This window comes from Rattus norvegicus, chromosome 1 (assembly GCF_036323735.1).
Source record: "Rattus norvegicus strain BN/NHsdMcwi chromosome 1, GRCr8, whole genome shotgun sequence".
Classification (NCBI taxonomy): domain Eukaryota; kingdom Metazoa; phylum Chordata; class Mammalia; order Rodentia; family Muridae; genus Rattus; species Rattus norvegicus.
Window position 1 is genome coordinate 35,587,941 of NC_086019.1, and position 71,227 is coordinate 35,659,167.

At 47.3% G+C, this 71,227-nt stretch overlaps 1 protein-coding gene across 4 annotated transcripts; it reads left to right on the plus strand.

Annotated features, from left to right (window-relative positions):
* The first annotated feature begins 6,439 nt into the window (after window positions 1–6,439).
* Window positions 6,440–39,896, plus strand: Tent4a (terminal nucleotidyltransferase 4A). Of its 4 annotated transcripts, none has more exons than NM_001415844.1 (13): window positions 6,440–7,303; window positions 24,111–24,234; window positions 24,990–25,036; window positions 26,051–26,171; window positions 28,082–28,189; window positions 29,160–29,288; window positions 31,517–31,730; window positions 33,196–33,322; window positions 34,160–34,260; window positions 34,836–35,008; window positions 35,559–35,717; window positions 37,282–37,446; window positions 37,746–39,896. In NM_001415844.1, exons 1-13 carry the CDS (start codon window positions 6,612–6,614, stop codon window positions 37,938–37,940), a joined length of 2,355 nt encoding a protein of 784 aa, NP_001402773.1. In that variant the 5' UTR covers window positions 6,440–6,611; the 3' UTR covers window positions 37,941–39,896. The 4 variants fall into 4 exon arrangements, with proteins under 4 accessions (NP_001402773.1, NP_001100803.2, XP_063144175.1 ...); NM_001107333.3 differs by having other exon boundaries at window positions 37,749–39,896; XM_039110091.2 differs by lacking the exon at window positions 6,440–7,303 and adding an exon at window positions 14,628–14,649.
* Window positions 39,897–71,227: the final 31,331 nt, after the last annotated feature.

Consider the following 71,227-nt stretch of genomic DNA (forward strand, 5'->3'; position numbering starts at 1 on the left):
CACGTTGCTGACCCCTCCTCTCTGATACTCCCGAGTTATTACTTACTAAAAATCTATATTACTAAAATCTATATTCCATCTTTGCTATCCTAGACCCAATGGAAGAGGGGGCTCTGGGGCCACTCTTCCCTAGTTCTTAACGTGATTGGCATGTCTTTTCTTCTGCTGCTTTCAAGCCTACGTCTTATCCCTTTCCTGGCATGGTGAACCTCTTCTCTCTCTCCTTTGTTTCTTGCCTGGAAATCCTAAAAGTCCTACCTCTGTCTCCCTGCCCAGCCATTGGCTGCCGGTAACTTTATTTACTAATCAAAGCTAACTGGGGGAAGGGTCCCTCAGCGTCTTGATGCAGACATGTGAATTCCAGTGTAAGTTGGGGAAATCTAATCAATATAACACAAGCAATAAACCAAATCCACAACAAGGCACAGCCAGTGTTAAGAGCTTCTCTAGCTGTTTATGTTTATAACCTGTGCAGTCACTGTCTTTCTGTTTCCTGTTGTCCTCCTGTCCTCCTGTCCTCCTGTCTGTCCTGACTGCTCTTGAACTGTTCAGCTCTCCCTCGGTTGTCAGTGGCTGCTGCCAGGACTCAAGTTTGCTGTCTCTGGTAAAAAGCATACCAGAGTCAGGATGTGGCTTGGGTGCCTGCCATTTCTTAGGGGCTGAGGTACCCAGGAGGCAGATGGGAACTGGGCATCAGGTACCGTTAGGATCATCAAGCACAATCATCTCCTCCTGTAAGAGGTCAGTGGGTTGCCACCCTGGTAACACTATGGAGATTCAGGCTTGAGGGTCTGACTGCAGGTATGCCCAGGCCACTGCTGCTGATCGGAGACACATCAAGGCCAGCTGCCAGTTGGCACCCTAGTTCCTCCTGTTAATGTCCGCATCACTGTTGTCACTCTCTGCTGATCCTGTCAGTAGTTCAGTGTGTTCTACTGAAAGCAGGACAGACCAGTCAAGAGAAGTATTCACTGTAGCTGATGTTGCAACATCATGAGAGGTGGCAGAGGGCCTCCTAGCCAACTCACTAGGAGTCTAAGCAGTCTTCTTACACGGCCTGAGAAGGGAGACCTATAACTAGCCATTTGCTTTCAACCAATCATGGTTATTAGGAACTGTGTTTCCAACCAATCACAGGCCTTGCTACAGACTATAGTCTTCCCTCTAGTAGGGGACATTTTTCCACCCTGCAAGGTAAGAATGGTTTGAGGAGGCTTGTTATCACAAGCCTGGTACAGACTGAAACAGCCTCCAAGAGCCAGGGTGTCATCCATAGTCTTTCACAGTTATTTCAAGGTGTCCATGGCATGTTCAAAATGGCTGATGCTGGCACGAGCCTAATCCTGCTGGCTGTTAAAAAGGACAGGCTTTTTACTCAGGGCAAACTAGTAATAAGACAGAGCTCTACATCTAATAAAGAAGTCAAGTTGCCCTACTCTAGTGGCTTGTGGTCTGTCTCAGCTGAGCCCTGCACACTGTCTTCAAATCCTTGTCTGACTGGGTAGAACTGAGCCCTTCTCCCCAAACACATCCTGAATGACTCAATAGAGCAAAGCCCCCTTTTCCATACCCTAGATCCCTGGTTAAGGAGGTATAGTTTAAGTCCCGTCTCTTTCACATAGGTCTCTGGATATTCAAATCCCCAGGTGGCTGTGTGGATACCTCCTGCCTACAGTCCTTGATCATCTTGGACACACACTGACAGGGTTGTGTCAGAATCAGGACATCCCATTCCAACTTGAGATTACTCCCTACAGCAGCCTTGTATACTGATCCTAACTAAACCCTGCACCCATTACTGACTTTCTCCATCACCCTTTCCTTCTGTCCTTACCCTCATGCCCCAACCGGTAAGGCACAGTCAGACTGAGTCGTCCTAGGAACAGGATCTCTGCTGTGCCACATCATGACACTTGGTCCCCTATACCTGTCAGCACACGCGTGCTGGGCCCTGACAAGAAGTCAGAAGGTTGCGTCCTCCTGCTGGAGCTACTTCAAGGATGACTGGAAGGCTAGGTTTTGTTAGGACATGCTTCCAGGCTCATGGCTGTGTACCCTGGGTCTGCACTTCCTTCCCACAAGCGCACTCCTCTTTGCTAGCCGATCCCCCTTTGTCATTTTGGCCTCTACCCAAGCCTGGTACAAGCCATGACTCTCTCGGGTTTTGCCTTATTTCTTGGTCTCTCTGGCAGTTAAGAATGACTATAATTATGGCTAGTTCGTCAGTATGACTTAAGAAAAAAAATGTAGAAAGGTTTTCTTAGAAAATTATCACCTTTCTGACAAAAGAGGCCACACGCAGTAGACAGTGCCCGTCACTCCCCCGTCACTCCTCCTGTGGACGGACGTGAGGGCTCGGTTGGACACCTATCAGTAGAAGTCTGAGGCTGACAGGTAGGTTGGCTTGCACATGTAGGGTGCTGTGCCAGTATACCACCAGGCTGCTATCTTGGGGCTTCTAATAATCAGAGCAAAAGAACCTGATTTCCTGTTTAGGCCTCTGTAGTAGGTTGCAGAATGTCCTCTCAAATTTCCCACCCTCCAGAACCTTGGACCATGACCTTGTTTGGAAACAGTGGTCCTGACAGATATAAAATGGTTAGGGATCCTGAGATGAGCTCACCCTGATTCAAAGTGGCTCCTAAAGTCAATGATTTGTGTTCTCATAAGATGTGGCTCTATGGTCAAGAGTGCTTCTACCTCCTCAGCTCACTCCAGGGCAGGAATTAGCAGCGGGGGCTGATCTCTGTCTCCATGAAAGGGCACTTAGATTATTGTAACTGGGAGATTCTGGTCCCTGCCCTATGTTCAGTACCTGCAGTTTCCACGTGGGAGAGCCAAGAGATTCTAACATGAGTTTAGTCTCCAGCATCCACACTGGCTGGCACACAACCATCTGTAATTCCAGTTCCATAATATCCAACACCCTCTTCTGGGTGCATGTATGCAGTGCACAAACTCACACAGGCACACAGACCACATATACATAAGAAATAAATATACCATGTTTAATATATATATAAACATATATATTTATGTAAAATATACCATGTGTGTGGCTGTGGCATCTTCCATTAAGGTAAAAGACTATATACTCAGACCCACTGGTTTCTACTGAGATCATATCTGTCACTTGGGTTCACAGTGTGTTGAGAAATAATGAATGCGAGCTCCCACTTATGCATTTATGCTTGTTTCTTGTCCTCTGTAGCCACACTGAGAACAAGCCAGGGCAACTTGTTGCATAAGGAAGCGTGTGCATGAGGTAGACAGCCTTTGCCCTGGCTGCTTGCCAGCCAACTGTCAGCTGTATGAGTGTGGCCCTCTGGGAAAGCCCACCTTTGGCTGTCCTGCCAGATGACTTACACCAAGATTATCTGTGTGTGATCTCAGCAGAACCACTCAGTTGGTAGGCTGACTTTGAGAAGAACCAAACACTATTTTGCCATTGGGGTTTAGGGCAGCCTGCTATTCAACAGTAGCTGAGTGAGATGCCTGGGAGCCTAGGTCTAGATTTTCAGACTTCACTGTGTGAGCCCTTCAAGCCTCGAAGAGAAAGCGTTGGGCTAAACTAAAGAGAATGATCTCCCTGCTCAGGGTTTTAAGGATTGAGTTTTATTCTCAGCATCAAGAGATAATACTGCTTTCTACGGCAGGAGCTGGGCCAGCAGCTAAGAGCACCTGCTGTTCTTGCAGAGGACCTGGGTTAGGTCCCCAGCATCCGCACTGTAGCTCACCATATATAGCTCCAGTTCCAGGGGACCAGGCATTATCCTGTGGTTTCCATGGTCACCAGGCACACATGCAGTGCACTTACAATATATGTATACAAATGCTTAGTTATGTACATAAAATAAAAAACAAATAAATCTCAAAAGAAAGGAATGCATGGCTTCTGATTTAAGTAAAACATTTGTGATCAAATATTTAATAAAACATTTGCTCTAATTACAAAGACTTGTGTAGTGGCTGACTAATCAAAGGAGGGTGTTAGCTAGAAAAGACAGAGCACAAGACTTTTATGAAGAAAAAACCAACCCACAGTAAAGCACTCTGAGAAGGTATTGACAGCACAGATGACAGACCTGGAAACTGGCAAGGGGACTCAGTGTTCATGGTGATTCTGCTAACATTGGTGGGAGGCCTTACCCTCTGTGCTACACTATCCTATAACTGATGTCCAGCAGAGAAGAGGACAAACCTATCTCTCCTTGGGGACCTGCCATTTGGCAAAGTAGAGGGCACACAGAAAAACTATGTATTAGATGGTGTAGTTGGTGAAATCAAAGCGTGTTGAAGCCCCTATCCTGGGTGCCTGAATAGCTTTATAGGGAAACAACTTCACAGATGGTCTCAGGTTATGGTGACATTGTTAGTGTGTGCCCAATCCAACATAATAGGCGTCCTAAGAGAAGAGACAGACAGAACAAAAGTGTCATGCAATAATGGAGACAGGTTAGTGGTGTGGTTGAGCAAGCAGTGCCAAGGATGGCCAAGAATAACAGAGACCTGGGGGAAAGCAGGAAGGAGGGCTGACTTTCCTTCTACAAACCTGAGACGATGTGGCTGCTGACATCCCAATGTCAGATTTCCAGTCTCCAGAACCCGGAAGGAAGAAACTTGGTTTCTGGGCTCCTGATCAGTAAAATTAGGGAACGAAATGGGATAAGCCGAAGATGAAGTATTTAGTGTAAGCCGGGCCACTTGGAAGTCCTTAAGATGTAAAAAGGGCAAGGAGAGATCATGTATGTCTGGGGAAGGTCGTGCCAACGAGCTGTAAGCGCCAGTGTAAAAGCTCTGGGGTAGGAGTGTGCCTCACACTTGCTGCTGGTGCAAATGAGGTTATGGGACAATCTGGAGAAAAGGAGGGATGGTGAGGTGGAGTCTGGCAGGTTAGCAAGGCTGTTACACTTTGATCAGCGAAGAGAGTAAGCTCCTGTTAAGATTCTGAAGCGAGAGACAATTTGATTTCTTAAAAGTTGACAACTTAAATATGTCTGCACATGTGTGGACTTATCAAACGCTGGAATCACCTGCTGTGTGGTTAAAATCTAAAGGGGTCAAGGATGGAATACGGGAAAACCCCTGGGAAACACAATTTAAAAACAGACCGAAGACAGAGGTGATTGGAAGGAGAGGAGAGGCAATAGTTTGGCTTTGGAAGCTCCTGGCAGTAGCAGAGCCAAGAGGGCAGAGGGATGGAGGGCAAAGACTCTGAAGCACTTTTGCCCCAATCCATTAAACGTTGAGTTCAAATTAACAACTCTTTTCCTTTCCTGTAGTATTTAACACAACACTCTTTGGGACTGGGTTTCAGGGCCTGCTTGTACTGTTTGCAATTGTCCTGCCTCAGCCTCCCAAACGCTGGAATTACAGGCACTTGTGACCACACAAAGCTTAATGCACAGGCTCTACTCATTAGCTGTGATCTCCACATATACCGGTGGTCAGAAAACGCCAGAGACGATAAACATTCATTCGCATTAACACCACTGACTGAAAACAGTCAGCACGCAACATGGTCCTTTCTTCCACCTTAGTGAGGTAGCAGGGCCAAGTACTTCATAAGGTTTGCTCCAGGAGAGAAGCAGCTCCGTCATGCGGAAAATTAGCGGAGCCCGGGTGCAGGGGCCCAAGTGCGGCACAGGCAGAGCGTGCACCTGCTGGGTTGGACCCGCACACCAAATGCACAGGACATTGGAGCTGCTTCCGACTTCACGGGCCGCATGGCCCGCGTGCTAAAGCAGGCGCATTGGTGGAGCACTGGGCCAGCGACGGGCCACGTGGGACCCGCTCTGCCCCGTCACTCGACTGCACAGAACAAGCGAGGAGACGGCGGGAGGGCGGCGGCTCGACCCGCAGCCCAAGCCCAGCGCAGTCGCAACGGTTTCGTTTTCCCAGCTTGCCCGCGACCGCAGCACGCCAGCCGGCGCGGAAACTTCCACCCGGCTCCCTGGCGTTTCTGCGCACGCGCGGCGCGGCCCACACAACGCTTACCCGCACCCCGCCCCCTCCGGCCCCGCCCTGTCTGTCTGGTCTGCAAGCGCCCGCGCCGCCCTCTCTCCGCTGCCGACTAGAACGTGTAGTGCGCAAGCGCGGTAACCAAGGCGGCGCTGTCTAGTGAGGATTTGAAATCCCCGCGCGTGCGCATTGCGTCGCGGCCCGCGAGGGAGGCCGCGCCCCCGCCCCGCCGCCCCCGCGCCGCCTCCCCGCCCCTCATTGGAGCGGAGGCGGCGGCCCCCATCCCTCTCCCTGCCCGGCCGCCGCCGAGGGCGTCTTTCCGCCGCCGTGCGGCAGGAGCACCGTGACTGACTGACGGCCCGGCGCTCTGGGCCCGCCCCCTCGGCCGGTCGCCGCCCCTCCGATGGCCTCTCCCCGCCGCCCGCACGCTACGCCGCCGCCGCCGCGGCCCCCTCGCCCTCCCCGCGCCGCCTGAGCCATCCGGATCGTAGCTGCGCCGCGCGCCCCACCGAGCGCCGCCCGCGCCCATCCGCGCGCACCGGAGCGCGGCCCAGGCCCGTCCGTCCGTCCGTCCGTCCGCGCGGCCGGCCCGGGGCGCGGCGGGGGCGGGGCGCGGCGGGCGGCGCGGGCCCCGCGGGGGCGGCGCGTGGATGGATCCGCGCGTGGCCTGGATCCAGCCCGAGCAGAAGGGGCCGGCCAATGCCCTGTGGATGCAGATCTGGGAGACCTCGCAGGGCGTGGGCCGCGGCGGCTCCGGCTTCGCGTCCTACTTCTGCCTCAACTCGCCGGCGCTGGACACGGCGGCCGCGCCCGGGGCGGCGGGGCGCGCAGCACCAGCAGCAGGAGGCCCGGGGCCGGCACCCGCCGCCTCATCCCCGCCGCCTGCACCCGGCCCCGCCGCGCTGCCCCCGGCGCTGCTGACCGCGCTCGGGCCCGCGGCAGACGGCGCGCGGCGCCTGCACAAGTCCCCGTCGCTGTCGTCGTCGTCTTCGTCGTCGTCCAACGCGGAGTCGGGCACCGAGAGTCCGGGCTGCTCGTCGTCGTCCTCCAGCAGCACCTCGCTCGGCCGCGCCGGCAGCGGCCGCACCTTCTTCAGCTTCGCCGACGGCGCTGCCCACGCGCACCCGGGCCCACGCGGCCCCACGCCCGCCGGCTCGCCGCCGCAGCACCAGTTCCACCCGGGCCGGCGGAAACGCGAGAACAAGGCCAGCACGTACGGTCTCAACTACCTACTGTCCGGCAGCCGCGCGGCCACGCTGAGCGGAGGGGGCGGCCCCGGGGCCCAGGCGGCGCGGCCCGGCACGCCGTGGAAGAGCCGTGCGTACAGCCCAGGCATCCAGGGGTGAGTGCGCCCGAGACGCGGGGCTGCCAGCGTCGCGGGCACTTTAAAAACTCCGTTAGATCAAGATCTACCAGGCCGCGATTGACAGTTCGGGATGGAGGCCTGGGGCTAGACTAGAAAGCGGCTCCTTTCTTTCTTCCCCTCCAGGGCAGGGAAGCGAGTGGGAAGTGTATACCGGTGTTCTTTCCTGTAGGCTAAATCGTGTATTTTAGTGAGGTTGATGGTAAAAATTTTTGGTTCCTATTTTGAGACAGTAGGTTTTGGTAGTGGTGCAGTTTAGCCATCAAGTGTGGTTTAGAAGTGGGGTCGGAGGTTTCCTAGTACGTTTTAATTTTGGGCAGACGGTCACAGAAGGACCATCACCTGGGGTTTCTGAAAACCACCTACTAGCACTCAGGATTTTTTCCTTTGTACTCACAGTAAGGTGTCATTTTCATTTAAAAATTTTCCACACATCCCAGAGGACCTTAGAGGTTTAATGTCCCCAATGACAGCAAGATGGGGGTGTTGGTCTGGAATTGCCCCAGGTGAGACTGCTCTAGTGTGAAGCTCTTCATTCAACCCATTGACTCTTCGGAACATCTAGAAACCAAACAGTCGTTTGTAGTCTCAAGACTGGTGAGCTTGGTTTATCTGAGTTCCTGCAGCTCTAACGGGCATCTAAGCCCCCATCAGGCCTTCTCAGGGAGCTATCCCCAGTTTAAGTCCACCGGATGGTTGCTAGGCCCTGGTACTCTTTTGACTTCTTAGTGAGATGTTTGTGGTTGGCGGTCTGTGGGGAACACTGATACTCTTTAAGGTGGGAATGTTACATAGAAACAATTGTCCACTCTGCAACTTGTTTCACCTACGTTAGATTGGGATTCTTGTGCATGCACTACAGACCCAGGAGGATCCTAGTTTCTTCTGCTGTTTCTCCACAGTGTTTGCTTGTAGAACTTTCTGAGGCAGGTGTGGAGGAACAGATTGTGTGTATCAGTGGACCTTAAGGGAGGTTTCTGGATTGTTACATAACTGTAATGAACATGGTGTCTGCCGTGAGACAGGGCCTGACCCTTGACAGAGTTCCACGTGTGTACTTAAGCACCAACAGCTTATCTGCCCCTGGGTGAGAGTTGTGCCCCTTGAAGTGGTCTCTCTGGTGGTTTGTAAGCTGGTCAGCCTCTGTGTGTTCTTCTGTGGTTTTGTTAGTATGTGCCTCTGTGGGCTAGGTGTGTTTTTAGAGTCTGGGGTGCAGTTGGCATGGGTGGCATGTAGTTCTCTTGAACCCCCAAACCTGGGCCTTTCTTTAAATACGCTTCCTGGTACAGATGAACATTACTACCTAGGTATTCATACTTGGCTCCTGTCACCCCACTCCCACCCAAGTCTATAGTCCTTGATTAGATGCTGTCCCTGGAGCCTGGGTGTCTATATTTCAAGCACATTGTAACATCTCTGGAGGAGGGCACTCAGGCAGTCAGAGACTGGGGTCTTCTGGGCACTGTGTCCTTCATTGTCAGCATTGTCAGTGCAATGAGGTTCTCCTAGCCCTAACTTTAACAACCATTACTTTCCCCACCCCCAAGAGAGATGATGGCCTGAACTCAGTGGTTACTCTTCTTGCCTGAGCTCTGCCTCAGATCCCCATTTGCTCACTTTGGGGCACTATGGTACAGGTCTTAAGAGGGCTGGCTCAGAAACCAGCTGAGAGTTTGGCCGGGGATGCTGCCCACATACCTTTCCCATGCTTGGTGACTCTTCCTTGTCTGTCTAGGTGGCATATGTCATGATTTTGTTGAATGGTGAATCCTGGAGGAGGAGCTTGCTAGCTAGCTTGGCAGGTGTGCGTAAGAGAGTAGGGTGCCTCTGTCTGTTTCCTACTGTGATGAACCTCTCAGAGGGGTTGGGGAGGAGTTAGTAAACCGGGGGTCAGAAGAGCTGGGCCTATGTGTAAACAGTAAAGGTGGCTCCATTACTGCTTCTATGTGGTTGGTTGGTCTTCCATGATCTGACCTTGGGATGGCAAGAAAGGGACCTGTCTGAAGCTAGTCTTGTGCTGTGTGGGGCAGGCACCAAGCCTTCCTCTGTGGCTTAGCAAGAGACACGAGTTAGCTTGAGTGTGGCCCCAGTTAACAGTGAGGGGCTGTTAGTGAGAGGCGCTGAGCTTTCCTTCTTCCTTGGGGATATGCCTTTCAGAGGGACTCTGCCGACCTCCAGAAAGGACTAGTGGTTTTCTGGTGGGGTGAGAGTCTGGGTCTATGCCTGGTGGACACGTGGCACCTGCGCCATTCAGCTCTCTTTGGGAGGAGTCTGCCCTTGGAAACTGCTTGTTGGCTTGGCCTCCTGAAACTGTTTGACTGCAAGCACATCCTGGGTAGGATGAAGAAAACGGAAAGAGGACAGGGCTTAGTGTGTGAGTGTGGGAAGCTACCCTGAGCATAGCCCTGAAATCTTTGTAAGCCTTGAAACGTGGTATGCATAATGTCAGATGTGCCCTCTGCATGAGCTTCTTACTTAGAGATGGAGGCAGGTATGGGCAGGCTCTACGGGTCCTCCCTTCTCCTTTTCAACTCACTGTGCCTTCTGAGTCCTCAACTCAAAGTATGATTCCTTTGTCCTGGTCAGTCTTCAATGGCTTTACAAGCTGCTTCAGGTTAAAGGTAAAGAACAGAGCCCTGGAAGTGAGGATGGAGTGCCATCCTCACTGGTGTCTTCCATTTAGCGAAATCCTTACTGGTGTCTTCCAGCAGGAGTGCAGTTGGACATGGGAAGGGCTCAGCCCTTGCATGCACCTGCAGCCTCATGGCCTGAGTTGACTCTGTGAAGGTTGCGTCCTTCCAGGTGTGCCTGCAGTGGGCAGCAGTCATACGCAGCTTCTCTGCTGCTCTCTTCACCATGGTTAGTCTTTTAATGTATTCTGTGCCCTCGGTGATGGGAATCCCATTGTCTGTGTGAAGCCTGAGAAGCCTCCAGTGTCAGCAGTTACAGCATGGTTGTGGATGGCGTTCATGGGACCGCCGGGTGGTTCTCTCCCAGCTCCATGCGTTCTCTTTTTGCTGTTCTCTTGTGAGGGAGTCAGAGCTTGATGGAACAACCAGGTTCCCTCTCCTGTAGCACAGTTCCTAACTGCTTTGATAGAAGCAGTGGGCCTTTTCTCAGAAGGCTGCATTGGGAAGGCACAGGTGAGGGCCCAGTGGGTTGTGCTGTGGACACACAGGTGTAGTCACTGTTAGTTCCCTCCCTGTCTTCCTGTGAGCATCAGGGGATGCATGGGAGGCAAGTTGTGATCACTACCTGTGTAGGTGACAGTGGCACCTTATAGGTTTCTTGCATTATAGGTTTCTTTCACAGAGATGCTCAAGGTTGAAGAGGGAGGTAAAAACAGTGTACTACACAGATGCCTTATTGTCATACGGACAGTGTACGACCTTTCTCCAAGCACTGCTCTCTTGTCATGGCCACCGTGGCCAGTCTCCATACAGAACTGGGAAGGCTTGTAAGGTGCTGTTACGGGTGGCAGAGGGGAGTCCCAGAGAACTGCTGAGCCACGGCTTGCTCAGAGGGAGAGCTGACACTGGAAAAGGCTGCCTGGGAGGACAAGGCCAGTCTTCTTTTTGGATTAGAATATTAAACAGGCTGGCACAATCCTTTGGAAAAACGAGAGGCCCTAGGGTTGGGGAGGTTCTGGGTTTGGTTCTTAACACCAAGGAGAAAGCAAATAGAAACAAACAAACAAACAAACAAACAGAAACCATTAAAATAAAAATGGAGGCCCCGGAGTAATTTTGAAGGAAAAACATCTAATGCTCATGCTGTTTAAGTTAGGAGGGGGTCTTGGTGTCCTGCTGCTGTGAACTTTGGATGAAAAAGCAGGGCTGCTTTCCCCTTAGAAACAACACACTTTTGGCTTAAAGTAATTTTTGAGGCAAACACATTTTTATAGATTTTTTTCATACTGTTATTTATGTATTTGGTTTTGATTCTTGTGTATGTGCTTGTGTGAGTTTATGTGCATCACATTTACAAGGGTCTACAGTCGCCAGAAGGGGGCATTGAATTCCTCTGGAACTGTACTTGCAGTCAGCCATGGGCAGCCAGATGTGGGTGTTGGGAATATTCTGGATTCTCCGCAAGTACTCTTAACTGCTGGACAGTCCATCTAGCTCTTTAAGTAGACATTTAAAAGAAAAAAAAAAGGTATAACTTTAAGACTTGTGCTTCAAAGTTTTGGCTATTTGATGACAGATAAGTGCTTTGGGGCAACATCTTGAAAGATTTCATACAAAGTATCCTTTGGGAGCACGGTACCAGTGCACCATGGACAGAAAGGATGCTGTCCTTGGTAAGGTGATATATGTAAGAAAGTAATCTGGGATGCTCAAGTTCACAGACTTATTTTTGATGATGCAGACAGAATTCAAGCTGTAGGAGTGCCCGCCCTTTCCAGGAACCATTTCTAGTGCTTGTTGTGGCTGGTGTTGTCATGATGAGGCCAGGTCAGAGGCTCTGCCCAGTCTGTCAGTGTTGCTTTTCTCTTAAGCAAAGTTGGATGGTAAGCTAACCCCAGAAGGCTGCCTAGGAGAGTGTGGCTTGCAGCAAAGCCAAGATGGTGATGCTCTCTGCATGCCTCTGAGCGGGGTAGCCATGTTGTCTTCCCTTTTGGCATGTGCATAGACTCAAACAGCATTGTGCTCCTGATGCTTCTCCATTGTTCACTGTTCTGTGGTCAGGTAGCAAAGTCCGCTGGTCCTGTGGGCTTGGACCAGTTATCTCCTCAGTCACGTTCTTCTGGTCACTTGAGGACGGCTTGGGTGGGCTGTCCATTCAGCCAGGCAGAGGGCGGAGTGTCAGCTGCTTGTTGTCATACCTGTCTCTAGTGCCCTCTCAGAAGCACATTCCTGCAGTGATGGCTTTGGGGACACTCTTCTTTCTTGGTCCTTCACATCTTCAAGGCCACAAGGTGCCTTGACTCTCTTGTTTCTTGCCAATTAGAGGGGATCCCTTACCTCTAAGGGCGAGCATGATTGCATAGGCCCATTCAGATGATCTGTCTTCAGGCCATGCAATGCAGCATGGGACACGATCTACCACACAGACATTGTTTAGTAGGAAGACAGCACTGTTGTGGGAAGAAGAGGCCATGGTTGTCTTGCCCAATACTGTTTTCTGCTTGGACATTAGCCCATTGCAGTGACTCTTGCATTTGCCAGTCCTGTCTTCTGGCTTGATTGACACCCCTGAAGCTGGGCTGATTGATGGCAAGAACAGTGTGCACTTTTCTGTGCCTCTCACAGATGAACCATTCTTTAGTCTGCCATTTAAAACAGTTTACACAAGAGTCACATGATTGCACAGAAACTGTTCCAGCCATGAGGACACCTGCATTGATCAGATTGTCTTGGTGGCCCATTTAAGCTGCCATTTGGTAATGAAAAAAACCCCATCGTTGCTCTGTATAAGATGTGGCCAACACCTGATCTGCAAGCTCTGTTGATGGGGATGGTGGTTTGCCTATGGCCTCCATTGCAAAACATGTGCCACCTCCTCGAGCCAAAAGACCACCTCAATTCAATTCTTGCCTCGTCTCTTCCTGAGCCCCCATCTGAATCTTCTAATTCCTATGGAGTTAGCTTCTATTGTACCCTGCCTACCTACACTCCTAGCACCAAAGACATGCATACTAAGAAAGGTGAAAAAGACAAATAGATTTTGTGTGCAAAAGTAAAGAAAACTTTAGTTGTTTGTCTTGGGCATTTTAAACATAGATTGTAAGTTTTGCAGTGATTTTAAAATACAAAACAGTATAGCATGTTAGTTTCTGTGAGTGTAACTAAGACCCATAGTGCAGGATGAAAAGAGTGACAAACACACAGGATGAAAAACACATAGAAAAGTCTCATGTGGCATCTGAAAGGCATTTCCATTTGCTTATATTATTTTTGTTTTTAAAAATTGGGTAACAGAAAAATTAAAAAAAAATAAAACCTGGGTAAATTTGGAGACCAAATGGACCACCTGCTGAGTGTTGCCGGTCATCTGTGCTGTTTGCTGACCTCCTGGATGGGCTGGACTTTGTCAAGTCTTAGACACATGGGTTCTGCACAGGTTTATCTTTTCCCAGATGGCAGACCCAGCTAGATGGGATGCCCCTATGACATCCTTGAATTAGTGGCTTTTGACACTCGTTTGCCTTTAAAATTTTTTTAAAATTAAATTTACTTACACTCCAAATGTTACCCCACCTCCCAGAATTCTTCGCCCCATCCCCACTCCCCTTTGCCTCTGAAAGGGTGTTCCCCCCTCCACCATCCCCCTTCCCTGGGACATCAAGTCTCTACAGGATTAGGTTCATCCTTTCCACTGAGGCCAGACAAGGCAGTCCCCTGGTACATCTGTACAGGGGGCCACGGACCAGCCCATGTGTGCTCTTTAGTTGGTGACTTAGTCTCTGGGAGCTCTGAGGGGTCGGCGTAAGTAAGTTGAGACTGTTATACTTCCTATTGGGTTGCTGCTTTGCATAACTCTGTGGCTTTTCCTGGTGTTTGTTTTCTGAGAGATAGCAGTTCTAATCCTGGGAATGATTGGGGCAGAGTCTAACTCTTCCCGTTTTTACCTCAGTTTGCAGCATACACTTGATTTTGAGAACATGCTTCATTAGCCCAGTCACATACTCACAAGTCTGGTTCTGGCTGGTTTTACCTGGGCTCTAACTCCCCCACCTCAGTTTCCCCGCCTGAGGAGTAGGGCCGGTGATATAACTCATAATCAGTTTATGTGAGAAAGGCTGCTCCTTCCCCTTTTCCTTCTCTAAGGAAATAGAAACCAAAAATGGGCCACAGGAATGCCACCTTCTCTTCCCTTTCTTAAGTAGACAATGCTACAGACCCAAGCTCCATGTCCTAGAGAGGAGAGGAGGATGTGGACTCAGCTGAGACCAGTGTTGACACTGGGGAGTTCTGGGATCCCCCTCATCCGCAATCCTTGTATTTTAAATGAGGACAGCACTTTAGTGAGTCCAGTGTGTGTGTGTGTGTGTGTGTGTCTGTCTGTCTGTCTGTCTGTCTGTGTGTGTGTGTGTGCGCGCGCGTGTGTGTGTACACTGTGCTGAAACTGAATTAGCTTGGTTTCGATTCTTAGTCTCTGCTCAGAGTGGAGGACCTAGTGGCCGTGGATGACCCTTACTCTGAGTTCTTTCCTACTTCCTACACAGAGTTACTGGGTTTGGAAGGAAGATAGCAGTGTGCCCGGAAGCCACAACAGCGCAGGGTGGTGCAGTCCTGTGCAGAGGAGGACATGCAGAGTCTGCCTGGGCAGTGGCCACTCTTCATGTGAATCGTTCAGCGCTTGGAGGGTGGCCAGTACAGGTGAAGAACTCAATTGAACTTTAATTTATTGATTTGTTTTGTGGCATTGGGAATCAAGCTGAGCACCTTGAGCACGCCAGGCAGACATTGTACCAGTGAGCACCCTCCTGAGCCTTACTTAATTTTAGTTAAAATTTAAATGGCCCTGTGTTTGGACAGTGCTGGTTTTGTGTAACTATGTTTTATTTGAAACACTTTAACTCAGTTGCTGAAATAAATTGAAATTCAAGCGCAGTAAAAAAAAGTGTTGCTCAGCAAGTTGCTATGGAGAAAGCTCTAGAGTTCATGTTTCTGAGTTTCCAATGCAAATCCTTTATGAAAGGCATCAGTTTCATGACTGAAGCCACATGGGGTAGGGAGAGTGAGCTCAGAGCCACTCTGAGAAGTGGATCATTTCTGGTCAGCTTGCAGAAGATGGAGGAGTGGTCTGCTAGTGGTTTTGCGAATAGGTTGGCCTTCCTGGTCTCTCCCAGTTCCAATATCTTTCCTGCCACCGTCTCCCAGCAGCCTCTGCACAAAGATGCTAGTGAGCTCTGCTCCGCTTGCCTCTTTGACTTCCTGGTTCATGGCCACACAGAAGCAGTATTTCTTGTGTTTTACTGACACAGCTAAAATGGTTTGGCCAAGAGGTCTGCACATGTGCATGTTGCTGTTGCTGAGGGAGATGGCTACCACAGACTGAGGATTTGGCAAGGCACTAGGCAAACCAAAGGTATGCCTCGTATGAATTATACGAGGCCTTTCCTGTGCCAGGGATTGCCTTTCCCAATAAAAGAGAGATGAAGAAGCTGTGAGATTCTGCCTTGCAGAGTCTTACCTGACATTTCCTGGAAGAACCAGGCATCCCTGTAATCCCAGCAACAGCTCGTTTGAACGAGATGAGAGTATTTTTCAGGAGATGCTCTGTCTGGTCCAAGGGTCACCTAGGAAGTGACGGAACTGGGCTCAGATGCAGGCTTCTTGTCTGGCAAGTCCATGCACTTTACCAGTGCCATCCAGAGGGTGAGAGGGGACATGGACTGAGAGTCAGAAGCTTGATTTGGTGGAATGGCAGAGACAAGAGGTGAAGCATAATGAAGAGTATTTTGGTCACAGGCATCTTCTCTAAATTGAAGTAACATTTAGAAAGTGAAAAGCAGCTATGATATGGTATCCAGAAGTAAAGAGAGCACTTAGCATGGTCTGGGAAACAAAGGAATCCAGAGTATAGCTACCAGTTACTTGGTGAATGAGTCACCAGAGACTAGTGTGCATAGAAGCAGGACGCCTGGAAGGAGGTCACAGCATTGACACGACACTCAACTATGGGTGGGCTGCTGCACGGTTTGAGGCCTGTGGGGGGCACTTGTGGCTGGAAGGAAACTCACTGTGCAGAGGCTTTCTTTCCTTAGCAGGTGGGCTCCGCCTCTTCCCCTGTGTTCCCACCTGGCTGTGTGGCCTGCTGTACTAGCTAGTCACAGCCTTAGCCGCCCACTGACCCACACCTGGGCATGGCCTATCTGTTACCCCTTTATATAGTGTTTCCTGCTGCTCTGCAGGGTGCAACAGTCCACCCAAAGTTGACCAGCACAGGACTGTCACTTGGAGTCCCTGGCTCACTCATTAACAGGGACTTGCCAAAAAGGTGAGGTTGTTAGGAACAGTGCCTGTGAATTCCAGGCTCTGGCTCCTCTGGAGAGAGGCCAGATGCTGCCAGGACTCTGCCTGGCTTCTGAGCACAGGACTTTGAATGTCCCCAAGGAAGTGAGCGACACTTCTCACTACTCTAGCAGCAGAAGGACAGGGGCCTCTATCCTAGTAGAAAGGGGCTCTTCACCTTTCTGTAAGACAGTTTACAGATGACTTTCAGAGCATTGATGCCTGTTGACTTAGTCATTGTTTCCTGACATAGGGGTAGCCCCTGCTGATGTAAAGTTGGGGCAGTTCTCCTGCCTCAGCCTCTCAGCTGCTGGGATTACAAACATGAGCCATCATTTCTGGTACCAACTTTAAAATAATGGTGTATTGGTAAAACTGGTTCACGTTCTCAAACGTGGAAGCTTTAAGTAACTCAGTCCCATTAATTAGATGGCCATAGCTGTGGATGGCATTGGAGCCATCAACAAAACTCACTAGAGTCATCTTCATGAAAACTTGAGTAAATTATTTTGCTTCAGTGAGAAATGTGCAGTTTCAAATAGAAACACAGGCTCCTGAGAGTGACTGCTGTGGCCAAGAATGTAAAGGCCTTCAGTGCAGAAAGCACTGGTTTGCTCTCAGTTTATGGGCTGAGAAGTCCACCCTTCTGTGTCTTCCCTCCTGACTGATGTAAGGCGTTGCTGTGAGTTTGCTATTGTGTTGTGTACTTTTGTTCACTGGCATTTGTTGGGCCCTTACTGAGCCAGTGTCCCAGGTCCTGTTTTCAGGACTACCTGTGTCGATTTGGGGCAGATTCCAAGTTGCTCCTCAGTGCTCCCTGTCTTGTGCTCTTATTAGCTCTGCAGGGCCAGCCCTGCATCCCTGGACTCCAAGGCATCCGTGTCTTCTGGCCGGGTTCTGGGCTGCTCTGCTCTAACCCTGTGCCTGTAATTTCTGCCTGATAGGTTGTTTAGTAGTTCTTTGTACTGCATAGCAGCTGCAGCCAGTACCTTTTTATGAAGGGACTGGATAGATATATTTTTGTAGAGTGGATAAGGGCTGTACTCCCTGAAGCCTGTTGTGACTCTGTAGGGTTGCTTGGCTTTCTTCTGTCCTCCGACGCAGGACCTTGTCTCCTCTGGTCTGAAGATTGATACCAAGTGCTGACCTGTCTAGACATCTCTGTCCAAGCAGGTCTCTTTGTGAGGCAGACTTTTCTGGACCTCAGATGCTTGTGCACTGCAGGCTGAAGTTGGCCTACAGTGTAAGAGGAAGCTCTGTCATGTCCTTGTTCTTGTGTTCCTGACTCTGCCTTCCTGGGGTGACAAGTGTCTGAATGTTTGTCCATCCTTGGATGCTGCTTGTCCTTGGCTCTGTCACAGACACCCAGCAGCCTCCTCCTGACCCCTGACTTTTCTCTACATTAGGGACATATCCTCTCTGATTTTTTTCTGTGGAGCTGGCAATGAGGTGGCTTTCTCTTCTGGGTTCACTGTTTTCGTGATACACTGTGTTCCTTACGACATCCCTCTTACCCTACCTATGCACAGCATATTTCCCCCTCTGCTCATCTTAATACTTAATAAGTCTTAATACTGACTCGCTGTGGATATTTTCCTATGGAAGCGACCCCCAGCCCCAATCCATCTGCAGTCCTGAAAGTCTACCTGTTCCATGGGATGACCATCCTGTGGCCTACTGGTACTAGATTGTGGGCAGCAGAGGTTTAGACTGAGCTGGGGCACGACCTTGTTGGGACCTGGACTTTGCTTTGAGTTGTTTCAGCTTTCCAGGGTCAGTGCTCTTGGCTTCCCCCCTGGACTTCCTAGAAGGCCTGGTGGCCTCTTGTTTACATTCAGCCCCTGGGGACAAGACTGACCTCCTGGGCTCCAGCATTCAGTCTACTACAGTGTAGGGATGCTGCCTTCTCTTCAGGGTTTCCTTGCCTGGGGGCCCGCTGTTCCTCTCCAGCTGCTGCTTTTCCCTGTCTCAGCGTCAGCACCAGCTCCTTGGAAGGTAGTCCCTGACAACTTGTCCTGTGCCACATGAAACCAGTTTGAATTTCTTCATTACTCCTGTTTTTTCATTTCTCCTATCCCCAGAGAAGACCCTTCTAAAGGGGGGGGGTGAGTGTGCCCATTTTTCGCCCGTCTGGCTCACTGGTCTGCTGTCCGAGCCATACAGGAGGTCCTCAGTAAGTAACTGTAGCATGCAGGTCACTTCTGCTTTCTGTACTGCAGTACTGGCAGAAACCTCTGGACCTGTTGGATTATTTTCTCTCCCTCTGTCTAAATTCTTGTCTTTTCTTTCTATATTTTTGGTAAATTTCCACTGTTAGGCTTCCTCTTTTCTCATAAGGTCCTTTTTGTTGTCTTGAGTCTCTGGTGGTTGAGACCCAGAGGACAGATACCACTGCCCTGGTCCCAATTTCCATATGTGGGGCTGTGTGCAGAGTGGTTGACAGTAGTGCCAGGGTCACACAGGAGAGGCCCAAGCAGCTGCCGAGTGCAGCTTCTTTTTTGACTGCAGCAGCAGAACTCCCTGCATAGTCCCTGGATTGTGCCTCTAAGGAGGCTGAAGGGTAAAGGGGCTGCCTGCTAAGGGGCTAAGTCATTGGGAATCACCCCACCCCCAACCCCGTGTGGAAAGGTTGCCCTAAAGCAGTATGTCTGAGCAAGGCCGGTGTCTGTGTTTGAGTTTTCTGCAGTAGCCCATGGCATGGAGTGGATGTGGGTTGTGTCTCTTAGGTCCAATGCAAAGCAGCCCAGTCCTGCTGAATGCTTTTCAGTATGCTCAGTGTCTAAGTACTGGCACTGGCTTCATCTGGTTCAGGGCTCACCAGACTTCCTCTGTAGAGACCCAGGGGCTGTAGCCACGTCAGAGGCATTGCCAGCACTGCAGAGGGAAGTGCATCATACTTTAGTTAACACTTTACTCATGATGTACCTGCTGTTGAGGAGTGATGCTTTTGCTTTGCCTGCTGAGTGGCTCTGGGGCTTTCTCAGTGTCCTTGGACTTGCTCTGCCCTGGGACAGTCTTGAGTCACCAAGCATGGACATAGTGCCTCTTATAATCCCTCCCTTGTTAGGCTCTGGAAGGCTCTTGGACATCTATTTGTTCAGAGCCCAGGTTGGCAATGTTAATCAGAAAGCTGCAGAGCCCTCTCTGTCTTGTGTATTAACCTGTTGTAGTTAGCTCTAACTGTGAACTTGACCAGACTGGCCTTTGGGTGTATCTGTGGAGGATTGGCTTCTTGTTAATTATGTGGGACGGACCCCACCCTATAGAAGACAATCACCATTACTGGGCAGGTGGTCCTGGGCTATCTGAGAAGTCTAAGCATGAGCCTGAGTGAGCCAGCAGGCACCATTCCCCTGCATTTTTGCTTCAGGTTTGCTGAGTTCTTGCTGTTTGATATCCCTCAATGATAGACTGCAACCTGGAGGTGAAGGCCACATAGTGATGGCGGTGACCTGGAAGTATACCCACCTGGTGATGGACTGTGATCTAGAAGTATAGCCACATAGTGATGGACTGTGACCTGGAAATATAGCCACTTAAACCCTTTCCTTCCCAAAGTGTTTTATCATAACAGCACTATTTTAACCCTAGCCTCCATTGCCTGCCCCAAGGAGTAGCTGCTACACAGAGATCTTCCTTCTCTTTTTAGCTTTCTCAGGCCAAGCCCTGACCTATGCAGTATAGCAGTCATATCCACCCCACCCCCTTTCTTCAGACCTCGTGCTCTCTACCATCTAGAGCCCTGTGTAGAAGATAGGTACCAGAGAGCTTCCTGTAGCAACTCAGAACAGCTAGTGGGAGTCCCCCCATACACCCATGGGCTCAGTTCCAGCCTACAGCCTGACACTTATTTTGAGCCTGCAGTTTAAAAAAAAGTGTTTGATAGTCTGAGACAAGGTTTTCTAATTTGTTTCTGATTCGGAGATTTGATACTAGTTGCCATGTGATATAATTAAATACAATCAATTTATAATTAGTTCATTAACCATGTCAGTTAATGGTGCTTTAAAGATTATCCACCCTCAGAATCACAGAAGTAGCTCACTCATTCTTCTGTAGGCACCTGTGTGCCTTGCTTAGCAGCCCCTTCCTTCTGCTGTATGAAAGAAAGCTGCAAGACTGTCCTGACTGCTCTGCGTACACTACTAGGTACTAACCTGCTGCTGTTAGCTTTAACTGTTAGCTTGACAGGGTGTGTGTGTGTGTGTGTGTGTGTCTGTGTCTGTGTCTGTGTCTGTGTCTGTGTGTGCACGCGTGCGCGCGTGTGTGAGAGAGAATATTAATGAATGAATGAATAAATAAATGAATGAATTGTTTAATTCCAATTATTTTTACCAAGGAACTATTTTCTGGCAAAAATGGTTCCCAAAGTAAGGGGTTTTGGTCTCAGAAACTACTGATTTTAAAGTTTTTTGAGGCTGGTTCTAGTGAACCACACCTTTAATGCCAGCACTAGGGAGGCAAAGGCAAGTGGATGTATCTGAGTTCAAGGCTAGCCTGGTCAACATAGCAAGTTTCAGGTCAGTCACAGCTATGGAGTAAGATCATCTCTGAAACCAGCAAGAGTAAACACTGAAGAAGTTTGAGGAGGGGAGAAAATGAATTGACAGTTGAGGAATTGAGGGGGTTTCAGAGTTTTGATTAGCAGAGGCTGGAAAGGGAGATTGGCATTGAAGTCAATGCAGGTCCTCGAAATCACTTTCCAGTAGAATTGGGAACTGATGGGATGAGTGGGCAATTCTGTGGGGAAAGGTGGTAAACATGACAGGTGTAGAGCCATGGGCCTGTGGACAGCAGAGAAGCCACGGGCCAGCAGCTCCAGCAGCTCACAGTTGGTGAATTACATGCTGTGGCAACACCCAGGGAGGGCCAGTTATTTAATTTCTCAGTTATTTAATTTCTCTTTCCTGTGGGTGCTTTCTCGCTTGTGCGCTCTCTTTCTCCCTCTCTTTCTCCCTCTCTCTCTCCCCCTCCCTCCCTCCCTCTCCTTTTATTTTATGTATATGAGTGTTTTGCCTGCATGTGTGTCTGTGTACCATCTGAGATCCTGGTGCTCTAGGGCTGGGGGTTTGGGGGTGGTGGTGGTGGTTGGAAGAACATGTTGGGTCTCCTGGAATTGGAGTACAAATGGTTAGGAGCCTCCATGGGTGCTGGGAACAGAACCTGGGACCTCTTAACTCCTTAGCCATATCTCCAGCACCAACCCCCTTTTCTTTTGATAAAGGTGCTGTGTGGAGCCTGCTGTGACATTTGGGTGTTCCTCTGCCTGTGTTGTGTGGTTCTTGTGCCTCAGCCATCCTTGCTGCAGGCTGTGGCTCTGCTTCTGCTCTGTGTCTCCTTGTGCTCTTTACTGATGTCGTGCAGCTGCTGACCAAAAGTTGAGAACAAAGGCAGCACCTTCAAACAGCTTACAAGGGGCGCTTGTTTTGAGTGGGGGAGCCCACACCTGAAGGTCTGGGATCCTTGCAGTAGAGAAGGAGTCAGTTTTGCCCAGGTAGGAACTGAGGGGAAGGCATAGGAACCAGGAACCTAAGGTAGGAGCTGTGTCAGCCAGCTCGGATTTACTTGGATTATGTAGGACAGCATTCTCAAAGTGAAAACCATCCTCTTAGGATGGCCATCACTTCCCTTAGTAGCTGGATTTGGTATGGAGAGATTTGGTTTGGCTTTATAGCTGGGATCCTTTCTTCTGAAGAATAGCCCAGAGATCCAAGCTCCATGTCTCTGACTTGGGCATTAAAGACAGAAACTGATGGAATATACAGAAACCGTGAGAAAATCTGTCATCTCCTTTTCTGGTGTTCTGAGATGGTCTCATGTGGTCCAGGCTGGCTCCGACTCTTGCCTCCACCTCTCAAGTGCTGGATTAGAGACAGGGGCTGCCACACTCCTCATGCAGTTGGAGACTGGCAGGCCCCAGGATGTGAAGGTGAAGCTCTGGCACTGTGAGCGCACAGGCCTCTCGCACACCTCTGCCTGCTTCCTTCCTCTGACCCTGTGGAGGCTCCCATCAAGCTTCCAGCCACCTGAAGCCAAGAGGTTTCACAGCATGGTCCCTTAGCTGGGGGTGCCTTACCTGCACAGATATAGCTTTCCGTGCTGATGGCAAGCCCTGTGGATGTAGCAGAATTGTGATTGACTCCTACTGGCTGTAGGATGCCGGCCCTAACCCATGAGAGGGACAGGAGGCAGCCATAGGCTCTTAAGGGGTGACCAGACGTGAAGTGATGCTGTACTTCCTCTTCCCATGTCTGCTAACAGCCGCTGTCAATCGTCAGACTTCTTGTCCTCCATGACTACACTTTGGTGGTGTCTTAGTGACCCTGCTCGGTTTTGGAAAAGGCCAACAGGAGGCTTAAAGGCAGTCCAGCAGCAGTGTCCAGTACTGAGAACACAGAACACATATTCTTGACGGATTTCCGCCCCCCTAGAGCAGTTTGTAATATTTATATCCCACTTATCATACTTCAGAAAGATATCTGCCTCACTGATAGGACCAAAGCACTGGACAGGACACTGTTTTACTGGGCACCACTTCTTGCTCTGGGCCTTACTTCTCCCTGGAGGAATGCCAGCCACTTCCTTCTTGGCCCAAGCGAGTGATCAGATGTCTGATTGTACACTGTGGGTTTTATTAATGGCAGGGTTTTTGCTGTGGATCAGAGGACACCTTTCCTTTCTGGAGAGTCAGGGAACTCCCTACTTACTGGTAAAGATGCACCTGAGCAAGGCAGCCCAGCACAAGGCCTGGGTGTGTGTGTGTGACTGCCTTATGCTGGTCGGGCCATCCTTATGTGCCACTTGCTAGTGAGACCTTGAGCCATGTTTTGGCTATTGGACCTCTCTGTCTACAGGATGTTTGAATGTGGCCAGTTTGAGCTATACATGAGATTTTCGTGAGCTAGCCTCAGTGCTGTGTTGTGACTGGGCCAGTTATTTAATTTCTCTTTCTGTGTTTGAACCTTGCTCTCAGGCTTTGAACTCTGTTGTTCTTACTCTGATCTCCTCCACTCTGGACTTAGTGCACAGCCAGCAGCAGCTCCTGTGGATTTGTGTGTCTCTCCTGTCTCAGGCTGTGTGTGCTGCCTACCATGAGGTGTACAGGGAAGTGCCCTTGTGACTCAGGATGCCTTGGCTGGCTGCTGTACTGCACTGCATGTACTGCCATGAGTGTAGCTTTCAGACTGACATTGTTTTAAATGCATCTTTAAAGGTTAGCCATAAATACATTAATGTTTGGACTTGACAAGAATTCATCAGTGGAGCTACACCATACTGTGAGATTTTATTTTATTTATGTTCGTAGAAAAGCAGCTGGGGCTGAAAAGATACCTTGGCAGTTAGGAGCAATGGGTGTTCTTGCAGAGGACGGGCTTGGTTCCTAACACCCACGGTTCAGCTCACTGCTGTGTATAACTAATTCTGGGGGACCTGATGGCCTCTGAGGGCACTGTGTGTCCAACTGTACATAGACATATGTGCAGGCAAAACTCCATACACATACAATAAATACTAATAAATAAGCTGGACTTTTGTAATTTCATTTTATGTGTATGAATGTTTGGTACATATCAGTGTAACGTGTGTGTACTGTGCCCTCAGAGTTCAGAAGAGGGCATCAGGTCCTTTAGAACCAGGCTTACAAAGGCTCGTGAGCCACCATATAGCTGCTGTGAATTGAACCTGGGTTCCTCTAGAAGAGTAGCAAGTGTTCTTAACAGCCAGAAGCTGGGTTCTGAGTGGTTCCACCTATATTTTGATCTATAGGAAAAGGTAGAGAATAATGCTCAGTGGTAACTCTCACTTTTCTCTTTATCCACCAGGCTCCATGAGGAGATAATTGACTTTTATAACTTCATGTCCCCTTGTCCTGAAGAAGCAGCCATGAGAAGGGAGGTGGTGAAGCGCATCGAAACTGTGGTGAAAGACCTCTGGCCCTCGGCTGACGTACGTATCCTGTTCACCTGCCAGTGGGAACGCCCTGGGGTTGTGTCAGCTTTGTCCAGTACATTCCCGCTTCCTATTACCACAGGCACAGTCCTGGGCAGCATTACCTGGGGACTGCTTAGACAGTCACTCTCCACTCTACTGCTGCATCTAGCCCTGGTGTAGTCCAGCCTTTGCTTAGCCCACGAAACCCATAAATATGAGTATTTAGGTTCTCATAGCCATTCGTTCGTTCTGCCCTCCCCTCCTATTTCGTTCTTGTTTTAAAATCAGGTTAAGGTTAGAAATCTCCCTCCTGCTCTGCCCACACTTGTGTTCACAGCATGGAACATGTTTGTTTCATTAGAAATTGCAAGTGCCAGCAGAGCATGGGGGCCAATGCCTTTGGTCCCAGCCATCAGGTGGCAGAAGCTGGGAGTTTGAGGCTCCAGTGGACTACCTAGAGAAACCGTCTCAAAACATAACAGAACACAAGCGTTGCCTGCTATGCACCCTCACATGAATGAGTGTGTGTCTGGAAAGGAGACTTGCCGACTTGTAGTCCTTGGTGCAGGCAGCCTGTGGTATGTCAGCTGACCAGGTAGCTAGCTAATCACCTGGCCTGGATTTTGATATAAATGTACAAAGAATTTTCTAGTTTGTTGCAACGTTTCACCTGCTCCTCCCCCTAATGTCCAAGCTGGTTTTGTTTGTCCTCATGTTTTGCAAGGCATGATGGGAGCCTGCTGACTTGAACTGTGGGACTTCTCTTTTAGGTGCAGATATTTGGCAGCTTTAGCACAGGCCTCTATCTTCCAACAAGGTGAGTGTCAGCTGCGGCACACTTGGGTGTTGGTTTATGGGATGGCAGTGGCTTTGTGCTTCTGAGGCTTGAATAACCAGCTAAAGGGAAGGATTACAGAGCACAGGGGAAATAGGCAGAAAGTAAAATTTATCAGCCTTAGTATTAAGGCAGCAGATTGCTTGTTTGGCATTTTTCTTCTTGCATTTAATTTCTTACAGAACAGAAATGTTGGGCATTAGAGGCATAAAATGATTGGGAACTGCCTTACTTACTATGAAACAGGAGGATGGGCCGGCTGAATTGTAAACTGCAGAAGCTTGCTTGGCTCTCAGTTCTGGGGACTGAAAAGTCTAAGATTCAGAGGCCATAGTTGGGTCAAACTTTGCTTTTTATAACAACCCACCCATGTAGCAGTGGTCTTGATTCATGTATGAAGACATTGCCCCAGAACTTACTCAGGAAGTAGAACGGCCTGTACTGTTGATGGGGGCCACGTTTCAGTGGGAGTCTGGGGTTGTGATAGTGAATAGAAAGTGTTAATGAACATTCAAGCACATTCTGTTAGAACAGTATTTCATGAAGATCTTTATATAGAAGAAGTGTTGGATTTACATCCTAAGATTGTCTTCTGGGTTCGTGTTTTCATATGCATAATCTATAGGTGGCTTTTGTTGTGCATGCCAGTTAGCGTTTGGAGCTAGCTTGTTAGCATAGCATTGGCTAAGAAGTCAGGACTCGGGGGCTGGCATGGGCAAAGGCCCTAGAAGCCAAGTGGATCAAAAGTCTTCAGGCATCTCCAGGCCATGAAGCAGGAGCCAGTGACGATGTATAGATAGCGGGGATTCCTGGGGCTCTGAGGGCTTTTTCACTCTGGCTTTAGATGACTCTAGAGCTGCATTTGTGCCCAAGGCTTAGGTGCTTACCTGTACCTGGTGGATGTACAGGCAATGTGCTGTGGTGCTGGCCTTCCACATGGGAGGTCACCTCCTGGTGAGGTGTGTTATGACTGATACGGGGTTCTCTTCTGTCCAGTGACATAGACCTAGTGGTCTTTGGAAAGTGGGAGCGACCTCCATTACAGCTGCTGGAACAAGCCCTGCGGAAGCACAACGTGGCTGAACCATGCTCCATCAAAGTCCTTGACAAAGCTACAGTGAGTGTGGGCTGACCCCTTCATCTGAGTGCGAGTGTCCTCTTGTGGTATAACCATACCAGCTACCATCTTCATGATTTACCAGCTGAGAACCTGTTTGATGATGAGTGGGCTTGTTTTCATTGTGAAATCTTCACTCTTGGCCCTGAAAGACAGACTTGTGTCCAAATGTGTCCATGCATAAGGCAAGGAAGAGAATCACTGAGTGCTATTTCTGGAGTGCAGCTTTCCTGTGTTGTTGTGTGCGTGTGTGTGAAAGACAGCGTGCTAACTTACACTTTGTTGTTGTTGTTGTTATGTGTGTGTGTGTGTGTGTGTGTGTGTGTGTGTATGTGTGTGTGTGTGTGTGAAAGACAGCGTGCTAACTTACACTGAAGGAAGAAAACCTAAAGCTCCCTTTGTGGCCCAGACCTGTGTCTACTTAGGAAAGGGGCTGGCTGACTTGGGATGCTGGAAGATGCGATTGCTTCTAAGAAGTTCCTGGGAGGGTTCATCACAGTGGTTCAGGTTAGACAGCTTATGTCTCAATCCATGGCCCTGGTGTGTACCAGTTATCAGCTCTGCTGCCATGCACTGGTGTTTCAGTTTTGAATTGTGTGTGTTACCTCATCTTTAGGGTTTTGGGGGAAAGTGAGTCAATCCAGTGGCTGCAAGATCTGTTGGTACTTTTGCCTAGGGTGGGTGAGTGTTTGACGGAAGCATGCCCACTGTGGATCTTCATAAAGTATCTGTACTATCCTTCCCAGCAGTAGTCCTTCTAGGCCTGGCTCCCATACTGCCTTTTAGCCTCCTGAACTCTGTCTAGACATGAGCCTTGGTAAGATGCAGAAGGCCATGTTGCACTTAGTCCTCCAACTGACTGGCAGGCATTATTTATTACCTTTGGAATTTGGCCCATGAGGAAACTCCCACAATGAATAGCAAGGAAAAGGCATTGAGCGCCATTAAACACGTGGGAAGAGATGACACCTTGCTGTGGTCCAGTGTCTCTGTGGTCCTGTGTCTCGCTGTGGTCCAGGGTCTCACTGTGGTCCAGTGTCTCGCTGTGGTCCAGGGTCTTGCTCTGGTCTAGTGTCTCGCTGTGGTCCAGGGTCCTGCTGTGGTCCATCTCTGCTGTGTTTATCCTTTTTGTCTTTAATAATTCCATATCCAGGGAGAAATCCAGCTGTTTAAGCCACTCTGACCACGCAGGCTTGCCTTGCGCAGTTAGTGATATGAAGCCCTTTGACAGTGAGGGAGGCAGGCAGAGACTTGCTCTTGGTATTGTTATTCAGATGTAAGGTTCCTGAGTTCTTGAACTTTTCCAGACCCAGACAGAGCATTTGAGGAATGTTGGATATAACCGCTTAGTCCTCCTGGTCTCCCTGCTTCAGCATGTTGAGAACTGTGTACCTTGTCCTCAGTCACTTGAAGGCGTCCCATCCCAGCTGCTGGGGCGGGGTTTGCTCTCTCTGCTGAGCATCCTCTGATGATAAACATGGATCTAGATCTTGAAGTGCAAGGGGTTTGTGTGTGGTGCAGCCTGTTTGCAACAACTGCTCCAAAATAAGGATGGTAGTGCTGCTATGTGTTTCTCCGTGTGTGAAGCCCTTGGCTCTGGCTTTACAGAGCAGAAGTGGGGCTCACCTTTGGGCATGCGTGGTGGGTCTCTTGAGTACTCTTCCTCAGGCTCCTATTCCCCTCTTGCTGTCTCACTTCAGAGTCAGTCTGCAGGAGGTGGTAGCGTGGGAGCCCTGCTAGGAGAGGACAGGTCATGAACATCATGTGACCTCTGAGATTAACTCCTGACAGAGCCCTTCTCTTTAAAACTGACATTCATGACCGCCAGTTCCCTTTTGTGAAGAGAGAATGGTGAGTGGCTGTCTGGAGACAAGTGATGTCACAGCAGTCTTTCAACTACATCCTCACAGGTGCCCATTATAAAGCTCACAGATCAGGAGACTGAAGTTAAAGTCGACATCAGCTTTAACATGGAGACTGGTGTACGGGCGGCAGAGTTCATCAAGAATTACATGAAGGTACTGTTGTCGCAGGTCCCCAGGAAGGACCAGCGGTGTGAGACCCTGTTATCATTTTTCTCATGAATATTAACAACCTTAGAATGGGTCATTGGTACAGACAGTGCATTTTCCAGGTTCTGTCACGGAGTTGGTGGAGGCACCGGAAAGTACGTAGTTGTTTTCTGATTGACTTTGCGTGAGTGACTGCATATTTTAGAGCACTCTGGGGAAATGTCCTGTGTGTTAGTACACAGCCTTGCTCCCAGCTCAGTGCTACACTCCCAACTTACTTTCTCACATGCCATAGTCTGTCTAGATTGGCTTACTCTAGAGACCTCAGTGCTTGTGAGTGTGAGGAGGGTCGGTGCCTAAGCTGCTGACTTCTGGAGCTTTGAGCATAGTCACTCCACCTGCCCGACGGTTCCCTCCTGAACAGACCCTGGCACAGCCAGCCCTGTGGTCTTCTTCCTGTCTCCTACTGACTTTGTCAGTGCCGCTCTCCTTTGTCATCTGATCTGCAGGAGCATTTGCCCCCCAGAGAATGCTTTGTTTAGCTCCCTCCTTGTTCCGTGTCCCTGTTTTCTCGGGTGCTGCTGGGTGCTGGGATTCTTGTGGCCGCCGGGCCCTTCTGTGTCCGACTGACATTGCCTGGACTGGGAGGGTGTTACCCCTTAGATAGTGTGAATAATTAAGCCTAAAACTGCAGTCAGATTTGTTTCTGGGAGGGGGGCAGGAGAATGGGTGAGAAGTTCTCTCTCTCACAGGAAGCTTGTCTAGAGTCCCTTTAAAAAGTATATTAACTATGGGGGTTGGAGAGAGAGTACTGACCTTCTCTGTTCAATTTCCAGCAACTGCATGGTGGCTTATAACCATCTATAATGAGGTCTGGTGCCCTCTTCTGGCCTTCAGGTGCACATGCAGGCCTAATTACAACCCCCCCAAAAAAAAGTGTATCAGCTGACTTGTTTGCCTCTTCTTGGGTTTACAGAAGTACTCGCTACTGCCATACTTGATTTTAGTGTTGAAACAGTTCCTCCTGCAGAGGGACCTGAATGAAGTCTTCACAGGCGGGATCAGCTCCTACAGCCTCATCTTAATGGCCATCAGCTTTCTGCAGGTGAGTGGGTCTTCTCTGCATCGTGCTCTTGGCAGCAGTGGTGACCCTCACCTTCACTGTGGGCAAGGAGGCTTCCTTTCCTGCTTCTCATCACAACGCTTCCTTGGTCAGCATCCCTCCTGTAGGTTGATTGTGTGGGTGCAGGCTTCAGGGAGCTCAGACTTGCTATGTTGAAAAGTGTGGATGGATTGTTCATTTGGAGCAGGAGAGCAAGAATTGGTTTATTACCACATAATCATAAAAAGCCTTTCTCACTGGTGCTTATCTGTAATTTATTCCCAAATACTCTTGAGAATAAAGGGCAAGTACCAACATGGGGATGAAAGGGAGAAATTTCCTTCTATTTTTTTTTTTTCTTTCTGTTTTTGAGATGAAGTCACTCTGGTTTGTGGCCTAGAACTCACTGTGTAGCCCAGGCCAGCTTTGGACCCACAGTAATCCTCTTGACTCAGTTTCCCTGGTGTTGAGATTGCACATGTGAGCCACTGCCTTGCAAGCCTTTTATGATGGTCTTAAATTCAGTGTCATCTCTGTTTTTCTGAGCACTAGGACTGCCCCCGTCAGTAGTCGGCCTCCCAAGGGCCACTCCTGTCCTTGCTGGTTAGTTGTTTGATTGGTGGTGTTGAGCCAGAATCTCTCACTTCTAAGTCATACTGACCTGGAATTCACTTTGTAGTTCAGGCTGTCCTTGAACTAGTAGCAATTATTCTGTCTGAGGTTCCTGAATACTGAGATTATAGATGTGAGCTCTTACACCTGCTGACTCATGAACAAAGTAGTATGTATGTTAATTATAAGTTTTATTGCATCTATATTTGCTTAAGAAAACATTTGCCTTTGTGTTTTCGCCATGCAAATGTGCATCCTCATGTGTATCACTGAAAGTGTGTGTGTGTGTCCCCACATATATCACTGGTTCTCCTTTGTGTGCTTGCTGAGGGTTTGTTACTCCCAGTGACACTGCTAGCCTGCAAGTCAGACTACAGCTTGGACTGGTGTGCATGAGCTTTGACACAGACTTGTTGCCCCTGAAGCATTTGTCCCTAGGTGTGACAGCAGTGCTGAGCTTTGAGCCCCATGCAGCTCATCCCCTTACAGTATACCACAAAGGGTGACATTACTGCTAGCTAAATGGTCCTCTCTTTTTATATCTTGAGTACCCCTGATGTGAGGTAATATGTTCAGATATCTTGTCAGGACAGGTGATGCTGCCTTGAGTGGGGTTTTCCAAGGCTTTCTGGTATGCTGTTACTGGGGTCCTTGTGGCTGTCAGACCTCACATGACTACATAGATGAGATAGCCTTCCTCCTCTGTCTGTGTTGGAGACCACCCACCTCATGCTGGACCTGGTGTAGCATCCTGCTTGACTCACAGCTGCCTGAGGGAAAAAGGCCAGGCCCTTCCCAGGTCTGTCTTGAATATTTGATCTGGCTCAAAAGCAAGGACATAAAGACTTGACAAAAGGACTGCCCTGTTCTTTGGAAGAGGGCAGAACTCTGACATTATGAGGAACCGTTCCTGGAGGGCCGTGTTCATGCTTCAGCCCTGTGCTACAGGACTTGGACACCAGGGAGGCTTGACCGTCACCATCTAGAGTTGTGCAAAGGGCAGAGTCCTATGTGTGACCATGGAGGTTGTGAACCACACACTACTACTCTTGGGTGCTTAGAGTAAGAGGCGTGCTCAAGCTCACTCTGTAGTGGGCAGCTGGGGAGTTAGTTGTAAGGGACAGTGGGCAAGCATCACAGTGAGGCTGTGGCTGGCTAGAACAAACTGGTGGTGAAGTAGCCTGACAGTGATGTGTGAGAGCAGGAAGTGAGTGCCCAGGTGAGTTCGTTCAGTCCACTCACATCCTGGTCCAGTGATGTGTGACACTGTTCAGTCTCATCCTGCCACCTACTGGCAACATGTCAGGATGATGACATTAATATGAACTGTACAACCACCATCCAAATGACAGTTGTACAAAGTATGGAAAACATAACCATTGGCAGGCAGCATGAGGGTAACTAGATGTGTGTGTTTAGATGTCATGGTCTGAATGGATGTTGAGATGTCATCTTTCTTTCAAGCCCCACCCACCCACTCACATAGGCATCCATTGTCTTGTGTTTTCTCAGGTGCTATGGAGTGGGGACCCTTCAGTGGGTCCCTGGAGAGGCTGCTAGGTGAGTGTCTTTGGAGTGTAGCTTGAATTCATATACCTGTGGCTCTCTTGCTTTTACAGTTACATCCAAGAATTGATGCCCGGAGAGCTGATGAAAACCTGGGAATGCTTCTTGTAGAATTTTTTGAACTTTATGGAAGGAATTTTAATTACTTGAAAACTGGTATTAGAATAAAAGAAGGAGGTGCCTATATCGCCAAGGAAGAGATTATGAAAGCCATGACCAGTGGGTACCGACCGTCGATGCTGTGCATTGAGGACCCCCTACTGCCTGGTGAGCTTATCTCCCCTGGCTGGGAGCACAGTGCTGGCTTTTCTGTACCTGCAGACCTCAGTGGGACACTTTGAGGAGTCCTGATTCCAACTAGTTTATTGCATTTTAAAATGTTTACATACTGTAAATATCAGAACTAGGAAAGGCTAATCAGGGAATCCTCACAGAAACCATTCACTCTGGAAAGAAGCATGGGCCAGTGAGTAAAGTATGAAGTCTCCTGCAGGTGTTTCTCCATGGCTTTCCTGTGTCACTGTGAACATTGCTCTTGCATTATGTGGTGGCTGGCTAGGACTCCCAGCCCCACTCTGTTGGTGCGCGTAAGGATGCTTGTCTCACTGTGGCAACACTTGGTCTTTAAGTCCTTGCCAATCTGATAACTGCCTGCACGTTCTTGTTTAGTTGCAGTCCTTCCTGGTTTTTGCTTTTCAATTTTGCATATGCCTTTTGAGCCTGTCTTGGGTGATAGGCTTTAATACTGTGATAGGATCATGGTGGGTAGTGGCAACAGGACAACGGGAGACCACAGACCCCCTCTGCTTTGTTCTTCTCATGCTGCAGCTGTGGTCTCCTGAGCTGTCCAGATTGGTGTTCTGTGCTGGGGAGACTTGTCCACACTGCTCACAGATCCCAGTTTGTGTTCATTTGGTCCCTTTTATTATTCTGCTCCTGTTCATTATTTATTTACTATCTTCAAATTAATGATCGTTTTAAAATTGTTCATTCTAGGGTGAGAATAATTTCTTTAAAAATCTACTAAAAGAAAATGTAGACAGTTCTAGTCAGCTATCTTTAAGTGATATGTCAGATCCCATAGATGGGGAGGTAGGGTTTCCCTGGGAACGTTCTAACTGCGTGTCACCCATTTGAGTGTCCTATTTCAGTGTGCCTGCATTACTCCTGGACTGTGGCTGCATCTAGGAAGATGAAATTCCAATATCTTCCCTAAACATCCCATGCCTGATGTGACTGAACAATGAATCTATGTAGGACTTAAACTTCCTCTTGATGCTAGTGATAGCTTCATTTGCTTAGCGCTGTGAGTTTGTAGCTATAGCATTCTTCCCTTACAGGGCTTCCTTCCAGTTCTAAGTCTGTGTTCAGGGTGAACAAGCCCCTCACACTATGGGCCACCGGCAGGGCTTATCATGATATCGATATGCCAAGTCCACATTTCGGGTCTGTGTGTTAGACATTCTGTCACCTGGGGACTTAGCAGACTGAACTGTAAGACACCTGTGACTGCTCCTTTTCCATTGTTAGGAATAGAATGGTCACATTGAGTCTGAAGCACACTGAGCCTGTGTGCATTCACATACCATGAGCTGCGTCCTGCAGTCAGTCAGCAGCAGCTCAGTGCTGTGTTTACATGGCTGTCGCTCGAGCTGCTGTAGGTGGGAGGCATTTAGTGGTGAGCCCCTCTTCACAGTACCTGGGATGAGAGACAGGTGCTTCTGTGTTGCAGGAAACGATGTTGGGCGGAGTTCCTATGGGGCCATGCAGGTGAAGCAGGTGTTTGACTATGCGTACATTGTGCTCAGCCATGCCGTGTCACCGCTCGCCAGGTCTTACCCCAACAGGGATTCTGAAAGGTAACGGGTCTCCTGCCTGGGTTCTGGGCTCCTCTTTCTTGTGGAGTAGCAGGTGCACTTTTTCTCGTCATGTGTTTCTGTGACATGGATGGGTACATTGTCATACTTGAGTGGACCTTGAAAATAAGGAAAGCTTTTTGGGGAATCAGGATGGCTTTGAGGGTAGCCCATGGCCTAGGGCTAAGCATTTCTTAATGGGGTGGTATTTTACTTGGGGTGTTCTGTATTAGGGCAGAATCCTGACTCTGAAAGCTTTGGGTCAGGCGGGCGTGCTTAGGCTGTGAATGGGTTCAGATCTGCTGCCCTTCAGTTTACACTTGAGCACGGTCTGCAGTGTCTACTTTTCGTAGGCAGACATATTTATCTCCATCTCCAGCTTAGCTGCTATGGTATGTGGGCCCGGGGAGCAAGAGGAGACAGGAGTGGAAGGGGAGTGGTGGGCTGAGCAGACTGCTGTCAGCAGGGTGTGATGTCTGTTTGGGGGCGGCTGCTCAGGAAACTGTTAGCAATGAACCTGTGGCTTTACATCGATTGTCCATCCAGTGTTGCAGGCCAGCCCCTATCCCTGTCATGGGCACTTGGGTATTTCTCCTTACCTGAGCAGTCGGAAACAAGATGTTAGGACTTCATGGCCAGTGTGCCTGGAAGTCTGGGCTCCCCTAAACTGGATTGAAGACATTGTAATTTGTACAGATCTTGGTTAAGGACTTCTACATAGTGAACCTACTTTTGTCTGTACCATGATGTCATGGTACACATGAGTGTAAACATGTCAGAACACATGCTTTTTCTTTTCCTTAGTGAGCCTCACATCTGACACCTAGTGTTTCTCTGCAGTACTTTAGGAAGAATAATCAAAGTCACCCAGGAAGTGATCGACTACCGGAGGTGGATCAAAGAAAAATGGGGTAGCAGAATCGTCCCGTCTCCAGACCTAGGTGAGAGACTGGCAGTGTGAGGCTCGGCCCTCTGTTCCAGAGCACAGAAGCATCTCTTACCTTCTTGTAGGGTTGCTCGAGCTGTGAAAGCAGCTTCTTTTCTACTTTGTCGGATAGGCCATCCATTCTGTAAGCTCTGGACCCTGTAGAAATAGAGTCGTAGCTGCAGTACGGAACTGGAGGAGCAGATGGAGGTAGTTGCTAATTTGCATTTGATTAAACTAAGGTACAAGGGCAAGAAATCACTGAGACGTATATATATATATAGCTTTTGTTCCAAATCTTACAAGTTCAGTGTGTATTTGCTTCAGAAGTCTACATTCCACACCGATATTGGAAATGCTTGGTCTTTGTTTATAGTTTATCACAGCTACAGATTAAGACTACACATCAGCATTAGACAAATACTTTAGTGTTTTCTGACAACTAGTTTGATATGCATTTAAAATTAAATTAATTCAGATGTAAGGTTTGCTTTGTTTGAATGCTACACGTGTAGCATTCAGAGCTCAGCAGCCTCGTGCCTCGGGCACATTGCCCTAATCACTAACCCAGACTTGGCTTTCTTGCCCCAGACAACAGGATTAAGATAAAGGAGAGAGTCACCACGTGCAATGGGGAGCAGATGCAGAGCCGGGAGCCCAGCTCCCCTTACAGCCAGCGCCTGACTCTGTCCCTGTCCAGCCCCCAGCTGCTGTCTTCAGGCTCCTCTGCTTCTTCTGTGTCCTCGCTTTCTGGAAGTGACATTGTACGTGGGCTTTCGCTCTTGACCGCCGTCCTCCTCGTGGGGTGGCCACTGACCTTGTGGGAGTTTCTGTGGGCTGTGTGGGGTATGTGGGGGTGGGTAGAGATGAGTGTATGTGTGGTGTGTGTGTGTGTGTGTGTGAGAGAGAGAGAGAGAGAGAGAGAGAGAGAGAGAGACAGACAGACAGACAGACAGACAGACAGACAGAAAGTCAATCAGTCAGTGTCAGTCTTTGTTCAGTGTTCTTTGGCATAGGCTTTAAGAACCCTAAGCTGTGTTGTTCATGTGATCCAACCAAGGTAGTGATAGCACTGAGCCAAACTGGATTTTTTTGAGTGTTTGTTTTTTTTTTTAATTGATTTAGAGATTTACAAGTTAAGTCCATGTGTCTCATCTGTATCTTCTGTAGCCTAGTTTTTCTCTGTTCTGAAATGACTGAGGAAGGGGTAGGTTTGCTCTAATGACCTTTCCTAGCTTCCTCCCTGAAGGTGCCTGTCTCAGACCTCAGAAGCCCTGTGCTTACAACTCTCCTTGTTTCTGTGCTGCGCTCTAGGATTCAGACACACCACCCTGCACCACGCCCAGTGTTTATCAGTTCAGCCTGCAAGCACCCACCACCCTGATGGCCGGCCTGCCCACAGCCTTGCCAGTGCCCAGCAGCAAGCCCCAGCCAGCTGCTTCCAGAACGTTGATCATGACAACCAACAATCAGGTACAGGCTCCTCCCAAGGGACGGCGTCCAAGCCAAGCAGTATTCTAGATCAGTGTTCTTGCAGACTGCTGGGTCTAGTATTTGTCTCTAGCAGTTGCCATGCTTTGGTGGCTGTAGAACAACTCAGCTTGTTCTGTAGCACAGTCTCTGACTTGGGGGCTGATGTGCTCCTTGAGGACTGGATGCCTCTGACAGGTGCTCTCTCAGTGCTCCACATGCAGCATGTCCAGGACACCCATTGCTGGCTACATAGACACTTGTTTTCTTTTTCCCAGAAACTCAGTGTGCAGACTGAAGTGTCAGCATGGACTTAGACTGTGTTAGTCAGTCATTACTTGGAACTTCTCTTTAAATTTTATATAAAATAAATCAAAAGAAAAATATCTTATAAAAATTCAGTATTGCATATACACTCCACTTATGTATCAGTTGGATTTGTATACACTCAATACATTAGTCACTTGAAAGGACAAGTAGCATTTGAAGTGGGAGTTGAGTGTAAAATAACAGAAGCTTGCAGATGTCTATCCTGGAGTCCTCTAGCCCTGCAGAGATGCATCCCCACACAGCTGCTGTGAGCTGCTAGGCACATGACTGATGCTGGTGACCATTTGACACAGTTCACCCAGTGTAGCCCACACTACAGACCTTCAATGGGTGCAAACATGGAACTTTCCAAGGCAGAGGTTTAAGCTATTAAATTCTGCCCCAGGTCAACCTGTCTCTCTGCTTCTGGAAAGGACACTGCCCCCACCCACCCACTCTGGAGGCCTCCATGTTTCTCTTCAGGAAAGTGTCTTGGAGAGCCTGATGTAGGGCCAGCTTCAGTTTCCTGGCGGAGGTGTTTCGGACCTGTGGTGTCTAAGAAAGTGTGGGTGTGGATGCCCTGTGTGAGAGTGAGTTAGGCCGAGCTTCTGGAAACTGAGGTTTGAGGTAATGGCCTAGAGCAGAGTGCTACTATCCGATTCTCCACCATGTGCTTTCGACAAAGGTTGCCTCTCCCAGCAGCTGCTGGTCTCCCAGTAGAGCTTTACCCTGAAGGCTCCTACTGTAGCCACCCTTTCTGCAAGTGTTGGGTAAGGCAGTCATGCCTTCATGGACGGACGGAGGCATTGTCAGGCTGAGAAAGCTTTCACCTGCTTTCTTTTGCTTTGGGTGGGACAGATAATGCAGAAGCTATAGAGAGGCGGCCCAAAAGAGCCTCTCTCTTTGGTCCTTCCATGTGTTCTCTGTTTGTCTGGGGTTTGAGGAATATTCACTTTGGGGCTCATTCTACAGACTGAAATGAGAGTTGTTCTTTTGATGGCTCTAATTGTTTTGAATTGGTTTGATCTTTGGAGAATGTTAGATTTTATGACCTAGTGACTCCATAGCTTGGTATTGTAATTGCTGTATGAGAAGATGAGGTGTTTGTAAGTCTGAGGCCACAGTGTCGTTAGGTCATAACAGGAGCTGTGCTCCATGGGATGTGTGTGAGTGGGCTTTCCACAGCCAGCCCTCTGCTGCTTCCGCTTGGTGTGAAGCTTTCACTTGTGGGAAGCTCATGTTTCTCTTTCCCTTCTAGACCAGAGTAACTATCCCTCCACCGACCCTCGGAGTTGCCCCTGTACCTTGCAGACAGGCTGGTGTCGACGGAACCACATCTTTGAAGGCCGTTCACAACGTAACTTCCCCAGCCATTCCCTCGGCATCCCCCAACCCACTGTCTAGTCCTCATCTCTATCATAAGGTGAGTGTTGCCTGCTGCTGTGCTGCTGTAGCCATGCCAGTGGGCCTGCGCCCTGGAAGAGAGTTCCCGTGTGCTTTTTGCTTGGTGGCTCAGTCTCTGTGAGCCCCCATGGACCCAGGATGGTGTCCTTGACGTGTGAAGAAGCTAGAGGCCTGCAGGGCCCTGAGGGAAGTTCTGTTCAGAGTGAAGGGCCCTCTGCATGTCCTAGCAGTGATATGTGGCTCTGGGTTCTCGCTGTACATTGTGTCTTTTCACCTCACGGTCTGTGTGCTCCAGCCCTGTTTTCTCTCTCTCTCCAGCAGCACAATGGCATGAAACTGTCCATGAAAGGTTCCCACAACCACACTCAGGGTGGTGGCTACAGCTCTGTGGGCAGTGGAGCTGTGAGGCCTCCTGTTGGTAACCGAGGACACCATCAGTACAACCGTACCGGCTGGAGGAGGAAAAAGCATGCACACACAAGGGACAGCCTGCCTGTGAGTCTCAGCAGATAATGGTCCTGACTGCTCCCTCCCCCAGACTGCCCACAGGCCTCGGGCACCTCGGGAACCGAGACCAGCATCCAGCACCTCCACCGTGGGCTGCCGAGTGCCGCCCACCACTGGTCACTCTGCATGTTTGTGTGGTGGCCGCATCCATCCTACAGAACAGCTCCTTGTGCTCATCTGTGAAGCCTTACTACATGTGGATGTGCGTCTGCCTGCCTAGAAGTCTTCATCCGTGCCCAGCAGGGCAGGCCTAGGAGTGTCAGGGACTGGATGTGCGGCTTTGCAGCCGTGTCTGCTAGGTGGTGATTTGGGGTTTTCATCATGTCTGTCCCAGGCAGAGGTGCCAAGCCTTGCTCCATGTCTTTCTGATGGAGTGGGCAGGCTGCTGTTTTACTGCCCTCATGTCTTGTTTGAAAATTTAGGACTGTTTTTCTATGTAAATATTGAAAACTTATGATTTGTGCAATAACAGATATTTTTTATTTAATTTCATATTTTCACATAAGTTATATTTAAGGGAGGAGGGAATTTTTTTTAAAACACGCTTAGATCCTTTCCCAATTTGCATTTTCTAAGTTGGGTTCCTCGTGTTGGCTGGTTATCTGATAGCATCATGACGTGAGCACCGTGAGGAGGGGCCAGTGGGCTTTAGTTCTACTCTTTTCTTTTGGTCAGATGCAGAGAGGGAGCCAAGTTCTGTGAGGCCAGTGTGTACCTGGCAGCCTCACTGTAGGCCTTGGGCTGTTGTCCTGCTCTGACCACGAGTTCTGACATTTTGGTTTGGGTTTTTAAAAACTAGACAGCAAATCCAGCATTTAAAGTGCCAGAAGTAAAAACCTCAAAGGGGAGAAGAGGTTGTCATGGTATAACTCGTAAAGCATTGTAACTGTGGGCGTGCTTCGGTCCGTCATGTGACGTGGTCTAGAGTCATGGGCCTGGTGAGTATCGTACAGACAATGGCACCCAGATTTAGGAATGTGGAGAAAGGCATTTCGTTGATTCCATTGAGGAATCTGCATAGGTATGCACTCGTTCTGTTAAGAGCAAATATCTGAAAAGGACCTCCGCTGTGCTGTTCAGGGCACACGGGGAGTATTTTAATGCACCACAGGAGAGCACAGCCCAGTGTGGGCCCAGGAGCACTGGTGCCTGCGTCAGAAGCATACAGGTGTACTATGCAAGTGTATTCTGCCACAACCACCACTGTCTTTGTTACTTTTTTTGAACAAGAATATATCCATCGCCTGATCCTGAGTCTGTGGAGTACCACAGTTGTCCTGGAGTGCTTGCACTTGTAGGCCCTCTGACTTCCATTTCTAAAATGGGGGTCTGGCCCTGCTAAACACTACAGGTAGGTTGGTCTTAAGTCCACTAGTACAGAATGTCAAGACGAGAAGCCGAGTGCTGTGCCATCTGATTGACTTGCAGCAGTGTGAATTCTGAATGGATTCTGAGTTGACGGACACCTCGCCAAGGACAAGCTGTCTATCCGGGTCTGCCTCCTGCTGCTGTGGTGGGGCTGTTGACTCTGGGAGATATTCCAGAGTAGCACATGGGGTCTGCAGCTCATGAGGATCGGAATCATCCAGAATAGTTAAAATTATTTAAATTGTGAAGCCTGTTGCTAAAGAATATTTATGAACACTGGTCCATAGCCTGTACTAATTCACACATTAGCAATATTGACTGTATCTGCATTAAGGAGCCACCGTGGGGCCGTTCGAGTGACCCGCAAATGTGCGTTTTAAAGTTCTGTCATCCACAGGCACAGGTATGTGTGTCCATCCCCGTAATGGTGAACCAGATGAATTGGCCTGGCTACCACTGTGGCCATATGCTACAGTTTGACAAAAAGATATCATGTTTCAATTTTCTGTGTGGACAACAATGTGGACACTAAAATTGACATATTTTTATGTAAAGTTTTTCTATTCTTTGATTTTTAATAAACTTTAGAAACCAGCTTTGTGTTGATTAGATGCTTTCCTCTGAAGGGTGGAGTGGTTTCTGCATTAGTTGCTTGCTGGCGTCGTATCTGATCCTAATGTTGTCCCTGTGGCCAGGGTGGTGATGTTTACCACAACATGGGGCCGTGCCACTATGACTATGGCAGGAGGTTCAGTCCCTCCTGTGGGTGCTCTGAAGACCTGTGGAGGATTGCACACTGTGCTGTGCTGTGTTCTATTTAGGTATTCCAGTGACTGTCACACTTAAAGCTCCCAGGTATGATGCACCTTCAGTTTATGATCTGTAGGGAGGTTGATAAGCATGCCTGTCAGTGACAGGACACTCAGCTGCTCAGCCCATTCAACCTATGTGGTGGGATATCGGAGTGCCTTACACATGTCTTGAGAACAAAACACTCATCCATTCCCATTGGCTGGCTCACTCTTGGTGAAGAACCAGTTCATGACCGTAGAAGCCTCCGTGAATTCCAGGCAAGATCAGGAAGCCCATAGTAGATGTTTTTCTTGGAAGCAAGTGTGGAGGCTTGTATTTGTTCTGACCTCAGGAGTGGGAGGCTGACCATGCAGTGCAGGCTGTTGGCTATTTTGGAGAAAGCATGGAGTTTTAATTCCTTTTTTTTTTTTTTTTTCTTTTTTGCGGAGCTGGGGACTGAACCCAGGGCCTTGCACTTGCTAGGCAAGCGCTCTACCACTGAGCTAAATCCCCAACCCCGTAGTTTTAATTCTTGACAATTTACTGCAAGTTGTCAAGTCCTGAGTGTGTGTTCTGGTAGCATGTGCAGAAGAACCGGTGCCTCACAGCTCAGTTGGTTCGGGTAGGGATCAGCCTTACAGATCAGCTAGAGGTGCTCAGTCATAAAGCTGAGAAGCAGGCCTGATGTGCTGACACTGCCTCTCAAGGACACACGGCAGATGAGAATGGAGCCACAGGCCTGTCCCTTTTTTTGGTGGTAGCAACTACTCGAAGTCATGGCAGAGCCCCTCCATGCTGTCTGTGCCTGTACTTTGTTGTCTGCAATTACCACGAGACAGTTGGGTGAAGTTGAAGGAGTGACGAAGCTGCTGCTGGCTCACAGAGACTGCTGTATGATAGATGCTACCCTCTGGAGACATCTGTAGCGAAGTTTGCTTTGACCCTGTTAAACCCCAGACCCTGATTCCTACCTTGGGCCCATTGGCTTGCCCTTCCTGTGGTGCTGTGCCTAACATCCTATGGCCAGGACTATCCCACATGCCTCTCTCATCTGGTTTGCCCGGCTTCGAGGACACAGGTTCAGTCTCTCACCTAGCTGTTCTCTTGATGAGAGAAACTGGTTCATCTGCCAGCTACCACAGACTGCTTGGGAAAAAGGATGCTGCAGAGTTACTTGAGAAGCAGACAAACAAGAGAATCCTCTCAGTAAGTCAGAGAAGGAGCCCTTCAGCTCTGGGCCTCCGTTCTTCAGCCATCTCTTCCTTCTCCTTCCAGGGACAGTTTGGCTATTTCATTTGGCCGGCCAGGCTAGCCTTTACTGTCTGTCCTAGCCCTGATCTTAATATCCTGAAGGACCACTTCCCGCTAAGGCTGCTTGCCCCTCCTCTCTTTGTCCTGTGTCCACATTTCCTTCCCCACTGCCTCCAGCTCTCCTGACTCCAGCCGGCCCTGCAGCTCCCAGAAGAGCCTGGCTCTACCCTGGCAAGTTCCCTTCGCGGGCTTTCTCCACATGCTCTTTCCCCAGCACGGGGCAGATTCCCTGAGCTGCTGCCTGTCTGACGAGCATATAACCTGGACAGATTTTGTACAGATGTCCCCCAGGCTGCCAACTCAATGGGTCTTCAAGTACTCCCTTTCTTACTGCATTCTTTTGCCACTTAGAGGCTTCCATTCCTGTGTGGTCCCACTGTCCCTTTGGGTTTCAGATATCTCCTCACCAGGTTGCATTCCTCTATCTTTCTCCTACATCGATCACTGAGAGCCATCTCTGAAAGTTGCAGGTAACAACTCCCTCACTGCCTTGACTCCTCAGAACAGCATTGCAAACCTTGGGTGCTGGCTTTCTTTCCCTTCAGTGTTCACCGGTCCATATTCAGGCACACTATTGCAATCCTCTTAGAAAGGGAGCCCGTAGAGCTGAGGAGATGGTGCAGTCCATGAAGTGCTTGCATTACCGGCGAATGAGGACATGAGCCGACCTCTAACATGCAAAAAAGCTGGGGACTTTGAAGGCAGTAGGATCCCTGGGACTCACTGACTGGCCAGCCTAGCCTAGTTGGTGAGTGCCAGACTGCAGGAAGCCGGGTCCAATGGGGACATCACCCTGGTGCACAGCCCTACCAGTAGACAGCCCCAGCCAAGGCCAGCGGGTGATCTGTGGATCTGTGGGGGACTCAGAGCAGACAGAAAGGGGCTGAGTTTCTGAAGAACAGTGTTCTTTAGTGTGTTCTAACTGTTACCATTGGGGCAGCCTACTCAGGTTCCTGTTTGTCAGTTATCCTCTCTCTCCCACGCTGTGACCTCTGAACCCATTTTCTTAATCCATGAACTTATATACAGAGAAAGCTCTCAACTGTCAGACCCAATGGCCCCTGATCAGACCAGAAGGGATTGCTACATAGAGCTAAGCCGTCAATTTAAAGGCTCTAATTTGTGTGAGGAACTGATTTTTAATAAAGGTCAAAAGATGCCTTTTAATACATAGCTCTTGGCATTCATTGAACCTTAGTGTTTGTTCATATTTAAGGTTCTTAGGGTCTTGGATAATTTGGAAGGAAGGTTACTTAGGTTTTTAAAAAAAAGTTATGACACTGATGTACTGGTGTATGAGTCACTTTGGGTGGCATAGTAGACACTGCCCATTGCCCAGTAGCTGCTTTCTTTTGTCACTTCATAGGTTTACCAGTTTAAAGTGCAAAACTCAGATTTAGATAGGAAGCGAGTAATTTGTGGTGTGCTTTCCGGATACCAAATGAGCAGTTTCATTGGGTGCTCTGTACTGTGTTGCGTTCCATTTTGCCCATGGAGATGCACAGTAAATACCCTGCCCAAGGCTAGCTGTGCAGTTGGGTCTACTCGGTGAGCTACCATCTGAGTTGAAGGCAGTCCTACTTTCATGTTGCTTCTGCATCCGTTCTAGATAGAAGGTATACTGTTTGTTTCAAGGTATGTCATCTGGACTTCTGCCTCATGCTGCCACTCATGCTGCCTGCTGATGGGACAGCTACATGTGGCCTACTTCCTAGCCACATTGAACCCACCCTGACATGAATGTCATGTAAGCCAGAAAGGCCCTTTCTCACTGTGTGGCCCATGGCATTCATGCCTGCTTGCTTGTAACTCACCAGTTGTAGCTCCCCATGGGAATCCTATTGATAATTCCCAGGATCCAGAAGGGATTTGGCCAGAGGAATTTTTTTTTTTCTCTTTCTTGGAATGTTGCTATTCCTGTACGTGACTTCTAAGGCAGATTGGATACAGCTGAGGCTGTGGTCACTAAACTCTCGTTCCCCTCTTCTGAAATGGTGCATTCCATCATAATGGATGTTTTAGGAGACAACAGCTTGATTTCCCCCTTGGATTCTCAGCAGAATTGGAAGGTGATGTTGGGAGGCGCAGCCATCTTGAATACATAGCTGCACTGGTGATGTGGTGGAGGAAGGGGGCAATGGAGTTCCTTTCATAGGCACAGATGGAATGTTTACCTGCAGAATGAACCTATTCATGGCACTCTGGGCTCTCGGCTGAACACAATCTTAACAGAGGTGTATAAAAAGCACTTGAAATACAAGCTCATGGGTAGTCCTGTAGGAGGTGCTCTAGGTTGGGGGAACAGTTTCATTTGCTTGAAGTCCTGCCTGAGCTTCCTCCTGGATTTAGGAGGACATACCCCATGAATGAAGCGCCTAATAGTCCATGAAGCACAGTTTGAAGCCAGCAGACCATTCACCTCTGTCTTTCATTCTTACTTCCAGTTTTTACTGAACCACTTGATTTGGGCTAAGGAAGGCACGCACTCTGCATCTTAGGGCTGGAATTGGAGCCCTTGTCCAGGAAGGGGCAGCCCCCATACTGATGCCTGCACACCTGGAGTATCTACAGAGGGACAAAGCCCTGTCCACTCTGGTTTCATGTCTGCCTCCTAACTAGTGGAAGGTCGGACACATGATGGTCTCAGTCAGGGACTTCCTCTGCCCAGTCAGAGCTGATTTATCCACTTTGTCATCTGTTAAGCTTCACATTCTAGCTCACCCTCAACCTGTAACCAGTAACCACATAGGCCAGCTGCACCTGGAGGGCATTCCCGTTAGCTCTGGGCTGCTGTGCCTGTAAGGTCCAGTGGCTCCTACAGGTAGTTCTCCCTGGGAGAACCCAGAGCCTCTGCTTTCCCCGCTGTGGAGACAATGTCCCCAAGAGAAGAGAGAGGGCACCCTTGTTCCAGTCTTGCAGGTGTTCTGCTCTAAAGCCACTGTCAGGACTCAGGAGCGCCCCTCTTGCCAGGTTGCTGGCTATCTGACCTTTCACCTCCAGGAAGTGTTCTCTATGCTACGCTGAGTTAACATTTAATAAGAAACCAGGCAAAGTACTCAGGATTTCAAAGTCCTTGGGGGAATAGGGCTACATTTCTTTTTCTCTGTGGAAGAACAGAAAGGTCATGCTAACAGTGACAGCAAAGGGAGCCTGGGGCTGCTGCCTCTTGGGAGCCGGGGTCTTTGATGCTGGCCCAGGGCTGCCTGGGGACCCCTTGGGGGATATTTTTAGGTTGTTCATCAGATGTATCCCCATCCTAGAACCAGTTGTGGAGTTCTTATTCTGAGTTTTGGTGAAGCCAGGGGATTGTTGGCTATCACGGTCCTGACTAGTCCCCTTGCCATGCTGCTCAGTCTTTCTGAGGAGGATGGCTTCCTCACACTCAGGGGCCCTAAGGACTGTGATGAGAACAGGGGTGCACAGGGTTGAGGGCAGTACCCGGGATCCTTTTCTGTGCTTACTGCTGTAAGCACTGGCAGAGAGTGCTCTGCCCTTTTAACTGGATTGCAATGAGGTAGCCCACTGCCTGGGTGTGCTGAGAAAGGTGTGTGTGTCCACAAAGCACCACACACAGCCTTCCCTCCAGACATGTACATGGTCTTCAGGTGGGGCTCCTTGACTCTCCTTTTCTCTTTCTCTCTGGTACTCTTTGGCTGACTACCTTCATTACAGGCTTTCTGGAAGGTCCTGTGGATTACATGAGCACTTCCCTTCAGTTCTCACATGAGGTGGAGGAGGGTGACTGCTCCAGTGTGGTGTAGCTGGAGTTATCTGTCCTATGTGGTACTTCATATCTGTAGAGAGACTCTCTTGTGCCTTGTGAAAGCATTCACCTGTCAGTCAGTAAAAAACAGCCTATGGCCAATGAACTGAGGCAGGAAATAGGAGGGAGGATTCCAGCAGAAAGAGGGGGGCAGCAGAGAGAGGAAGGCAGGGGAGAGAGGGGGGAGGAGAGAGAGGTGGGGAGGGGAGAGAAGATTCTGGAACAGAGTCCTGTGTGGGAGATTGACCTGTACATAGAGAAAGAGGGTAACATAAGACTGAGGACCAGGTAACCAGCCATGTGGCATGACTTAGACTTTAAACTAAGGTATAAGCTAGTAGAAACGTGTTGCTGTAAAATTATTAAAATAAAAAATCTGGTATTTTACCCCCACTAGGTCCAGCACCCCAGTGCCCCAAGATATCTGATAGATATCTTAATCTCAGGCAGCAAAGCCCCTCACTTGCTTTGCTCCATCCCATATCACACTGCCAATGGTCTCTCTCTGAGCCTGCCCACAATCTCTCTACCCATCCAGTTCCCAAGACAGGTTGCCACCATGCCAGAAATAGACATTCCAATTCCGTGGTGGCCCAGTGTCTCCAGCCACCACGCACTCTCTTGAACTTAAGTTGCCACATGAAAGAACACACAACACAATAACCTCTGATCCAATTGATAAGATATAATTGCCCACCTAAACATACAAAGCTCTGTACACATTCATCCTTTAAGAATATTCATAACAACCTGTAAATACACAGAGAGGAATCTTAACGTCAGCTTCCATGTTCTCTCCAATGCTTCTCCTCTTCCCATTCCAGTCTCCTCCTCTTCCCTCAAACTTTTCTCCTGCCCACCCTCCCTTCTTGTCCAATGACAGGCCTCATTCTATCTTGTACCTGCCTCACCTGTGACACCATCCTACAGAAACGAGTCAAAGCTATTGGCTTAGGTGCTTATTCATATCTAAGAAGTCCCAGAGTCGTTACTTCGGAGAACTTATGTGCAGGTGGGAAAGCCCACAGTTACAAACGCCACAGAGCCAACTTCCGGTGTTTACCGGGAGTCCCAAACCGGCAGATCCTGGCCCGCAGCAGCTCTCTGCTCCCAAACCCCGTGGGAGAGAGAGCTCACCGCCTGGACAGGTGGGCACTCCTGAGGCTGCAGAGCGGAAGAGACCACCAACACTGCCCACCCCTGCCCACATCCCTGGCCCAAGAGGAAACTGTATATGGCCTCTGGGCTCCCGCAGAGGAGGGCCCAGGAGCAGCAGGTCCGCTGCGTCTGAGACACCGCCGGAACCTGAAGGGTCCGACCGGATAAACAGTTCTCTGCACCCAAATCCAGTGGGAGGGAGAGCTAAAACTTCAGAGAGGCAGACATGCCTGGGAAACCAGAAGAGACTGCACTCTGCCCACATCTCTGACTCCAGAGGAAAACACCAAATGCCATCTGGAACCCTGGTGCACGGAAGCTCCCGGAAAGGGCGGCGCAGATCTTCCTGGTGGCTGCCGCAGTGGAGAGCTCGTAAGCAACACCCCACGAGCAAACTTGAGCCTCGGGACCACAGGTAAGACAAACCTTCCTACTCCAAGCGACCTGCCTATTTAACTCAGGACACAGGCCCACAGGAACAGCTGAAGACCTGTAGATAGGAAAAACTACACGCCCAAAAGCAGGACACTCTGTTCCCATAACTGGCTGAAAGAAAACAGGAAAACAGGTCTACAGCACCCTGACATACAGGCTTATAGGACAGTCTAGCCACTGTCAGAAATAGAAGAACAAAGTAACACTAGAGATAATCTGATGGCGAGAGGCAAGCGCAGGAACCCAAGCAACAGAAACCAAGACTACATGGCATCATCGGAGCCCAATTCTCCCACCAAAGCAAACACTGAATATCCAAACACACCAGAAAAGCAAGATCTAGATTTAAAATCACATTTGATCAAGATGCTGGAGGACTTCAAGAAAGACGTGAAGAACTCCCTTAGAGAAACACAGGAAAACATAAATAAACAAGTAGAAGTCTACAGAGAGGAATCACAAAAATCCCTGAAAGAATTCCAGGAAAACACAATCAAACAGTTGAAGGAATTAAAAATGGAAATAGAAGCAATCAAGAAAGAACACATGGAAACAACCCTGGATATAGAAAACCAAAAGAAGAGACAAGGAGACGTAGATACAAGGTTCACCAACAGAATACAAGAGATAGAAGAGGAATCTCTGGAACAGAAGATTCCATAGAAATCTTCGACTCAACTGTCAAAGATAATGTAAAGCGGAAAAAGCTACTGGTCCAAAACATACAGGAAATCCAGGACTCAATGAGGAGATCAAACCTAAGGATAATAGGTATAGAAGAGAGTGAAGACTCCCAGCTCAAAGGACCAGTAAATATCTTCAACAAAATCATAGAAGAAAACTTCTCTAACCTAAAGAAAGAGATACCCATAAGCATACAAGAAGCCTACAGAACTCCAATTAGATTGGACCAGAAAAATAACTCCTCCTGTCACATAATAGTCAAAACGCCAAATGCACAAAATAAAGAAAGAATATTAAAAGCAGTAAGGGGAAAAGGTCAAGTAACATATAAAGGCAGACCTATCAGAATCACACCAGACTTCTCGCCAGAGACTATGAAAGCCAGAAGATCCTGGACAGATGTCATACAGACCCTAAGAGAACACAAATGCCAGCCCAGGTTACTGTATCCTGCAAAACTGTCAATTAACATAGATGGAGAAACCAAGATATTCCATGACAAAATCAAATTTACACAATATCTTTCTACAAATCCAGCGCTACAAAGGATAATAAATGGTAAAGCCCAACATAAGGAGGCAAGCTACACCCTAGAAGAAGCAAGAAACTAATCATCTTGGCAACAAAACAAAGAGAAGAAAAGCACACAAACATAACCTCATATCCAAATACGAATATAACAGGAAGCAATAATCACTATTCCTTAATATCTCTCAACATCAATGGCCTCAACTCCCCAATAAAAAGACATAGATTAACAAACTGGATACGCAATGAGGACCCTGCATTCTGCTGCCTACAGGAAACACACCTCAGAGACAAAGACAGACACTACCTCAGAGTGAAAGGCTGGAAAACAACTTTCCAAGCAAATGGTCAGAAGAAGCAACCTGGAGTAGCCATTCTAATATCGAATAAAATCAATTTTCAACTAAAAGTCATCAAAAAAGATAAGGAAGGACACTTCATATTCATCAAAGGAAAAATCCACCAAGATGAACTCTCAATCCTAAATATCTATGCCCCAAATACAAGGGCACCTACATACATAAAAGGAACCTTACTAAAGCTGAAAACACACATTGCACCTCACACAATAATAGTAGGAGATTTCAACACCCCACTCTCATCAATGGACAGATCATGGAAACAGAAATTAAACAGAGACGTAGACAGACTAAGAGAAGTCATAAGCCAAATGGACTTAACGGATATTTATAGAACATTCTATCCTAAAGCAAAAGGATATACCTTCTTCTCAGCTCCTCATGGTACTTTCTCCAAAATTGACCATAGAATTGGTCAAAAAATGGGCCTCAACAGGTACAGAAAGATAGAAATAATCCCATGAGTGCTATCAGACCACCACGGCCTAAAGCTGGTCTTCAATAACAATAAGGGAAGAACGCCCACATATACGTGGAAGTTGAACAATGCTCTACTCAACGATAACCTGGTCAAGGAAGAAATAAAGAAAGAAATTAAAGACTTTTTAGAATTTAATGAAAATGAAGGTACAACATACCCAAACTTATGGGACACAATGAAAGCTGTGCTAAGAGGAAAACTCATAGCTCTGAGTGCCTGCAGAAAGATACAGGCAAGAGCATATATCAGCAGCTTGACAGCACACCTAAAAGCTCTAGAACAAAAAGAAGCAAATACACCCAGGAGGAGTAGAAGGCAGGAAATAATCAAACTCAGAGCTGAAATCAGCCAAGTAGAAACAAAAAGGACCATAGAAAGAATCAACAGAACCAAAAGTTGGTTCTTTGAGAAAATCAACAAGATAGATAAACCCTTAGCCAGACTAATGAGAGGACACAGAGAGTGTTTCCAAATTAACAAAATCAGAAATGAAAAGGGAGACATAACTACAGATTCAGACGAAATTCAAAAAATCATCAGATCTTACGATAAAAGCCTATATTGAACAAAACTTGAAAATCTGCAGGAAATGGACAATTTCCTAGACAGATACCAGGTACGGAAGCTAAATCAGGAACAGATAAACCAGTTAAACAACCCCATAACTCCTAAGGAAATAGAAGCAGTCATTAAAGGTCTCCCAAGCAAAAAGAGCCCAGGTCCAGACGGGTTTAGTGCAGAATTCTATCAGACCTCATACCAATATTATCCAAACTATTCCACAAAATTGAAACAGACGGAGCACTACCAAATTCCTTCTATGAAGCCACAATTACTCTTATACCTAAACCACACAAAGACCCAACAAAGAAAGAGAACTTCAGACCAGTTTCCCTTATGAATATCGATGCAAAAATACTCAATAAAATTCTGGCAAGCTGAATCCAAGAGCACATCAAAACAATCATCCACCATGATCAAGTAGGCTTCATCCCAGGCATGCAGGGATGGTTCAATATACGGAAAATCATCAACGTGATCCATTATATAAACAAACTGAAAGAACAAAACCACATGATCATTTCATTAGATGCTGAGAAAGCATTTGACAAAATTCAACACCCCTTCATGATAAAAGTCCTGGAAAGAATAGGAATTCAAGGCCCATACCTAAACATAGTAAAAGTCATATACAGCAAACCAGTTGCTAACATTAAACTAAATGGAGAGAAACTTGAAGCAATCCCACTAAAATCAGAGCCTAGACAAGGCTGCCCACTCTCTCCCTACTTATTCAATATAGTTCTTGAAGTTCTAGCCAGAGTAATCAGACAACAAAAGGAGGTCAAGGGGATACAGATCGGAAAAGGAGAAGTCAAAATATCATTTTTTGCAGATGATATGATAGTATATTTAAGTGATCCCAAAAGTTCCACCAGAGAACTACTAAAGCTGATAGCAAAGTGGCTGAGTATAAAATTAACTCAAATAAATCAGTAACCTTCCTCTACACAAAAGAGAAACAAGCCGAGAAAGAAATTAGGGAAACAACACCCTTCATAATAGACCCAAATAATATAAAGTACCTCGGTGTGACTTTAACCAAGCAAGTAAAAGATCTGTACAATAAGAACTTCAAGACGCGGGGCTGGGGATTTAGCTCAGTGGTAGAGCGCTTACCTAGGAAGCGCAAGGCCCTGGGTTCGGTCCCCAGCTCCGAAAAAAAAAGAACCAAAAAAAAAAAAAAAAAAAAAAAGAACTTCAAGACGCTGAAGAAATTGAAGAAGACCTCAGAAGATGGAAAGATCTCCCATGCTCATGGATTGGCAGGATTAATATAGTAAAAATGGCCATTTTACCAAAAGCAATCTACAGATTCAATGCAATCCCCATCAAAATACTAATCCAATTCTTCAAAGAGTTAGACAGAACAATTTGCAAATTCATCTGGAATAACAAAAAACCCAGGATAGCTAAAACTATCCTCAACAATAAAAGGACTTCAGGGGGAATCACTATCCCTGAACTCAAGCAGTATTACAGAGCAATAGTGATAAAAACTGCATGGTATTCATACAGAGACAGACAGATAGACCAATGGAACAGAATTGAAGACCCAGAAATGAACCCACACACCTATGGGCACTTGATTTTTGACAAAGGAGCCAAAACCATCAAATGGAAAAAAAGATAGCATTTTCAGCAAATGGTGCTGGTTCAACTGGAGGTCAACATGTAGAAGAATGCAGATCGATCCATGCTTATCACCCTGTACAAAGCTTAAGTCCAAGTGGATCAAGGACCTCCACATCAAACCAGATACACTCAAACTAATAGAAGAAAAACTAGGGCAGCATCTTGAACACATGGTCACTGGAAAAAATTTCCTGAACAAAACACCAATGGCTTATGCTCTAAGATCAAGAATCGACAAATGGGATCTCATAAAACTGCAAAACTTCTGTAAGGCAAAGGACACTGTGGTTAGGACAAAACGGCAACCAACAGATTGGGAAAAGATCTTTACCAATCCTACAACAGATAGAGGCCTTATATCCAAAATATACAAAGAACTCAAGAAGTTAGACCGCAGGGAGACAAATAACCCTATTAAAAAATGGATTCAGAGCTAAACAAAGAATTCACAGCTGAGGAATGCCAAATGGCTGAGAAACACCTAAAGAAATGTTCAACATCTTTAGTCATAAGGGAAATGCAAATCAAAACAACCGTGAGATTTCACCTCACACCAGTGAGAATGGCTAAGATCAAAAACTCAGGTGACAGCGGATGCTGGCGATGATGTGGAGAAAGAGGAACACTCCTCCATTGTTGGTGGGATTGCAGACTGGCACAACCATTCTGAAAATCAGTCTGGAGGTTCCTCAGAAAATTGGACATTGAACTGCCTGAGGATCTATCTATACCTCTCTTGGGCATATACCCAAAAGATGCCCCAACATATAAAAAAGACACGTGCTCCACTATGTTCATAGCAGCCTTATTTATAATAGCCAGAAGCTGGAAAGAACCCAGATGCCCTTCAACAGAGGAATGGATACAGAAAATGTGGTACATCTACACAAAGGAATATTACTCAGCTATCAAAAACAATGACTTTATGAAATTCGTAGGCAAATGGTTGGAACTGGAAAATATCATCCTGAGTGAGGTAACCCAATCACAGAGAAACACACATGGTATGCACTCATTGATAAGTGGCTATTAGCCCAAATGCTTGAATTACCCTAGATACCTAGAACACATGAAACTCAAGACGGATGATCAAAATGTGAATGCTTCACTCCTTCTTTAAAAGGGGAACAAGAATACCCTTGGCAGGGAATAGAGAGGCAAAGATTAAAACAGAGACAGAAGGAACACCCATTCAGAACCTGCCCCACATGTGGCCCATACATATACAGCCATCCAATTAGACAAGATGGATGAAGCAAAGAAATGCAGGCCGACAGGAGCCAGATGTAGATCTCTCCTGAGAGACACAGCCAGAATACAGCAAATACAGAGGCGAATGCCAGCAGCAAACCACTGAACTGAGAATAGGACCCCCGTTGAAGGAATCAGAAAGAACTGGAAGAGCTTGAAGGGGCTCGAGACCCCATATGTACAACAATGCCAAGCAACCAGAGCTTCCAGGGCCTAAGCCACTACCTAAAGACTACACATGGACTGACCCTGGACTCTGACCTCATAGGTAGTATTGAATATCCTAGTAAGAGCACCAGTGTAAGGGGAAGCCCTGGGTCCTACCAAGACTGAACATGATTGTTGTGGGGAGGGCGGCAATGGGGGGAGGATGGGGAGGGGAACACCCATAAAGAAGGGGAGGGGGAGGGATTAGGGGGATGTTGGCCTGGAAACCGGGAAAGGGAATAACACCAGAAATGTAAATAAGAAATACTCAAGTTAAAAATAAATAAATAAATAAATAAATAAATAAATAAATAAATAAATAAATAAATAAAATAACAAATGCCACAGAGCCAAAGCCCTCTTGATGGAGACAAGTCTTTCTAGCCACAGAAGCACTGCTGTGTGACCAGTATGAGCTGGGTAAGGGAGGACCCAGGCCTGGACCTGGAAGTGATTTTGGACTTTAGCTGTTTTGATGAATATGTTATGTTGTGGCCACATGAAAAGAATAGTAACTTGATGAATGGCATGTAAGCATGTGGTGATTAAATATCCCACCTTTCATCAGTAAATGAATTCCACACGTGCTTTTCTGTAATATCTGCCTCCTTTCTGCCATCATGCCCCATCCTGAAGGTACCTGAAGGTTTGAACAGGTTACCTCTGTTCCTTACCCACATGGCAGACACCATCACACAGTGATGTAGGGGTCACAGTTAGGTCTGTGTCCTTCACACTTCTGGCCCCAGGGTATCTGAGTGTAGCCCAACTCAAAGCTATAACTTACTTAAAACTTTATAATGCTCTATGGTAACTTTTTTTCCTTTGTAACTTGATTGTGAACCTTTTAGATGATGTCACGTCACGTTGTCAGAAGGCTGGACCACAAAATGCTATGCCCCACCCCCACCCCCACCCCCAGCCCCACCTCTGCAGTTCTCCTGGGCTTACCCTTCCTAGTTGACTCCCTGACCTGGAACTCCCCATACTGAACAAGAGGACAGAAAGGTGGGCAGGGCATGGATAACGGGGAGCACATAGGACTTGTGACTTGATAGTGTCCCCAAGACCAAGGAGAAGCTGGAAATAGAGTGAAACATCTCCCATGGTCATTTGGCTGGAGGCTTGTCCAGCAAGCACGCACAGACAGACAGACAGACAGGAGAAGGCTGTTTGGGCAGCAGTGGGCTTTGCCTTTGTAGGGAGTGGGAGCTGATGAGAGACTTTGATAGGAGATGCACGTTTCTAAGTCCTCAGACCCTATGACTATGTGGAGAAGTGTGTGTATCCTGATTTCTGTGACTTTTAAGCACCTTTGTTGGGTGAGTACAGTAGAACACACTGCTCCCTTGGCTTGCGATCTCTCAGGAACTTGGACATTCAGCTCATTGGCAGCTCCTCCAGGATGGAGCTTGACCAGGGGCCCCAAATCCTCCAGGACAGTAACCTCAAGGGATCCTAGAGTCCACATGAGACAGACCCTTGGAGTCAGGTGTTTCCAAAAGAGGACAGCAGAGGCAGAATATTTCTGTGCACCACCAGCACGCAGTACCTACACGAGCCAGAAGACAGCTTCGGATCCCTTGGAAGCGACGTTACAGTTGACGCTGAGAGGGCTTGTGGGTGCTGGACTCAAATCCCACGGAAGAACAGTCAAGTGCTAGGTACCACCGAGCCATCTGGTCAGCACCCCTCCGTCATGTTTCTTGACCTGTTCCTGCCCCCTCAGTCTGGATGTTTGGCATTGCCTGTGGGTAGAGGGCTTTTAGCTCTTACTTATATAGGCAGAGGTGTCACAGGGAGGAGACCGTGTCATGCCTTCCTGTGGAGTCTGACAGATATGGGAACATGCGCCCCTTGAATAGCTCTTAGTCTTTGAAGTGGTTTCGTAAGCATGGTAGGGGCGGCTGTGGGCTTAGCTGGCAGCGCCTGTGCTTCTCAACGTGGTCCCATAGGAGAGGCACTTGCTGGGAGCAGGCAGATCTGCTCTGTTGCTCGCCCTTTCGTGGAGACTCCAGCACTTCAGCAGGGCAGCTTCTTGTAAGAGGATTGGGCTATGCAGGGACTCAGCACTGGGCATGGAAAGATTTGGGAGGAGAAGCCTGACCTTTCACCACTCAACGAGGGTTTGGACAGAGCTCCCAACCATACAAACAAAGCCTGGATTCTCAGCTGGCTTGGATCTTGCACACCTGATATTTTCTTTAGATGTGTTAAAATCACTGGCTTTGTGACTGTATTTGGAACCCAAATTTCCATCGATTTTCTCAGAGGACTCAGGGCACATTGTATAATGGTGCCCTCCTGTTTGTCACAGTGGAAGGAGACACAGGCGTATGGCAAGGAGCTGGGAAACTACAGTGAGTTCTGATGAAGCTACTGGAAGAGGGGTGACGGTGTGGAGGACATGTCCTTCGTGAAGAATAAAAGAGTGGAAGAGTGTGTCGGAGGCTGGCAGATCTTCCCGCTTCCCTGATCTCTCTTAGGAAGAGAGTTCTCAGTGCGAGTCAGTCCCCCAGCAACAATGCAGATCAAAAGTACAAATAGTTCTCATTCTCCACACCGTGGCATGCTCTACATGTTTGACTCCTCAAACTGCACCAAGCGGGGAACTCTCTGATACTTTGGATTAAACAATTCTTAGCCTCCCCAGGAGACAGGGAGGATGAAGCAAGCACAGCGAAGGAGGACAGTTCAGTAAGAGAATTGCTCCACAGCCTGCTTGAGTTTCATGTGACGCAGCATCCAACCTTTTCCTCCGGTGCTTTTTAAGTTAGCAGATAAAAATCCGTGCTGTTGGGGCTGGGGATTTGGCTCAGTGGTAGAGCGCTTACCTAGGAAGCACAAGGCCCTGGGTTCGGTCCCCAGCTCCGAAAAAAAAAAAGAACCAAAAAAAAAAAAAAAATCTGTGCTGCTGGCTTCTGGGGATTTGGCTGAAATAACTTTTCTGAGATGTGACATGGACTCCTGTCTATAGTTAGCTTCGGGGGTCGGTCTCAGGATTGGGGGTGGGGGCGGGGTGGGGAGAAATCGTTCAGAAGTCCCTGTTTTCCTGCCTCTGTGGTACAGAGGGAACCCTGTGTGCCTCTCTAAGTCTGTGCCCAGCCTCAGGAAAGCCAGCCACGTCAGCCCATAGTGATTCTGGCCCTTCCAGCATGAGGGGCTAAAGCATGCTGAGGAACACATGTAAAGTTGCTTCCTTTATTCACGCTTCTACCTGAATTAAAATCAGCAATTTACCCTCATGTCAGAATAAACTTTTTAAAGATCTACTTTTATTTTACGTGTATTCATTCGTACACGTGTGTGCATCATGCAATGCGTGTGCGTGTGTGCGACAAGTGCCCTCAGAAAACAGCCTGAGGTTTGAGCAGTTGTGAGGATGTTGGGAACTGAACTTGGGTCCTCTGGAAGCATCAAGTGCTCTTAGCCAGTGAGTCCTTAAAGGAGCAGCAGGCATCAAACACCATGCTGTCCCACCACAGCAGACCTACCCATCCCTGCTCCCACTCCCAGAGGTGTTCTTCAGAGTCCACACTGCTGAATGACTCATAGAGGCTCACCAAGAGGTTCAATTCCAAGAAGCCTGATTTTGCAGTTTCTGCAGAGTATGCAGTTTAATGGCTGCTCCATTCACATGAGTTAAGTTTGATTTCCAACCTCTCTGCCCATGGCCACTGGAAAATGCCACTGAGGACATCTTCCACTGGGAATTGTGAAGTGTTTATTTTCATCAAATGCAGTTGCTTCCCATCATTCTGGAGAAAGGAGCCCAAGCTCCTCTGTTCAGTCCCATCCCCATTCCCCATCCCTCATCCCCCCCCCCCCCCCCCCGCTGTTGAGGCCTCCTTGTGTGGCAGAGTTCAGAGGAGCTAATGAGCAACCAGTTCTGCTCTAAACCGCTTGTCAACCACTTAGCTGTGAGAACAGGGGACATGGCTAAGGTTACTTACTGATTGGGTATCCAGAGAAGGTCTACTCCGGTGGCAGTCAAAGCATGTGGGGACTGAAATTTCCTGTTGCTGCCAGAGCTCTTTAGAGAGATCGTTTGCTCAGTGTCACCAAACTTCCGCAATTTCCAAATTGAAGGCAGAATGCTACCGAAGTGTCCAGTCTTGTGATATGACCTCATGGTCCACACTCGCAGCTCCCCTAGGGTGCGTGGAGGCAGTAGGCTGATGCTTTAACTTGGGTAGATTGAATGTTTGTGCCTTCCCACAACTTTTACACTAAATGCCAGTGCCTCACCACAGGACAAAAGGCCTTTGAGATGGCAAAGCTTCGCAAATGGGGCTGATATCCTGATAGAAGAGACCTGACAGAACTCCCTTGACCCTGACCTGGACTCTACCATAAAAAAATGCTGGACATTCCAGTCTCCAGAACTATGGGGGCAATTTCTGTTGCATATTTCTTTTCCCCTTTGCCACCTTTGTGTATGTGTGTATGTGCATGTGTGCGTGCACATGCACATGTGTAGTGTGTAGTGTGTGTGGTATGTGTGTGTGTGTGTGTGTGTGTGTGTGTGTGTGTGTTAGCATGCTTGTGTGTGGGTGCCTCATGGTGGGGAAGACATGCTGGCAGGAGCTGAATTCCACATTCCTGCTCCAGAAGCAAAAAGGAAGCAGGAAGTAGGACTAAGCCTCAAGACCCTCCCACAGTGACTCATTTCCTCCAGCAAGGTTCCATTCCCTAAAGGTTCCCAACTTTCTCAAATTGTACCAGCAGCTGGCAGCCAAGGACCAAGAGTTCACACGTGGGAGCCTATGGGACATTTCACGTAGTAGTGGTTTGAATGAGAGTGGCCCCACCCATTTATTTGAATGCTTGGTCCCTAGTTTGTGGATTAGTGCTTTGGCCTTGTTGGGGGAGGTGTGTCACTGGGGGTGAGCTTTGAGGTTTCAAAAGCCATGCCAGATTCAGTATCTCTTTCTCAGCTTGGAATTGTAGATCAGATGTGAGCTGTCAGTTACTTGTCCAGCACCATGTCAGTCCCCCTGCCATGAGGATAATGGAGTAGACCCATTTAAATGCTTTCTTCTCTAAGTTGCCTCTTCACAGTAATAGAACAGTAAATAAGACAGCATTCAAACTGGCATCTTTTGCACAGGTGGGACTTTCAACAGAATCTGCTTTCACACGTGACACTTTGAGCTAGGTAAATAACTCTTCTGTGTGGAGATAACTGTGCACGGTAGACCACTCAGAAGCATTTTTGAATTCTACCCACTAGAGGTCAGTAGTGCCCCCTCCTCCTGCTGTGAGGATTTAGTAGCCAAAAAAGATATTTGCTGGTGGCTATAATCCCCCTGCCCAACAGTCCTTTAGGCAACACTGAGGACATCTTCATGTATGTTGTTGGCCATACAGGTGTCTGAAACAAAGAATCTCAGAGTTACAGTTTTTGTTTAGTACCTAGACATCTTTGTGTTTATTGAATTTCTTTCACTGTTCATTGTTCTCCCAGATTCTTGATTTTTCTAAATGTTTAAAAGGCACATTCGCAGCATTTTTGACTACATAGTAGTCTCACACATTTGAACGGTACAACATGACATTTCAAGACATATACTCAATGTGTAATGATCAGATCAGGGAACTGGCAACTTGACTATTACAGAAATCATAAATGTTTCTTTTGGTCAATTATATAAATCCTAATCTGATGAACCAGAGACCATGTCCATATATGCTGAGTATAGGATAACCACTAGTGGGGTGCTGCACCTGGGGCCTGCAGAGGGCTCTCTCAGCTCACATTTCTCCTCTACTAATTGAAAGGGTTAGACTATAGGCCTGGGGATGTTTCTAGATTAACAAAACCCCCAACGATTCTCAACATGAGTTTTGTTTTGTTTTGTTTTTTTTTTAAAGTTTTATTTGACTTATGTGAGTCACTGCTGCTGTCTTCAGACACACCATAAGAGGGCATCAGATCCCATTACAGATGGCTGTGAGCCACCATGTGGTTGCTGGGAATTGAACTCAGAACCTCTGGAAGAGAAGTCACGGCTCTTAAATGCTGAGCCATCTCTCCAGCGTTCAACATGAGGTTTTGCTAGCGTTTTTTTTTTTTTTTTTTTTTTTTTTTTGGTTCTTTTTTTCGGAGCTGGGGACCGAACCCAGGGCCTTGTGCTTCCTAGGTAAGCGCTCTACCACTGAGCTAAATCCCCAGCCCCGCTAGCGTTTTATATAGAGGGCTAGATAGTGAATAGAGGATTTGTGGGTCACACAGCCTCTTGCACTGCAGCCCAAAGCAGCTAGGGACCATGTGCACATGCGTGAATTAGCTTCCTTCAGATACAAACATTTCCTAAGCCAGTGTCCTCCGATTTGGTGTTCAGACAGACCATGGTTTGTGGTCTTCTAGTGGGTAGTGGGCATGGGGTGTATTGGGCAGAAGGAATAGCTTCTAATCCTTCTTGGTCTAGTATGGTAAGTTTGCTCAATGAAAGTTAATTGAATATCTCAGAATATGTATAGAGGGGATTTTGAACCTTCCCAACACAAGAGAATGATGTATACATTGATGTTATACGAAGAAGAGGAGGAAAAACGTTCAATGCTTTGCTACCCAGCAAGGTCCTATGAGCTGACAATGTACAGGGTGTTGAAGGAAGACAGCCAACAGGTTATTTCTGCTGTGTCATGCACTTCTGCATCTTGGGGACGAGTCAATGTTACTACACATAGCTCCAGAATAGGAACCAGAAAGTGGTGAGCTGGCCAGGGAAAGGTTCCCCTAGTGATCAGCTGATGATGGGAAGGTCCCCCAAGGGGATGATGTGCTAGCTGGTCAGGAGAATGTCTCTCCAGACACTGATGAACTAGCTAGGGGGAGGGTCTCTCTCCAGACAACAATGAACTGGTCAGGGAAGAGTCCCCCCAAACAGTGATAAGCTGGCTAGGGAAGAATTCCCCCAGACAACAATGATCTAGTCAGGGAAGGGTCCCTTCGACAGGCATTTCATCCAGGGAGGAAAAGATGTATTTAAAGACTTTCCTCAAGAACTGCTTACCTGTTTCTTCCTTGCTCAGGGTAGCCCCCACTTTTACAAACAGCAGATGGTAGGGACCAAATTGGTAGGGACCAATTGATGAACCAAAGTGGGGTCTAGTTGCTTGAAGAGGTGAGCATATGAAATGGCTCGATGTGTCTTTCAGAATCCACATGTTGAAGCTGCACTGACAACATTACAGAGTTTGGGGTTTGTCACATGGCAGAGCCCCTGGGAAGGGGATTAGGGTCTTATGAACAGGCAGAGAGAGGGCTTCTGCTCCTCCATCCTCTGAGACCTCTCTTTTGTCTTCTGCCCTCATCCATGTGAAGATGCTGCTGAGAGAAACAGCCATGAACACCACACCACAGACGCTCACCACTCCTGAGCCTTGATCGTGGGGCCTGGTAGCCTTTGAGAAGCTAGGTGTTGTGTTGTTTATTAATTCTCCAGTCTGGGGTAATTTGCTATAGTTACACAAAGGGACGAAGTCAAAACTTTTGAACTAGACAGAAAACACACTGACAGTTCAATCCAACAGGCTGTCAAAGAAATAGGTCTAATTCTCAGCAAGAAGCCATTCCGATGAGAGACAAGGAAGGACACTTCTCTGGAAAGACTCCACCCCGTGGAGGGATCCTTGACATGTGATCCCAACCCATGTTTATTAAGGTTTCCTGGCTTAAGTAGGGAAGCAGGTCAAGCTGATTCATCAAGGGCTTATCTCCATTTCTTGCTGTCACGGCACAGACGGCTGACATCCACAATACACATGAAATGGTAGTCTTTTCCATCAAACATGGTGCAACATTTGTTCTTGACAAGGAGTCAAAATCTATTTATTCTCCATCTTGTAAGTCCTTCAAGCAAAACGTTTGAACCCTTACACCCTGTAAAAACATTTGTTTACACAAAGGTCCTGCTGTGTTTTTGGAAGTTAAGCCACTTAAGTAGCCCACCATTTCCCACTTCCCTTAATTCCCTTTATAAATTTAAAACCAGTCAGTCTGGAAAGACTGTGAGGTCAGACCCCAGTGGGGGTGGGGGGGTGCAGTCCCCATTTGCACTTCCTGCCTCCTTCTGCTTGTTCTTCTCCACAAGGGTGGAGTGTACCAACTTGGCAGAGAGTAAAGTTTTGCCTTCTTGAGACCCTTTAGTTGGAGGGGTGGTCCCTCTGCAACCCTGAACACATTTCTAACAATGACAAGTGACATTTTTATTCAGGTCTCTTATGCAGCCTCTCAACGTGAAAATAACTGTGTTTCCCACTATAGTCCTCCTGTGAGGACAGTGTATTCGTAAGAGAACAGGTGTCAAGCTCTCTACCAGAGTGGCATAGTGTGCCATGCACCTCAGAGTTGATGGATTTGTTTTGGAACTCTCCCTTGAGAATACCCTTCAATCCTTTATGTCTGTCTTAGGTACAAGGACATCTAGTTCTGAGAATCATTCAAGTGCCGACTCATGCTAGGGAGTGACATCTGTGGGGTAGATGACGTTCTGGAGGGCAGGCAACATGGCTCAGCAGTTAGGGACATTTGCTGCCAGGTCAGATGATCTGAGTTGTTGCCCAGGGACTGACATAAAGGAGAGAACAGATTCCACAGAGCTGTCCTTTGATGTCTACATGGTTATCTTAGCATGAGTGGCCACTCTTACACACACTTTTAAATCCAGGGACCTCTTCCCTCTAAACTCACACCCCTTCCCACTGCTCTAACACCTCCTCCCCTTAAAAATCCCTAGATATCAAAATTTTCATTGTTCTACATATTGTTTTCTATCTCAGCAGCTCACCCACCCATAATTAATAAAAGGATTTTCACCTGAAATCTTCCTTAGCACATCTCTCTACTGCACCTGCACTTAATTTTATTACTTTAAAAAGAGAAAGAAAGAGAAAAGAAAAGAAAAGAGGTGCCGGAAGACAGTGTGTGATGCCTCGCACCATTTCGGGAGAATGGCCCAGATCAGCCTATGTTGCTTTTGTCTGGGATGAATATTTAGTTGCTCCTGCAGCCTGCGAATGCTGGGAGTTTTGCACAGCACACGGGAGGGAGCCAGAGAGTGCCTCTGCTGACAGACCTGAGAGCCTCTCTAAATTTATCCTGTTTCCCGCTGTGCTAGATCCAATTTGACTTTGAACTTTAAGAAAAAACAGCTCCGTGGGTTACATAACTGGCGGATGTAAGCCGGGAGGAGGTGACTGGAGCTTGCGAAAAGAAGGAAAAAGGCTTCTCTTGCTCCAAGGCAGGTGGTGCTGGCGACTGCTAGGCAGGGTGGAGGAGTGGGTGTCGCCCTCCCCCAGCTTCCCTTTGAGTCAAGGCTTATTCTTCTGTCAGCTCTGGACCCACTGCTTCAGGGCTCTGCAGGGGGCTCGCAGATTAATCTGGGACAAATTTAAGATGTGAGCACTTTAAGACTTTGCGGCGGTCTTCTCTCCATCTTAGCTGCTCGTTAGGCTCACCTGGGAGCTCCTGAAAATAAAGTCTCGGGATCCCGTTCCAGCGACTGGGACTTAATTAGACTGGGGTGGAGCCTGGTGAGAAACATGTTTCAGAGCTCTCTCTTGGCAGTTTTGGTTTACGACTAGGTCTGTGCTCAGTTTGTTTGAAGGTGTTGCTTTCCCAGACATTTCTTTTTACGATGACAAGAAACCCCAGGTGCCTTCCTTCTGGTTCTAAATCCAGAGGTGCGGGTTTTCAGCACCTTCAAGTACCCTAGGTGAAATGCATCATGGTCCAGGTGACCTTGTGCCTCGAGTCCCTGACTGGTGTTTCTAACACTATTTAAAGTCACAAACACTTTCAAAATGACTCTTTGACTTTGTGCTAAACGGGACTGGGGGGGGGGCATTTTGTTGTTGCCATTTCCACGTTTGGTTTAATCTCAATAAAAGAGGGACATTTTTCTTAGAGTTTGAGAGCAGCAATAGCAGTTAGCAAGCAGCTGCAGCAGCTACTGGGAACAGCGGGACAGAGAAGAAAGCAGGCCACGCAGTGTGTAAACAACCACATTTTTTTTTTTTGGATTGCTAATTAATGCATGAGGACCGAGCCCACTGTGGGTGGTACCATTCTCCAGCAGGTGATCCTGGGCTCTCCAAGGTGAATGTGAACCTAGGAGCAAGCCAGAGAGCGGTATTCTTCTTTGGTGTCTGTTTCAAGCTTCTGCCCCGAGTTCTTGCGCTTGATTTCCTGGGGGATGGACTGTAACTTGTCATCTAAAATAAACCCCTTTCTTACTAAGTTGCTTTTAGTCACTGGTCACAGCAGCAGAAAGTGAACTAGAACAAAGGAGGAGCAGCCGTGGGGCGGAGGGTGTCGGTGGTACAGTGGGGGAGGGTGGAGATGTGTGGCTCCCGAGTAAACGCGTGGGAGCTGCATGCCACAGAAAGAATACCCGGGTCTTGGCCAGTGTTGGAAAGAAAAATAAACAGAAAGAAGGAGGAAGAGAGCTGACAGGTTTCTGAGTAACTCAGACAAGTGTTCGATTCCGTTGCCACAAGGGAGGAGCTTTGCCAGTGGCGCTGTACTAGTCTCATGGGGGATGATTATTCCTCTCACCTCCTTCTCATGTCTCTAGGTAAAACATCTTTCCTGGGGAGGGGGACTCCGTGCCAGGTGACTGACAAGCCCAGTTGAATTTACTCTTCTCTTTGGAGCAGATGTTATGTCTCCACCCAGAACAAGAGGTTTCCCCGACTTTGGATGAGGCCTGAGGAGAGACAGAACTGATGTTTACCGTGGTAAACTTAATTGACGACTTGGCAGAGGAAAACTCAGTTGAAGAGCTTCCATGGCCGTGGGCGTGTCTGTAGGCCTGTCTTATTTATAAACTGATGCCGTGTTAGTTCCACTGGGCGAGAAACAGACCACTACCACAAATTTCAGCCAACTCTGAAGCAAGCCTTTTTTAAAAATTCATTTACATCCTGATCAATATCCCCCTCCCACAATCCCTTCCCTCATCCCTCCTCCTCTTCACCTCTGAGAGAGTAGGCCCCTCCCATATCCACCCCCACTCAACACACATGACGTTTCTGCAGGGGTAGGTATGAAGCAAACTTTATTGAATATTGGCCAGGTAAGTACCCAGGATGCCCAAAGAGTAACTGCCGATGGTGTTAGTCCAATACTCGTAAAGGCAAACCCACAAGACTGTATGACCTGTCTCCTTTATCCAATTACCGGCAAGCATACATCCTGACATACTTCCTGCCTGTATACCTCCTGCCTACATGTGATCAAGTACATCCTGTGCAGTTGGAACAATCTACCTTGTGTGCAAAAGTGAAAACATGTGGCTTGCTGTCTTATAGGAGCAATGCCCCCTAGCATTCCAGAGTGTTATCTGTCCTTGGGCTAGTGGGGGCTTTACTGGCTAGAGGCAGTTTGTTGTTTGTTTCTGTCTTGTAAATCTCTTCAGTACAGTCATTAAAACATAATTTCAGCCCTCACAGTCCTCCCTTGAGTTGTATTCTGAGTCAAATCCTTGACTCTGTGGTGGGTACCTGTTTATATTGGGGTAATAATAATCAACTTGATGACACCCAGATGGGAATTTATGTCTCTAGTTAAGGCATTGATGATGCAAGGGCCAATAGTAATTTGCAGAAACGCAAGGGCCAAAGGCCCTGTGATGGCTGACATCAGAGTGGCTATGAGAATGAGAGATAGTCTTTTATTTCATATCCCCCCTTCTACTCCCTGCCTCCCCCTTTGACTACAGACAAACTACCTCTAATGATTCTCTGGTGGTTTTCTTTTTTGAAACAAAATTTTTCTTAAAGTCACTACATAATGCAGATCAGATGCCCTATCCTTGTAGAACTCTTCCAGCTAAAGAATCTGTGTGTTTATTCATCTGGGTCTATTTGGTTTTAACAGGTACCTCTCCAGATATGCAGATTGGCACAATAGGTAGTTTTGTCCCCTATACTAGGGAGTTTCCTTTTGATCTGGCTTGTTGGGGACAAGGGGTGACATACTCTCCTCTGTAACTACTTCCTGATTGAAAAAAAAAGTTTCCTTTTGATTCTGGCTTGTTGGGGACAAGGGGTGACATACTCTCCTCTGTAACTACTTCCTGATGAAATTAGGCTGTCATTGTCAGGGTCCAGGAGGGCCGGAATGCTAGCCAAAGGCTGAGGGGTTCAGGCAATGGGGCATTCATCAGAAATGTCTGGTTCATTGACTCACCTGAAGAGACAGGGAGCAATTGAGAGGCCAAATCTTTTAAATCCAGACTCCAGTTTTTAAACCTGACCTAAGTTTGAACTCAGGTAAACCAGCAGGCTGATATCTAGCATTAGTTTCCAAGTTATCCACACAACAAAACCTGAGCCTAGCTCCAGTCTCTAGGCTAGTTCCCAACAAGACCAGCTTCTCCAGGTTATACCCCCAACAAGATCTTCTCCAGGTTGTTTCTCCAACAGATTTGCACCCCCAGGTTACAAGCCCATCCCCTGCCTAATGACCACCAATGCAGAGGGGAGCAGAAACTAAGTTTATGATATAATTCTCAGCACCAGCCAATTATGTTAAAGGCCACAGTAGTTTTCCAATTAGATGCTTGCGCACTTATCACTCCCCTCTTGCTGCTTACCATAAAGCCTTGCTCTGATAGATATTTGGGGCTTCCCCACCACCAAAACCATCCTGCATGACAGCAGCACGTTGGAGGAGCCCAAGCTAGCTCAAATAAAGGCCCTGCTATGAGTTGCAATAGATGGGCTCCTGTCTGTTTCTTTTGGGAATCATTAACACTTTCCTGGCACTACAAAATCACATCGGCTGGACTGGTTCACATCAGCCTTCAGCAAGCCCAGGGCTCTCAGCTGTTTGGAGTAGTTTGTAGTCCCCAGATGATTACTGGATGATGTCTGTCAGCCAAGTGGAAATCTGTTGAGTCAGATATAGATGAGGGACAGAAGCTAAAGTTTAGGGACTTAAAGGAAAAATCTTACATTTGGAACTTTCAGGCACACTATCTTGGTAGTTGGGGGAGGGAAGGAATCCTAAGACTAGGCAGGGAAAGAAATCACATCCTCAGGAATAGGCAGGCGGGGAGACTTAGGCTGTACCTAGAGTCCTTTGACCTGTGAGAGGTGGATCCAAGTTTTAGTTCCTCAATTCCCTGAAACTTACATTTTTTTTAAGTTTACAAAAAGAGATAAAGTTTAGATATATTAGCATTACTGTTGGTAATCTGTACTAAAATCCACATTGTAGGAAAAGCAGCTAACGGCTGTTTGTAAAACAGGTGGAGTCGATTCACTCCTAGCCATATAGGAAGACATTTGTGTTAAAAAGCATGAGTATTCTCTTCTTTGTCCACAGGGTTGTATATACATATACATATAAACCTATATATCTATATGTCAATAGGGATCCATCCACCTATCTATCTATCTATCTATCTATCTATCTATCTATCTATCTATCTATCTATCTATCTATAGAGAGATTGGACAGAGATGCTTTTTAGCCTGGCAAGATGCACCTTTGAGTCTATACTTAGAAGACAACCTAAGGAAATTGTAAATCTTGAGCCTGTGACTGATACTGGTAGTCAGTGCCCTACCAGCTTATCTAAACTCCACTGATCAATGTGAAAACTCTGAACTTTTGAAATTTAAGTAAAACAATAGCATAGAAGGGGAAAAGAAATCTGAAACTTTTTTATTACCTTAAATCCCTATCTTACACATTTATAACTTACATTGACATGCTTTAAACCACGCTATTAGACCCTCAGAGTTTACATTAACTTCAAACCTTTTTTTCATTCCATCTCACCATTTACCACATTGACTTCATTCAGCACAAGTAGTTATTACTGAGAGCAGTTATTGCAAAGCAAGTTCTTTTAAATAAAGGAACAGTAAAAAGTTACACCTGAAACCTGTGTATCCTTTAATATGAAGCTGTATCTTTTAATATGAAGGCAAATCTGTTTGCCTTTCTCGGCAAGAGGCCTAGTAGCTCTAGAAAAAGCAAGGCCCTATTTTTACATATGAAATCAACTAGCAAGCAAACTGCAGCTTTGGAGAAGGAGCCCAGCCACCAACGCCACCAGAGACCTGAGAAGGATAAAATAAATAGCAGGAAGTGTAATACAAATGGCTTAGTGCCTGGAGCTTAGCCCTGGGCTTGGTCCTCTTGGAAGCAGCTGGGCTGGAAGAGCATCTACCTGGTCTTGCAAAAAGAGTAGGTTGCTTTCTATAATAACACACAGCTATCTAGTTACTCTGAGGCCAGAAGCTGCAGACCTCTGGGTCTACTGACATTTGTTGCTAACAGTGGGGTGACTAGGTAATGGATTTATTGCTATTGCTTCCTTCTCTGTCCACATGGCCAGAAGTCTCTCCTGCTGGTCTGGTTTGAGAATCAGAGAGGAAGGGAAGGATATGCACAGACACATAGACGTTCATATCCCCAGACTCTGGCCAGGCCCAATCATCTGTCTCAATCAACTCCACAAGTATTCATGCACGCTTACTTACACACACATACAATTACACACGTATGTACAGACAGAATCATACAATTACACACGTGTGTACAGACAGAATATACATGTGGATGGATGGGTGGGTAGGTAGGTGGCACAGAGCTTCCCAAGCCAAACCTTCCAACCAACAACTTTATTTCTTTTCTCTGGTCTTTTATACCTTCTAAGACAAAAAGTCCTTTAGAAAATTACCTCAAAGATAAAATGTTACATAAAATTGGAGTCACAGAAGGATGTTGATATTAAGTTCAAAGCAGCATTTCATTCTAATATGCTCATTATAAGTTCAAAGCAACAGCTTCTACATGGCCTTGCTTTACCACAGGGCATGCCTGTGGCTTCATCCTTGAACATAAATGTTTTTTCTTGAACACAAATTTGTCCCGAGTCTATTTCTCTTTTTAATGTGATTATGAAAGCTCATTGTATTTCTTATTATTCAGCCTTTACTTGCTACTATGAGGAATGGGCACATTCTATTCTTGATTCTAACGTTGTTACAGCTTTCTAGCAAAGCAACTAAGACCATCTCTTAAAACGTTCTTCCTAAAATTATTTAAATCGAATCAGGAATTCTATAAAATTATTAGTTCATCTAAACAGCATTAATTCTGAAAGTTCATCTTTATAGGGTGGGCTAATGCCCAGGGATTATTATATTAATTTAATAATGACAGGAAAGGCACATCAACTGCAAGAGGCAATCCTGAGATGAAGTCTCTTTGAGAGCCTGCCTCATAGAGCTCACCCATCACAGATCATGCAAAAATGGTGGGTCACCTTCAGGACGATCACCTGCTCGTCTTAGCCTACCTTAGATGGCTCCTGATAGCCTGACAGGGCATTGACTTTCAGCTGCTAGAACCAGGTCTGAGAGATTTTCCTGTGGAGAAGGAACTTTGGTCAGGCAGAGTAGAGTAGTCGACCCAACAGTGTCCATAGCTTGGGCAGAGCTCTGGTGGCAGGCAAGACATGGAACAGTTCAGCTCAATGGTTAGCGTTGCCACCATCTAGGTGGAGCCATCCTTGTCCCATTGTGTTCTTTGGAGACCTTCGGTTCCCGCTAGGAACTGCCATTTCTCTCTGTCACAGGAAGATTTTTCCTTAAATGCCACACTCAGAAGATGTCTGAAGAATTCGAGGACAACAATCCCTCAATGATATCAGACTTAGTTACTTGCTGAGCTTAACCTCGAAAACACTTATAGGGGGCTAAACAAAGCTTGTCACTGTAAATGAATTACACTTGAACTTAGTGTAGCTACAATAGTTCCGAGCACATGGAAGAATTTGATCCACTATGGTGACTGACCATTAAGTTGCATGTCTTAAATATCTTTAACAGTTTATAATAAGTTAGTAACTTTTATAAGACTAGGATTTGCATCTTTATCTTTGTTAAGTTTGAGCCTTAAAGAAGTAACAGTTTCCTGAATTGAAGGTCTTTTAGTATCAAAATAAAACTTTAAATCATAAATATAGCCCCCGGGAAGTCTGATAACTTTACTTTTCTGGCCCCTTTATAGTGTATTATTACAAAATATCACAGTTTCTTGTATAGCTCAGTTTATCAAAATGGCTAAAGCTTAACAGAATTATCAAAAAAGTTAAGTTACGCTCTGTTAGCCTGAATAGACCTGAGGTGAGAGGCCTGTTCTATATCTGAGAGACGTTTTATGGGCTCTTTGACAGACTGGTTAGATCGTTGTCTTCATGCATCATAAGAAGGAATATCTCAGTTTCTGGTATTTAGAGTTTGGTGCTCATAGCTGTGGCCCTAACTCTTTAGACTTTTATTTATATTTTTCAGATTGCATATTCATAAAGACATCATAAAATAAAACAACTTATAAACTTAAAATGCTCCATAGCCTTATAAATTTCAATGTTTTAAAAGCCGTTCCTTAAAACATATCCAGTTTTTTAAATTTAAATTTTCTGCAAAACTCCAAAATCTCCTTTAAAAAATTAAAGTCTCTCAACTGGGGGCTCTTGCAATATCAAAACCAAAGTAGCCCTTTTAACTTCAAGAGGGAAGAGACAGGGCAAACCCAATTCCATCGGTGCAAACAATACTGGATTCACTCACAATCTCTGGGCTTCCTCAAGGGGTCAGGTCGCCTCTCTGCCCCCTACTCTTGTCAGCATATACATATACATTTAAAATATATCATAGATTTATGCATTTAAGGTCCCAACCACTTCTATTTCATTGTGCCTGATATTTTTGTTGCCTATCAATGGGTCCCTACACGCAAGTGGGCTCTCTCTTTAGTGACTCTAGTCCTCCACACAGTGCCAAGTCTCAGCTGCTTTGCATGACCCTTTCATGCCTTTAAGACCAAAACCGCCTGGGTGACTCTCAATTCGAAAGCTAAGCTATCAGTATGAAGTACATTCTGGTATATAAACACATGTAGGTGCAGCTTTAATACCTTATCAAACAAGCGTGGTTTTTAAATCCTGTCTTTCATAAACCTTGACTTTATGACTTTGTTTTCAGGACAGTATTATCATACAAGAATCCATCCTAAATCAAAGAATCTTGGAGACTTGTTATTTCTTCCTGGGTTGATTTATACCATATGGTCACCTTTGATTAAGACGGCAGTGAAGTCACATGACATCTACCCTCTCCAGCCCTAGCAAAGATGACTGCCAGCCATGTGACTGCCTCCATCCCTGTCAGGGATAGAAGCTAAGATGGTGGCAAGCCACATGTTGCTTATATCCCAAGATGCTATCTTTCCACACAATTCCTTTAAGATTAGCTATGCATAGATTCTTAACTATCAAGCCCTGTGTTACACGTTTTACGTTACCTTTTCTGTTGGAGGTTTTACAGATTTTGAACCATACCCAATAAACTTACAAGTCTTGAGGTACAGGAAGTTCACATAAACTTCTTAAAAATCTTGAGGTTTATTTATATCTTAGCAAATGTTTTAGTTAGATAAATGGAACCAATTGTTCTTTTTTTTTTTTTTTGGAGCTGGGGACCGAACCCAGGGCCTTGCGCTTGCTAGGCAAGCGCTCTACCACTGAGCTAAATCCCCAACCCTCCAATTGTTCTTTTTTGGTGTGTGTGTGTGTGTGTGTGTGTGTGTGTGTGTGTGTGTGTGTGCACGCGCGCATGTTTGGTTTGTTCTCTTTTCCTTGTTACTAAGTTAGGTGGCTTGTATACAGGACATAGAGGAAACTTTTAAATAGGCATCCTTGGGTCTAGAGAAGGGATAACCACAACCTAACTCTACAGCCAGATTTCCCATGAAGTAGGACAGCATAGAATTGGGAATTTAGCTCAGTGGTAGAGCACTTGCCTAGCAAGCGCAAGGCCCTGGTTTCAATTCTCAGCTCCTGGGGGAAAAAAAGTAGAACAGCATAAAACAACCTTAACATTATCCATACCCAATAGACATTTGAATCCCTGCTAAACTGAATCCAGTGACCAGAGAACTCAGAGATAAATTCTGAGCCCTGGCCATCAAAGCAGCCACCACAAGCAGCATTAACACTGGTGGTTGGCTACTGGCTGCTGACTGCTGGCTGCTGGCTGCTGGCTGCTGACTACTGGCTCCTGGCTGACTGCTGGCTGGCTGCTGGCTGACTGTGGCAGAGATTACAGAAACAAAACCGAAAAACACAGAACAAAGAAAGCTCATACACTCGAAGGAGACTAGTAAGAAATAAAACGTTTTATTCCTCAACTTAAAGACACACCAGAAAACACAGACCTCTCCACACACACACAAAACAGACAGACAAAACTTTCCAAACAACAAGAACCAGGCAGGCAGGTGATATCTTGCTTCATGACCTGAATGGTAGAGTACTTGGGTCCTATGGGACTCATCCATTTCCCAGAGTCTTACTCACAGAACATAGACAGACCATTTTACCAGGGGAACCCTCCCCAGGTGCTTGGTGCTTTTCTCAGCATGATATCTCACTCTGATAGTCTGCAAAAGGGAAAACATGTCTAGGAGCCTTGGAAAGTCTCAAGGTGTGTACCTCCTGAGATGGCTCCAGACTCCCAGAGTAACAGTTAGGCTTTAGAATTTGAATGAGTGGTCCGATCTTGCTGGGGTCTCCAGTAAATATTAATACCACTGGGTTAGAATAAGGCCACTATCAGTTTTTGAGCCAAGTTTGAAGCAAGCCTTATTAAATATTGGCCAGGACAACAGATACTTGCCGGGCCCCTACCCAAGATTCTCAGAGAATGGCCACAAATTACGTTAGTGTGG

Coding starts and splice junctions, on each gene's coding strand:
- Tent4a (NM_001415844.1), top strand. CDS start 6,612: ATGGATCCGCGCGTGGCCTGGATCCAGCCCGAGCAGAAGGGGCCGGCC. Junction 29,289..31,516: donor TGGCCATCAGCTTTCTGCAG/GTGAGTGGGTCT, acceptor TTGCTTTTACAG/TTACATCCAAGAATTGATGC. Junction 35,718..37,281: donor TCATGACAACCAACAATCAG/GTACAGGCTCCT, acceptor TTTCCCTTCTAG/ACCAGAGTAACTATCCCTCC.